General features: G+C 40.6%; 1 protein-coding gene across 3 annotated transcripts; it reads right to left on the bottom strand.

Moving 5' to 3' along the window:
* Positions 1-22,685: 22,685 nt before the first annotated feature.
* ZMAT3 (zinc finger matrin-type 3) lies at positions 22,686-55,978 on the bottom strand. Of its 3 annotated transcripts, none has more exons than XM_059391508.1 (6): positions 55,739-55,978; positions 51,924-52,250; positions 35,804-35,923; positions 33,332-33,498; positions 33,114-33,214; positions 22,686-30,092 (listed from the first exon to the last, which is right to left on the bottom strand). In XM_059391508.1, the coding sequence occupies exons 2-6, from the start codon at positions 52,191-52,193 to the stop codon at positions 29,881-29,883; spliced, it is 870 nt and encodes a 289-aa protein (XP_059247491.1). In that variant the 5' UTR covers positions 52,194-52,250; positions 55,739-55,978; the 3' UTR covers positions 22,686-29,880. The 3 variants fall into 3 exon arrangements, with proteins under 3 accessions (XP_059247491.1, XP_059247493.1, XP_059247492.1); XM_059391510.1 differs by having other exon boundaries at positions 22,686-30,089; XM_059391509.1 differs by lacking the exon at positions 55,739-55,978 and adding an exon at positions 55,475-55,732.
* Positions 55,979-72,089: the final 16,111 nt, after the last annotated feature.

Raw genomic sequence — 72,089 nt, 5'->3', positions numbered from 1 at the left:
ACAACAACCAAAAATATAGGTAAATATGATAGACTACTTATGCTTTTCCATTTTCTAAATTATGTTTGAAGGTTGATGGGTTGCAGCCCATCTTCTTTCTCCTCTTTTTTATAATTCTGATGATATAAATATTTCAGTTCTTTTTATAGACCCACATGTCCCCAAGGCTATGTTCATTTCTTAAAAAAATATTCAATTTTGGTTGTTCAGAAGTTCTTGAAACAAAAAGAAAAAGATAAAAATTAGAATGTTGGAACATCGGGAGAAAAGAAAAAACACAATAACCAAAAATATAGGTAAATATGATAGACTACTTATGCTTTTCCATTTTCTAAATTATGTTTGAAGGTTGAAGCAAAAATTATAACACTATCTGTTGAAATCACTAACAGTGAAAGTGAAATTGCTAACAGTGACACAGGCCATCAGGGGAGCTGCCTGGGCCTTGCCCATGATCGCAAATGGTTGTGGCCCAAACCTTGCAAGATAGCGCTCTAAAAGCCAGGTGCACATGTAGCCAACCCTCCCGCTACTCAGCCCCCTGGGTTGTACATCTCAGCACTGGCAGATCAGTTCTGCCATGCCCCTAAGCCCTAACTGTAACCCAGGTTGGGTTTTTAGGCTTTCATCCCCAGGGGCCTATTCCCACAGCCCTCCAGATTGGGGACCCTGGAGCCACACCGCAAGAGTCAGCCTTCCACCCAGATGGAAACTGTGCCATTTGGAACTGGATTCAACCCTCAGACCGATAGAAACCTGCATGCCTTCCCAAAGCCCCCTCACCTTCACAGGGCCTTCAGGGCCACCAGAATACTGTCCTCCTCTCAGCCCCTTGGGGATCCTGCCTCGATGCTAGCATATCGGGCCTGCCATGCCCCTAGGCCCTAACCCTAACCCTAGGTTGGGTTTTCAGGTTTCAGTCCCGAGATCTGGTCCCCAAGCCCTCCAGATGAGGGACCACTGAGCTACACCACAGGACTCCACCTGCCACCCAGGAGGAAACCATGACCTTTGGAGCTGAGCAAAATGTTCCGAGCAGGACATTCCTGCATGCCCCCCTCAGGCCACCCCCACCTCTGGCGCCCCTCTGGACCACAAACACAGAGACTGACACTCAGCCTGACCCCCTCCCTCAAGTCTGCTCTGGAAAGCTCCCCTCAACAGGGGCCCTCAGCGGAGCTGCCTACGTTCCAAGATGGTCGCAACAGGAACCTAGTTAGAAAGCACTCCAGAGAACGGATGCAAGTGCGGTCCAAATCACCACACAATGCCGGCCAATTTCACGAGCTTTCTGCCAAAATCAATATCGATTTGGGCAGCCAGGTCATGAGAATTGGCCAGAAACCCCGGGTAAACTGGCTTCTGGCAGTCTGGGCCTTCAGAGAACCAACCCAGGCCTGGCTCATGGTCGCAAGTGGTCGTGACACGAACCCTGTGAGAAAGCAAGCTGAAAGTTAGCGGAATGCGCGGCCAATACCTCCCTCTACTCTGCCCCCTGGGCTGTGTGCCTTAGGGCTGGCAGATCAGAACTACCATTCCCATAGGCCCTGGCCCTAACCCTAACCCTAACCCTAGATTCGGTTTTGGAGGCTTCTGTCCCCGCACTCCAAGAGTCTGCCTGCCACCCATATGGAACCACAGACCTGGAGAAACCTGCATGCCTCCCTGAGCCCAACCCCACCTTCAGCAGCCCAATGGGCACAAACCCACAACCTGATACACCACCTGATGCCCTTCCTCAACTCAGTCCACTGGCAATCCTGGCTCAGCAATGGCACATCAGGCCTGCCATGCCACTAGGCCCTAAACCTAACACTAGGTTGGGTATTCAGGCTTATGTCCCCAGAGACCTGGCCCTCAAGCCCTCCAGATGAGGGTCTCCTGAGCCACACCCCAGAACACACCCAGCCACACCCCAGAATCCTCCTGTGATCCAGGAGGAAACCGTGCCCTTTGGAGCTGTGCAAAACCCTCAGAATGGGAGAATCACGCATGCCCTCCTAAGGCCACCCCCATCTTCAGTGCCACACAGGTTCACAAACACAGAGCCTGACACTCAGCCTCACCCCTCGCTCAACACTGCCTTCAAGAAAGCTTCCCTCAGTGGGGGCCCTCAGTGAAGCTGCATGGGCCTGTCCCATGTTCCTGGATGCAAGAAAGCACTCTAAACAGGGGGCGCAAGCACAACACAAATTGCCACACAACACTGGCAAATTCTCACAAGCTTTCTGCCCAAATTGATATCGTGAGACTTGGCTGGAAACCGTAGGCAAACTGGCTTCCAGCAGTGCAAGAATTCAGGGGCGCCACCTGGGCTTGGGCTATGGTCACAAGTATTTGCAGCCTGAACCCTGCAGGAAAGCATTCTAAAAGCAAGGCACACAAGCAGTCAAAACCTCCCTCTACTCAGCCCCCTCACAGACCCGCCTCAGTGCCGGCAAATCAGAACTGCCATTCCCATAGGCCCTAACCATAATCCTAGGTTGGGTGTTCAAACTTCTGTCCCCAGGAGACTATTCCCCAATTCCAGGTTGGTGAGCCTAGAGCCACACCCCAAGAGTCCGCAGGTCACCCAGATGGAAACCATGCCATTTGGAGCTGGGCTGAAACCTCAGATGAGGAGAAAGCTGCATGCCTCCCTGAGGCCAATGCCAACTTCGGCAGCCCCTCTGGCCACCAATCCAGATCCTGACGCACCGCCTGACTGTTGTCTTCAACTCAGTCTCCCAGGGATCCCACCTTAGGGCCAGCAAATGGGGCCTGCCATGCCCCTAGGCCCTAACACTAATCCCTAGGTAGGGATTTCAGGCTTCTGTCCCCAGAGACCTGTTCCCCAAACTCTCCAGAAGAGAGACCCATGAGCCACATCCCAGGACTCTGACTGCCACCCAGGAGGAAATAGTGCCATTTGGAGCTGGACAAAACCCTCAGAGCAGGAGAATCCTGCATGCAACCCTGAGGGCTCCCCCACCATTGGTGCCCCATTGAGCCACAAACACAGACACTGACACTCAGCCTGAAGCACTTCCTCAACTCTGCCCCTGGAAAGCTCCCTGAACAGGGAACCTCAGGGAAGCCACATGGGCCCGGCCCGTGTCCCAGATGGTCGCAACACGCACCTAGTGAGAAATCACTCTAGAAAGCGGGCTCAAGCGTGGCCCATATCACCTCACAATACCGGCCAATTCTCATGAGCTTTCTGCCAAAAATCAATACTGATTTAGGCAGAAAGCTCATGAGAATTGGCCAGAAACTCCAGGAGAGCTCACTTCCGGCAGCACAGGCCATCAGGGGAGCCGCCTTGGCCTGGCCCATGGTGGTGTGTGGTCACAGCCTGAACCCTGCGAAAAAGTACTCTAAAATCCAGGTGCACAGGCGGCAAACGAGTCCCTGTACTCGACCCCCTGGCTGCCTGCCTCAACACTCGTAGATTGGTCCTGTCAAACCCCTGGGCCCTAACCGTAAACCTAGGTTGGGTTTATAGGCTTCAGTCCCTGGGGCCTATTCCTCAAGCCCTCCAGGTCGGGGAACCCAGAGCCACATGCCAAGAGTCAGCCTACCACCGAGATGGAACCTGTTCCACTTAGAGCTGAGCTGACCCCTCAGACAGGGAGAAACCTGCATATCCCTGAGGTCCAAACCACATTTGACAGAGACCATGGCCACAAACTCAAAGGGTCAAGTGCTGCCTGGCACCCGTCCTACAATCAACTCCAAGGGGAAGACGCCTATGTGCTGCCACATAGACCCTGCTAAACCCCGAGGCCCTAACCCTATTCTTCATTGGGTTTTCAGACTTCCAGCCCCAGAGACCTGGCCCCCAAGCCCCCAGATGAGGGATCCCTGAATCACAGCCCATGACGCAGCCTGTCATCCAGGAGGAAACCGTGACCTTAGGCCCTAACCCAAATCCTAGGTTGGGTTTTCAGGCTTCCGTCCCCAGGGGCCTGTTCCCCCAAACCCTCCAGATTGGGGACACCAGAGCCACACTCCAGGAGTCTGCCTGCCACCCAGAAGGAAACTGTGACATTTGGAGCTACGCAGAAGCCTCAGTCCAGGAGAAACCTGCATGCCTCCCTGAGGCCACCCCCAAATTCAGCGGCCACCACTGGCCACAATCCCAGAGCTGGACACAATGCGGGACCCCTGTCCTCAACTCAGACCCTCAGGAATCCCACCTTATCACTGGCAATTGGGCCTGTCATGCCCCAAAACCCTAACACAAACACTGGGTTGCATTTCCAGCCTGGCCTCCAAGCCCTCCAGATTGGGGACCCTGAAGCCACACCCTAGGACTCCACGTTCCACCGAGGAGAAAACCGTGCCTTTTGGAGCTGCACAAAACCCTCAAGAGTGGGAGAAACTTGCATGTACCCACGAGGCCATCCCCGCATTTGCTGCCTCACTAGGCCAACAAGGAGCCTGACACTCAGCCTCAGCCCTCCTCCAACTCTGCCCCTGGAAAGCTCCCCTCAGCTGAAGACCTCACCGGAGCCAAGTGTCCCCGGCCCGAGTTCCCAGAAGGCCGCCACACACACCTAGCGAGAAAGCACTCTAAATAGCAGCTCTGAGTGTTGCCTGGATCACCACAGAACACTGGCCAATTCTCAGGACCTTTCTGCCCAAATCAATGTTGATTTGGGAAGAAAATTTGTGAGAATTGGCCGCAACCCCCCAGAGAACTCCTTTTCGCTGAGCAGGCCCTCAGGGGAGCCGACTGGGCCTGGCCCAAGGTCAGAATGGTCGAGGCCTGTGAGAAAGAGCTCTAAAAGTCAGGCGCATGCATGGCCAAACCCTCCCTCTAATCAGCCTCCAGGAGTGCCGGTCTCAAGGCTGGCAGATCAGGCCTTCAATGCCTCTGGGCCCTAACCTGAACCCAAGCTTGGGTTTATAGGATTCCGTTCCCCAGGGGCCTGTCCCCCAAGCCCTCCAGACTGGGGACCCTGGAGCCACAGCCCAGGAGTCCGCCTGCCACCCAGATGGAAACTGTGCCATTCAGAGTTACGCAGAACCCTCAGTCCGGGAGAAACCCGCATGCCTCCCTGAGACCACCCCCAAATACGGCAGCACCCTCTGTTCACCAACCCAGAGGCTGATGATGCACCACATGACCTCTCCTCAACTCAGTCTCCTCAACTCAGACCCCCAGGGATCCTGCCTCAGCACTGGCAGATCAGGCCTGCCATGCCCCAGGCCCTATTATGAACACTGGTTTGAGTTTCCAGGCTTGCATCCCAAGAGGCCTGGCCCCCAAGCCCTCCAGATTGGGGACCCAGGAGCCATGCCCTAGGACTCTGTCTGCCACCCAGGAAGAAACCGTACCCTTTGGAGCTGTGCAAAATACTCAGGGCAAGAGAAATCTGCATACTATCCCAAGCACCACCCCACCATGTTCGCTACCACACCAGGCCACCAACACGGAGCTGGGCACTCAGCCTGAGCCCCTCCCTCAACACTGTCCCTGGGAAAGCTCCCCTCAGCTGGGGCCCTCACAGGAGCCACGTGTCCCCAGCCTGAGATCCCAGATGGCCACCACAAGTGCCTTCTGAGAAAGCACTCTAAATAGCAGGTGCAAGTGTGGCCCGAATGGCTGCACAACACCGGCCAATTCTTATGAGCTTTCTGCCCAAATCAAAATCAATTTGGGCAGGAAGCTTGTGAGAATTGGCCAGAAACCCCCAGCGAACTCCCTTCCAGCTGCATGGGCCCTCACAGGAGCCCCCAGGCCGTGGCCCAAGGTCCTGAGTGGTGGCGGCCCAACCCTGTGAGATAGCATTCTAAAAGCCAGGCCCACATGTGACCAAACCTCTCCACTCTAATCAGCCGCCTGGGGTGCCAGTCTCAGTGCCAGCAGATTGGGCCTGCCATGCCCTGGGCCCTAACCCAAACCCAAGCTTGGGTTTTCAGGCTTCTGTCCCCAGGGGCCTGTCCCCCAAGCCCTCCAGAAGGGGGACCCAGAGCCACACTCAGGAGTCTGCCTGCCACCCAGATGGAAACTGTGCCATTTGGAACTGTGCAGAACCCTCAGACCGGGAGAAACCTGCATGCCTCCCTGAGGCCACCCCCAAGTTTGGTGGTCCCCCCAAGCCACAAACCCGAAACCAGACACACCGAGTGACCACTGTCCTCAATTCAGATCCCTTGAATCCAGCCTCAGGGGCTGCAGATCAGGCCTGCCATGCCCAAGGCCCTAACACGAACACTGGGTTGCAATTCCAGGCTTTTGTCCCAAGAGGCCTGGCTCCTACACCCTCCAGATTGGTGACCCTGGAGCCATACCCTAGGACTCCACTGCCACCCAGGAGGAAACTATGCCCTTTGGAGCTGTACACTCCCTCGGAGTGGGAGAAACCTGCATGCCCCCCTGAGGCCAGCCCCACCTTCACCGCACCAACAGGCCACTGACACGGAGCCTGGTGCTTAGCCTGAGCCCCTCCCTCACCTCTGTCCCGGGAAAGCTCCCCTCAGCTGGGGTCCTACAGGAGCCACATGTCCCTGGCCCAAGTTCCCAGATGACCGCCACATGCACGTAGAAAGAAAGCACTCGAACTAGCAGGTGCGAGTTGGCCCAAATGGCCACAAAAATGCCAGCCAATTCTCATGAGCTTTCTGCCCAAATCGGTATTTATTTTGGCAGAAACTTGTGAGAATTGACCAGAAACCCCCAGCGAACTCCCCTCCGGCTGCACAGGCCTTCAGAAGAACTGCCTGTGTATGGCCTAAGGTTACAAGAGGTGGTGGCCCAAACCCTGCAAGACAGTACTCTTAAAGCCAGGCACACGCAGGGCCAAACCCTCCCTCTAAACAGCCCCATGGGGTGCCGGTCTCAGCACTGGCAGAAGGGGCCTGTCATGCCCCTCAGACCTAACCTAAACCCTAGCTTAGGTTTTCAGGCTTCCATCCCCAGGGGCCTGTCACCCAAGCCCTCCAGAATGAGGACCCAGAGCCACAGCCCAGGAGTCTGCCTGCCACCCAGATGGAAACTGTCCCATTTGGAGCTGTGCAGAACCTTCAGTCTGGGAGAAACGTGCATGCCTCCCTGAGGCCACCCACCATTTCTTTAGCATCCCCTGGCCACCAAACTGGGGCCGGAGGCACAGCATGACCTTTGTCCTCAACTCAGACCCCCTGGATCCTGCCTCAACACCAGCAGATCGGGCTTGCCATGCCCCAAGGCCCTATCACAAACACTGGGTTGCGTTTCCAGGCTTGCATCCCAAGAGGCCTGGCCCCCAAGCCCTCCAGATTGGGGACCCTGGAGTCACACCCTAGGGTGTGTCCTACCACCAAGGAGGACACCGTGCCATTTAGAGCTGCACAAAACCCCCAGGGCAGGAAAACCGTGCATACCATCCAAGGCCACCCCCACCTTTGCCGCCGCACCAGGTCACCAACACAGAGCCTGGTGCACAGCTGGAGCCCCTCCCTCAATTCTGCACCCAGAAAGTTCCCCACAGCTGGGGTCCTCAAGGGATCCATCTGTCCCCAGCCCAAGTTCCCAGATGGCTGCCATACTCACCTAGAGAGAAAGTACTCTAAATAGCGGGCGTGAGTGTGGCCTAAATGGCCACACAATGCCGGCCAATTCTCACAAGCTTTCTGCCCAGTTTGATGTCAGTTTGGGCAGAAGTCTTGTGAGAATAAGCCAGAAACCCCCAGTGAACTCCCTTCCAGCTGCACAGGCTTTCAGGAAAACCGCCTGTGCCTGGCTTAAGGTTCCGAGTGGCAGCAGCCCAAACCCTGTGAGAAAGTACTCTTAAAGCCAGGTGCATGCAGGGCCAAACCCTCCTTCTAAACAGCCCCCAGCAGTGCTGGTCTCAGTGGTGGCATATTGGGCCTGCCTTGCCCCTGGCCCTAACCCTACCGCTAGCTTGGTTTTCAGGCTTCAGTCCCCAGGGGCCTGTCCCCCAAGCCCTAAAGATTGGAGACCCCGGAGCCACAGCCCAGGAGTCTGCCTGCCACCCAGATGGAAACTGTGTTGTTTGGAGCTACACAGAACCCTCAGACCTGAGAAACCTGCATGCCTCCCTGAGGCCATCCCCCAAACATGGTAGCCTCCCTTGGACACCAACTTGTAGCCAGACGCACAGACTTGTAGCCTGTCCTCAACTCAGAGGACAGGATCCCCGGGGATCCTGCCTCGGCACTGGCAGATTGGGCCTGCCATGCCCCAAGGCCCTACCATAAACACTGGGTTGCATTTCCAGGCTTGCATCCCAAGAGTCCTGGTCCCCAAGCCCTCCACATTGGGGAAACAGAGCCACACACTAGGACTCTGCCTGCCACCCAGGAGGAATCTGTGCCATCTGGAGCTGCGCAAAACCCTCAGGGCAGGAGAAACCTGCATGCCTCCCCATAGCCACCCACACCTTTGCCACCCCACCAGGCCACTAACACGGAGCCTGATGCTCAGCCTGAGCCCCTTCCTCAACTCTGTCCCTGGGAAAGCTTCGCTCAGTTGGGGCCCTCATGAGAAACCCTCGTCCCCGACCTGAGTTCCCAGATGGCCGCCATAGGTACCTCGTGAGAAAGTGTTCTAACTAGCAGGCACGAGTGTGGCCCAAATGGCTGCACAATGCCAACCAATTCTCACGAGCTAGAAAAAGAACAGCAAAGAAAGTCTAAATCCGGAGGAGTCAAGATGGCGGAGAAGTAGCAGGCTGAGACATAAGGTAGCAGGAGATCAGCTAGATAGCTTATCTAACCATTGCAAACACCTACAAATCCAACAGGAAATCAAAGAGAAGAAGAGCAACAATTCTAGAAACAGAAAATCGATTGCTTTCTGAAAGGTAGGACCTGCGGAGAAGTGAATCCAAAGCGACGGGAAGAAAGACCACAGGGGAGGGGCCAGCTCCTAGCAAGCAGCAGAGAAATGAAGCACAAAATCAGAACTTTTAAGTCTGCTCCATGGAGGGACATAGCTCCAGAGGCTAAACCGGAGAGAAGCCCACGCAGGGTCAGCGTAACCCCAGGTCCCGTGGGGTCACAGAAGGACCAGGGGTGTCTGAGTGTCACAGAGCTCACAGGTATTAGAGTGGGGAAGCTGGCTACAGCGACAAAGCCGAGGAGTGAGCTCTCAGCTCAGGGTTACCTTGAACCAGTTGCAGGCTGGGTGAGCTCAGAGCGCAGCCAGAGGCCACGGAGCCGGAAGTGACCCGGCGCTTTTCTCTAAGTGCAAGCGATTGATTACTTTCCTCCAAGCGCGACCAGAGAGACAGGGGTGGTTGGGCGCTTTTCTCTGAGGGTGCACTGAGGAGCGGGACCCCGAGCTCTCAGCCACTCCAGGCCAGAGACTGGGAGGCCTCCATCTTCATTCCAGTCCTCCGGAACTCTACGGAAAGCGCTCAGGGAACAAAAGCTCTCAAAAGTGAACCTGAGCAGATTACTCAGCCCGGCCCCTGGTAAGGGCAGTGCAATTCCGCCTGGGGCAAAAACACTTGAGAATCACTACAACAGGCCCCTCCCCCAGAAGATCAACAAGAACCCCAGCCAAGACCAACTTCACTCACCAAGGAGAACAGCGGAATTCCAGAAGAGAAGAAAGCAAATCTTATCTGGACAAAATGACAAGGCAGAAAAACTCACCACAAAAAAAAATAAATAAATAAAAATAAAGAACAAAGAGGCAGCACCGAAGGCAAGGGACCTAATCAATACAGACATTGGTAATATGACAGATCTAGAGTTCAGAATGACGATTCTCAAGGTTCTCGCTGGGCTTGAAAAAGGCATAGAAGATATTAGAGAAACCTTCTCCAGAGAGATAAAAGCCCTTTCTGGAGAAATTAAAGAACTAAAATCTAACCAAGTTGAAATCAAAAAAGCTATTAATGAGGTGCAATCAAAAAATGGAGGCTCTTACTGCTAGGATAAATAAGGCAGAAGAAAGAATTAGCAATATAGAAGACCAAATGACAGAGAATAAAGAAGCTGAGCAAAAGAGAGACAAACAAATACTGGACCACAAGGAGAGAATTCGAGAGATAAGTGACCCATAAGATGACACAACATTAGAATAATTGGAATTCCAGAAGAAGAAGAAAGAGAGAGGGGAGCAGAAGGTATATTGGGGAGAATTATTGTAGAGAATCTCCCTAATATGGCAAAGGGAACAGACGTCAAAATCCAGGAAATGCTAAGAATGCCCCTCAAAATCAATAAAAATAGGTCCACAACTCATCACCTGATAGTAAAATTTACAAGTCTTAGTGACAAAGAGAAAATCCTGAAAGCAGCCTGGGAAAAGAAATCTGTAACATACAAGGGTAAAAACATTAGATTGGCAGCGGACCTATCCACAGTGACCTGGCAGGCCAGAAAGAACTGGCATGATATATTCAGAGCACTAAACAAGAAAGACATGCAGCCAAGAATACTATATCCAGCTAGGCTATCGTTGAAAATAGAAGGAGAGATAAAAAGCTTCCAGGACAAACACAAACTGAAAGAATTTGCAAACACCAAACCAGATCTACAGGAAATATTGAAAGGGGTCCTCTAAGCAAAGAGAGACCCTAAAAGTAGTAGATCAGAAAGAAACAGAGACAATATACAGTAACAGTCACCTTATAAGCAATACAGTGGCACTAAATTCACATCTCTCAATAGTTACCCTGAATGTTAATGGGCTAAATACCCAAATCAAAAGACATAGGGTATCAGAATGGATTAAAAAAACAAAACCCATCAATATGCTGCCTAAAAGAAACTCATTTTAGACCCGAAGACACCTTCAGATTTAAACTGAGGGTGTGGAAAACAATGTACCATGCTAATGGACATCAGAAGAAAGCTGGGGTGGTAATCCGTATATTAGATCAATTAGATTTTAAGCCAAAGACTATAATAAGAGATCAGGAAGGACACTATATCATACTCAAAGGGTCTGTCCAACAAGAAGACCTAACAATTTTAAATATCTATGCCCCTAACATGGGAGCAGCCAACTATATAAACCAATTAATAAGAAAATCAAAGAAATACATCGACAATAATACAATAATAATAGGGGACTTTAACACTCCCCTCACTGAAATGGACAGATCATCTAAGCGAAAGATAAGCAAGGAAATAGAGGCCTTAAATGACACACTGGACTGGATGGACATCACAGATATATTCAGAACATTCCATCCCAAAGCAACAGAATATACATTCTTCTCTATGAACACATGGAACATTCTCCAGAATAGACCACATGCTGGGCCCTAAATCAGGTCGCAACTGGTATCAAAAGATTGGGATCATTCCCTGCATATTTTCGGACCACAATGCTCTGAAGCTAGAACTCAATCACAAGAGGAAATTTGGAAAGAACCCAAATACATGGAGACTAAACAGCATCCTTCTAAAAAATGAATGGGTCAACCAGGAAATTAAAGAAGAATTGAAAAAATTCATGGAAACAAATGGTAATAAAAACACAATGGTTCAAAATCTGTGGGACACAACAAAGGCAGTCCTGAGAGGAAAATATATAGCAGTACAAGCCTTTCTCAAGAAACAAGAAAGGTCTCAAACACCTAAAGGAGCTGGAGAAAGAACAACAAAGAAAGCCTAAAAGAAGAAAAACTCAACAGGAGAAGAGAAATCATAAAGATCACAGCAGAAATCAATGAAATAGAAACTAAAAAAACAATAGAACAAATCAACAAAACTAGGAGCTGGTTCTTTGAAAGAATTAATAAGATTGATAAACCCCTGGCCAGGCTTATCCAAAAAAAAAAAAAAGAGAAAGGACCCAAATAAATAAAATCATGAATGAAAGAGGAGAGATCACACCCAACACCAAAGAAATACAAACAATTATAAGAACATATGAGCAACTCTATGCCAACAAACTGGACAATCTGGAAGAAATGGATACCTTTCTAGAGACATATAAACTACCACAACTGAACCTGTAAGAAATAGAAAACCAGAACAGACTTATAACCAGTAAGGAGATTGAAACAGTCATCAAAAAGCTCCAAACAAATAAAAGTCCAGGGCCAGCAGCTTCCCAGAGGAATTCTACCAAACATTTAAAGAAGAACTAATTCCTATTCTCCTGAAACTGTTCCAAAAAATAGAAATGGAATGAAAACTTCCAAACTCATTTTATGAGGCCAGCATCACCTTGATCCCAAAACCAGACAAGGATCCCATCAAAAAAGAGAATTACAGATCAATATCCTTGATGAACACAGATGCGAAATTTCTCACCAAAATACTGGCCAATAGGATACAACAGTACATTAAAAGGATTATTCACCACGACCAAGTGGGATTTATTCCAGGGCTGCAAGCTTGGTTCAACATCCGCAAATCAATCAATGTGATACAATACATTAATAAAAGAAAGAATAAGAACCATATGATGCTCTCAATAGATGCTAAAAAAGCAATTGACAAAGTACCGCATCCCTTCCTGATTAAAACTCTTCAAAGTGCAGGGATGGAGGGCACATACCTCAATGTTATCAAAGCCATCCATGAAAAACCCACTGCAAATATCATTCTCAATGGAGAAAAACTAAAAGCTTTTCCACTAAGGTCAGGAACACGACAAGGATGTCCGTTATCACCACTGCTATTCAACATAGTAATAGAAGTCCTAGCCTCAGCAATCAGAAAACAAAAAGAAATTAAAGGCATCCAAATCAGCAAAGAAGAAGTCAAACTATCACTCTTTGCAGATTATATGATACTATATGTGGAAAACCCAAATCTGCTGCAACTTGTTGGAATTCAGTAAAGTGTCAGGATATGAAGTCAATGCACAGAAATCAGTTGCATTTCTTTACAATAACAACAAGACAGAAGAAAGAGAAATTAAGGAGTCAATCCCATTTACAATTGCACCCAAAACCATAAGATACCTAGGAATACCTAACCAAAGAGGCAAAGAATCTATACTCAGAAAACTATAAAGTATTCATGAAAAAAATTGAGGAAGACACAAAGAAATAGAAAAATGTTCCATGCTTATGGATTGGAAGAACAAATATTATGAAACTGTCTATGCTACCTAAAGCAATCTACACATTTAAAGCAATCCCTACCAAAATCCCATCCAGTTTTTTCAAAGAAATAGAACAAACAATCCTAAAATTTATATGGAACAAGAAAAGACCTCAAATAGCCAAAGGAACATTGAAAAAGAAAGCCAAAGTGGGTGGCATCACAATTCCAGATTTCAAGCTCTATTACAAAGCTGTCATCATCAAGACAGTATGGTACTGGCACAAAAACAGACACATAGATCAATGGAACAGAATAGAGAGCCCAGAAATAGACCCTCAACTCTATGGTCAACTAATCTTCGACAAAGCCAGAAAGAATGTCCAATGGAAAAAAGACAGGCTCTTCAACAAATGGTGCTGGGAAAATTGGACAGCCACATGCAGAAAAATGAAATTGGACTATTTCCTTATACCACACATGAAAATAGACTCAAAATGGATGAAGGACCTCAATGTGAGAAAGGAATCCATCCAAATCCTTGAGGAGAACACAGGCAGCAACCTCTTTGACCTCAACCACAGCAACTTCTTCCTAGGAACATCACCAAAGACAACAGAAACAAGGGCAAAAATGAACTATTGGGATTTCATCAAGATCAAAAGCTTTTGCACAACAAAGGAAACAGTCAACAAAACCAAAGGACAACTAACAGAATGGAAGAAGATATTTGCAAACGACATATCAGATAAAGGGCTAGTATCCAAAATCTATAAAGAGCTTAGCAAACTCAACACCCAAAGAACAATGAATCCAATCAAGAAATGGTCAGAGGACATGAACAGACATTCCTGCAAAGAAGACATCCAGATGGCCAACAGACACATAAAAAAATGCTCCACATCACTCGGCATCAGGGAAATACAAATCAAAACCACACTGAAATACCACCTCACACCAGTCAGAATGGCTAAAATTAACAAGTCAAGAAATGACAGATGCTGGCGAGGATGCGGAGAGAGGGGAACCCTCCTACACTGTTGGTGGGAATGCAAGCTGGTGCAACCACTCTGGAAAACAGTGTGGAGATTCCTCAAAAAACTGAAAATAGAGCTAACCTATGACCCAGCGATTGCACTACTGGGTATATATCCTAAAGATACAAACGTGATGCTCTGAAGGGGCACGTGCACCCGAATGTTTATAGTAGCAATGTCCACAATAGCCAAAGTATGGAAAGAACCTAGATGTTCATCAACAGATGAATGGATAAAGAAGATGTGGTAGATATACACAATGAAATACTATGCAGCCATCAAAAGAAATGAAATCTTGCCATTTGCGACGACGTGGAGGAACTAGAGGGTATCATGCTTAGTGAAATAAGTCAATCGGAGAGGAAGTGGAGATGTAATGTGGGGGGTTGGGAGAGTAGGAAAAGAAAAAATGAAAGAAGCTGGGATTGGGAGGGAGAGAAACCATAAAAGACTCAATCTCAAAAAACAGACTGAGGGTGGCTGGGGGGAGGGGGGACAGAAGAGGGTAGTGGGGATATGGACACTGGGGAGGGGATGTGCTATGATGAGTGCTGTGAAATGTGTAAACCTGTCGATTCACAGACCTGTACCCCTGGGGATAAAAATGCATTGTATGTTTATTTAAAAAAAAAAAAATTTTTTTAATAAAATTAAATTTAAAAAAAAAAAGAAAAATCTAAATCCAGCAGGAAAAGAGAAATAATAAAGATCAGAGCATATGTAATGGAGGAAGACAAAAAAAAAAAAAAAAAAATGGAGAAACATACCATGCTCATGGATTGGAAGAACAAATATTGTGAAAACGTCTATGCTACCTAAAGCAATCTACACATTTAAAGCAATCCCTATCAAAATACCATCAATGTTTTTCAAAGCAATGGAACAAATAATCCTAAAATTTTTATGGAACCAGAAAAGACACTGAATATTCAGAGGAATGTTGATAAAGAAAACCAAAGTTGGTGGCATCACAATTCCAGACTTCAACATCTATTACAAAGCTGTACTCATCAAGACTATAATCGTACTGGCATAAATACAGACACATAGATCAATGGAATAGAAAAGAAAACCCAAAAATGGGCCCTTAACTCTATGGTCAACTAATCTTCAACAAAGCAGGAAAAAATGTCCAATGGAAAAAAGACAGCCTCTTCAACAAATGGTGCTGGGAAAATTGGACAGCCAAATGCAGAAAAATGAAACGGGACTGTTTTCTTACACCACACACAAAAATAGATTCAAAATGGATGAAAGACCTCAATGTGAGACAGGAATCCATCAAATCCTGAGAAGAACACAGGCAACAACCTCCTCGACTTCAGCGGCAGCAACTTCTTCCTAGAAACATCACCAAAGCCAAGGGAAGCAAGGGCAAAAATGAACTACTGGGCCTTCATCAAGATCAAAAGTTTTTGCACAGCAAAGGAAACAGACAATAAAACCAAAAGACAACTGACACAATGGGAGAAGATATTTGCAAACGACATATCAGATAAAGGTCTAGTATCCAAAATCTATGAAGAACTTATCAAACTCAACACCCAAAGAACATAATCCAATCAAGATATGGCAGAAGACATGAACAGACATTTCTGCAAAGAAAACATCCAAATGGCCAATAGACACATGAAAAAGTGTTCAATATCACTCAGCATCAGGGAAATATAAATCAAAACCGCAGTGAAATACCACCTCACACCAGTCAGAATGGCTAAAATTAACAAATCAAGAAATGACAGATGTTGGTGTGGATGCAGAGAAAAGGGAACCCTCCTACACTGTTGCTTGGAATGCACGCTGGTGCAACCACCCTGGAAAACAGCATGGAGGTTCCTCAAAAAGTTGAAAATAGAGCTACACTATGTAGGACACAGCAACAACACTACTGGGTATTTACCCTGAAGATACACATGCAGTGATCCGAAGGGGCACGTGCACCCGAATGTTTATAGCAGCAATGTCCACAATAGCCAAACTATAGAAAGAATCTAGATGTCCATCAACAGATGAATGGATAAAAAAGATGTGGTATATATATAAAATGGATTACTATCCTGTCATCAAAAAAATGAAATCTTGCCATTTGCAAAGACATGGATGGAACTAGAAGGTATTATGTTAAGTGAAGTAAGTTAATCAGAGAAAGACGATTATTATATGATCTCTCTGATATGAGGAATTTGAGAGGCAGGGCGGGGGCTCGTGGGGGATGAGGGGAGGGAAATGAAACAAGATGGGATTGGGAGGGAGATAAACCATAAGAGACTCTTAATCTCAGGAAAGAAACTGAGGGCTGCTGGGGGTGTGGGAGGGAGGGATCGGGTAGCTGGATTATGGACATTGGGAAGGGTGTGTGCCATGGTGAGTGCTGTGAAGTGTGTACGACTGATGACTCAGTCCTGTACCCCTGGGGCAAATAATACATTATATGTTAATCAATTTAAAAAAAAAAAAAGGTATGTCCTGTTTGGGTGGACAAAACTGTAGGGCCATAGCCTTTCCTGGGGACAAGAGATAGTCTCTATTTTTGCTTCCAAACTCCCTGTGCTCTAGGGCCAGAGGCTCACTTCACCAGCAGCCTGGGGAATTTTTATGTCCTGAGCATGAGACTGTTCTTCCTCTGCTCCCTTCTTCCTCCTCTGCAGAAGGATTGATGAATTTAGTTCCATAGGAATTCTCTCTGCTTGCTGACAGGATAGCACCCAGCCAATGGGCTTGTGTTTCCAGCAGGGGCGGTAGGAAATAGTCACTGTGTTCTGCAAATGGGCACTGCCAGAACAGCTATTGCCTGATGCTGCTGAGAATTCCATTAACATACCCTCCTGCCAAGTCCCTCTTAGCGAACAAAGGAAGGGAAGGAGCAGTTTCATATCTATTTGCATGTGATCACCATTTTACCGCTTGGTAACTGGCAGGCAAAACAGAATTTCATCTCTGGGCTCAATCAAGGACTTTGTGAAGTCACTACCAGGAAAACTGGGGCTTGTGCCATATTTCAGGACAAATCTGTACGCTCCCTTCTAACTGCCCTATTGCAGGTGGTTGCCACTTTGGCATTTATGGGCTGATGGGCCAAAGAAAAAAAGCCAAACATGTGAAGAAGGGGCATATTTCCAAATAAAATCTTGCCATAAGATCATTTGGTGACTTAACATAAAAATTTGGATTTCTGTCCATCTTGGCCAGCATTATTACTGTATAAAGTTGAATAAGATGCACTAAAATAAATATTACAAGTAGAGGACATAGAAATTCTTCTTCATAAAGTATAAAATAACATATTTAGAAATACACAGAAAAAGGTTTGGAAGGATAAGGATTATGCTAATAATACCAATTACCTCTAGGAAGGAAAAAGTGGGATTGGAAAAATGGGGAGTTTAAGGAGTATTTCCCCCTTTACAAAAGTGTTGAATATTAGACAGCAAAAATGTACGTATGTTTCCTTATGTGACTGAATATCTCTTTGCAAAAGAGAATTTCCTGTCTCTGAGAAAGTTCCTTCAGGTCATATAAATATACTTTGAAATCCAGTAGTGACTTGAGAGCTCGATTGTAAAACATTCACAAAAATGCAGAGTGATGGAATAAATGAATAATTAGCCCCAAGCCTCCCCAGGAATTTTCCCAGTTTGGACCACAATGACATACTGTTGGGGAGAAAAGCTCACGCCACTACATGACAAAGGGCTAAGTTGTCTTCCTTCCAGAGGCAGTAGCTCTGTGCTCTCCCTGACCATGCGCTTTCTGGTGAGTCGAGGGCGGCTTCCCTCCGCAGGTACCCCAGGCTGGAAGTTGAGTCCCAAGTGCCACAGGGCCACTAAGAGCACCAAGCAGAGGGGTTCACCGTCCTGTGCTGTGTTCTTCCTCCTTCCTAACAGTTCTTTGGACTTTGTGATAAACTACACTATCGCATGCAAAATTTCAAGGTTTTCTTAAGTACAAAGGAAATTTTTCAACACATAATAAGATTAGTAATATTAAAGTGCTTTCCAGGAGATTATCTGATACATAGTTAGTACCTTCCAAGTATTTGTTAAGTAAATTAACCTCTTTCGATTAAAAACAAATTAAAATATTTTAAAAGTACTTAAAATAGGATGAAGCATTTGCTCAAGTGTTTTGATTATTTCCTGGATTAGACGTTCCATTATGGTCTCCACCTGCCTGACATTGTCCATTATGGGTAAAACTCTCCTTTCTGGAGTGGCATCCCAGCAAAAGCCAAGTGACACATAAAATGCAGTCACAGTTGTACTGGTCCGAGTAGTCATTCTAAATCGTGGCTACGTATTAGGATCATATAAGGAGTTTTTAAAAATCCCTGGAGACCTGGGCACACCCTAGAGCAATTAAGTCAGAACTTCTGGGGATAAGACCCAGGCATAAGGTTGTTTTTGCTGCTTTTTTTTTTTTTTTTAACTTCCCAGATGATTCCAACGTGCTACTACGTTTGAGACCAACTGCTCAAACGTCAATATGCCTAAAGGATCTAGGCTTTCATAAAGGACCTTTCATAAAGGAAGACCTTACTTAAGATAAGGTGTAGTTCAGTAGGTCTGGCGTGGGGCCTGAGATGGTGTCTTTCCAAAGAGCTCCAAAGTGATATAGCAAAGATCTGGTTTCTAGAGCCTTTCACACAGATGCCTAAGGAAATATGTAAAAAACACTAACAGCAGTAGTACTTGTAATAAGGAAATACTGAAAGCCACCTAAAATGTCCACCAACAGGAGGATGAATTGTGGTACATGCAGACAAATGAACACTCTATAGCATTTAAAATGGATAAATTATGACTACATGTATCCTCATAGATAATTCTCAAAATGTTGAGAGAAAAGTACAAAGGCATTTGCACATTATGATGTCATTTACATTAGTTATGAAAGCATAAACAACACTATGTATTGTTTATGGATACATATGGTATTAATATTACACATGAAAATAATAAAACCAGATTCAAGACTGTGGTTTATCTGGGGAGGGAGTAAAATTAGAAGTGGGGGGTGCCTGCGTGGCTCAGTGGGTTAAAGCCTCTGCCTTCGGCTCAGGTCATGATCTCAGAGTTCTGGGATCGAGCCCCAAATCCGGCTCTTTGCTCAGCAGGGAGCCTGCTTCCTCCTCTCTCAGTCTACTTGTGATCTCTCTCTCTGTCAAATAAATAAATAAAATATTTTTTCAAAAAATACTGTTAATCTGCACTAAAAAAAAAAAATTAGAAGTGGGGAGAGGTACACAGTGAATTTCAGCTGAAACCATGTTTTATTTCTTCTAAAAATAACAGCATACAGCAAAATGCTAGGATCTGATGGTGTTGGGGAGCTTGGCGGTGAGCACCTCTATGTCTGTTTCATTATCGTCTATACTTTGCATCTTTGAAATAATTTCTAACTTTTAAAAAGTTTTTAATTTATGTATACCTGTATTCATAGCAACATTATTCACAATAGCCAAAAGATGAGGCAGCCCAAATGTACATTGAGAGATGAATGAATAAACAAAATGTGGTTATGTACATACATTTGAGTATCACTCAGCCTTAAAAGGAAGAAAATGTTCACATATGCCTCCATACGAACCTTGGAGGTATTATGCTAAATAAAATAAACCAGTCACAAATGACAAATACTGTACAATCCCACTTGTATGAGGTACCTGGAGTAGTAAACTCATACAGACAGTAGAATGGTGGTTACCATGGGGCTGGAGAGAGGGAGAAATGGCTGCTATTGTTCAGTGGGTTTTGGGGTTTCAGTGTGAGAAGGTGAAAAAAGGCTTGGAAATGGTTGGTGGTGACAATGCCCAGCAGTGTGAATTACCTCATGCCACTGAACTGCAGACTTGAAAATGGTTAAAATGATAAATTTTATATTGTGTACATTTCACCACAATTTTTTAAAGCTTTCAGTTTAAAAAAAAAAATCAAGGAAGACCAATCAAAGGACCAGTAAAAGATATTTTGGAAATCATATGGGGGAATACCATCTAGTCAAAAATAAGGTCCACATGTGCTGGTATGGCATATTTGCCCAGGCACACCTGTCACCAGAAGTATTAGTGTATGCAATGCCATCCTTCATACTGCATCGAGTATCTCTGGAAAATACCTAAGAAAAAGGTAACTGCCATCACTTCTGCGGAGGAAAACATGGGAGCATGAGGTCAGAGGTGAGCTCAGGGTCTAACTATTCAAAAAAACTCAACCAGTTTTTAAAGAACAATAATTCTCTAAGTCACCCATACTGCTGAAATAACTGGAATGCACACTTAACACCACAATTCGGAATAACTGAACAGTTAGGTGGCATGCCAGGAGCACACAGTTGACAGAACTGGCCTGTTATACCCTAGTGAACACTTTCTGTAAATGTTCAGAATATTTAACGGAAGACTTAAAAATACGTCTACTTCTGTATTGCCAACTTATTGAAGCAGAAAACATGCTTTCCCCAATATGAATTACGTTTAAGAAAACTTTTTATGTTTTGCATTTTGTAGTTTAGTTTTTATATTGTCAGCATCATTTCCACCTATATGGTAATATTTGCCATTTTTATATAATTTTATTTTAAAGAATTTCCTTTGATAAGAGATTTTTCTTGTCCTTTGCTTCCAGTTTTTGTTTTCGTTTCGTTTCATTGACAATTATTCCTATTTAGTTTCCATGTTTGCTGTTCACATACCCGAAAGTGCATGGATAATGGATTCTTTTAAAGCAAAATAGACATTTTTCAAAATCACAAAAAAATCATACACATACACACATATAAGTGTATGTATATGTATATGTATGTATTCTGATTCCCAATCCATCGCTTTTCCCATTCGGCCTACTTTAGTAGCCAAAGGCGTAAAAGAACACACTCCTTGTTATCCTAAAGTCACGATTTCTAAGAGCCCTTGCTTTATTATGGATTAAAATCTCCTCTCCTCCACTAGGTGGTTTTTAGCCAAGGATCCTGCTTCTGAGGTATGGTACCAACCACATTTGAATTGCTAACTGTAAGATTTAAAGAGTCCACATGGTGGCACTAGATACCTTTGGTCAAAGTCCATAACCCAGTAAGCTTTTTCTGAAAAACAGGGAGAGAAGAGCCTCTGGCATTAGCAAAGATTAAAAATTAAAGCTAGTATGAAAGACATCTTGTTCCTGTCTGGAGGGATGGCCCTCAGCCAAGGCATATTTGAAGCTCTAATTACATACTTAAAGACATCCAAAGTGCCAAGCGGATGTTACAGACTCCTACAATGAAGCCGATTTCGTCCAGTGGCAAACATACATCTGTTCCTTCAGACATACTTCATTACAACATACATACAACATACTTCCACACACTTCCTCCTTACATATTTCTCTCTCTGTCCATCTATCTTCATCTCTTTTTCTCTGACACATAGGTACACATATGCATCTACACCATGGAGTGCATTTTTAGGTGATGGGGGGTGCGGGTAAGATTCATAATCACATCCCTACTAAATAATTCTTTTAAAGTGTACAATTGCTGCCTGTCTTCATCTTTTTGTAAGTTCCCAAATTTCAATAGTTCATGAATGTCCCATAAGAAGGTATAAAACTTGGTGGGTTAAGTCTCAACTCAGATGGTAAATATCTTAAAACTCATCACAAAAGTATCTACTTCTAATCTTTTTACAATCTTATACTAATTTATAACAGACTGGGAAATTTCATTGATAGTCCTTCACCTACAGGTAGTTTTAAAGGGTAACACCCAGCAATTGATCTTGAATAAATTTCCAACAAATAAGCTTCAGAAATGCCTAAAGAAAGAAAAGCTGAAAAGCTTAGTGGTTTATGATTCTATTTTTTGATGCCCATTATCATTCTTTCAAGCTAAAAATATCTTAAAGATGATTTAATAAAATGTGCTGCCTTGAGTATTTTTACAACACACAGATTCAATGTGATCTACTCACTTCATTCAGAAACTTTTTGTGCAGACAAGAATTTTTTCCATGACAATAGGTGTATGTGTCTCGCACCCTGATTAAACAAACCAAAACAGCACCTTCCAGGCCTCTAATCTACTTTTTAAACTGAGCATTTTTTTTAAAGATTTTATTTATTTATTTGACACAGAGAGATCACAAGTAGGCAGAGAGGCAGGCAGAGAGAGAGAGAGAGAGGGAAGCAGGCTCCCCACTGAGCAGAGAGCCCGATGCGGGACTCGATCCCAGGACCCTGAGATCATGTCCTGTAAAATGAGCATTTAAATTCAAAAGCACATTGCACTGAGTAAACCATAATTCTTAAATGACCATAACCCAGTAATATATTGTACATATAAGAGTACAAATAAGAGTATTTTTATATGTGAAACACCAAAAAGATGAATGGGTAGATGGCTTTTCATGTGTTTATTTTCAGAAGCAGTGATTATGGTCCTGCTAAACCCAAAACGTCTCAGAATTTGAAAGGAAGGTAAATTTTAAATGTATCCATAAAATAGAGAAACTTCTCCAGTCTCAGGCTAACTCCTGTGACGTAGGGAAGAAGTAGTGTGAGCAGTTTGGTCAAGTCTACTGCAAGCCCAGGAGTTGACAATACTCTGCACAAATTCAAGAAGTCCATGGCAGATCACGTACAGCCACTGACTGTGGGCATTGAAAATAACACATCATTGCAGACAGTGTATCTTTTTCCCCCAAGATCTCCAACTCAGAACCAAACAATGTGCAGACAAGACTCAGAAACTGTTTTATTAAATTGAACACAAAATACCTGTTACAATAATGTCAAGCTTTTATCAGAAATCAGTACATAAGTGAGGATACACAGCCAAAATGAGCCATCAACATAAGCAGTGTAAATTTTAAATAACTTTTGGGTTTCTATTTTCAATATGCTGAAGAAAATAAAACCAAAAAAAGCTATTTCAATCTCACAATTCACAGTTGATTGGTTTTAATCCCATGACACTTTTGCCATTTTATTGCCCCAGAATGCAAACAGATTTCCAAAGTGGGTGACTGACACTTAGCCCCAACAATACACACAGATGTTAAACCCCTGTATGACATTTAGAAAAGATTTTAGGAAACAACCCCAATTTCATACAGTTCTGGCTGGCGGTTTTTAGCTATATCCTTTACCAGATATTTTTCTAGTGAAATAGCAAAAGCGGTTTTAAAAATTTGCCATGCCATTAAATGAAGGGTTCTAAAGTCTCCCTTGGTTTTTTTTTTAAGTGACTTTATTCTCTAATTTAAAACAATAACTACACTAAAATGCAACCTTAACAGTGAAAGCAAAATCAGTTTTGCTTCTGGATCTAGAGCATACATCCAAGAGAGGCAACTCATTGCCCTAGCAGATACATGGAATGCTTCAGAGCAGAATCTGACATGCTCTAGTAAGGCATCTCAAAGCAGACACACCATACCTAAATTAAATTATTACAGTCAGCCGAGGATACCACAAGGTGAACACCAACTAACACAGAATCAACATGAATTCTTACAAAATGATACACTGATTTACAAAACCACAGAAAGGTGCTCAAGTACCAAAAGAAGGCAAAACAATGACCAGCCACTCTAAAAGAGTTTTGTTCCCGTAAATGCCAGATTTGCAGAGTAGAAATAAACTTTATATGTGCTTTGCCCTAGAATATCACTCATCCTGACATATGGGGTTACTTTTCCTTAAAAAAATATATCATGTAGAGAATATACATTGAATCAGTGATATAGAACATTTATTTTCACTAGTGAGGGGGTCACTTAAGCACTTAACTAGAAAAAGAGTAATCATGAAGGTTATTTAAATCGAAAAGAAATCTGATAAAACCTGCATTATTAGTTGGTATTAACAGTGAAGTGAGGTTTTTAGCAATTACATTGGCTTAATGAGAAGCATGACCATAAAAAAAATCTTTAAATTCAAAGAATCGTGAAATGCCCAAAAATGAAAGTTTAGTTAGTAAAAAATCATACTTTCATTTTAAGGTCCCCAAAGGAATGTTTCGTTATCTTGGAAGCCATGATGCTTATCATACAAGCACAAGAATATGCATCAGGAACAGTGAAGTTTCAATTCTGACTTATCCATTGAATCTTCATTACCCGGAGCAAGTCACTTAAATTCTTCAGATTTTGCCCACAAAAAATTGGCATAAAAATAAAGGCATATGTCAAAAAAATTTTTTTCTAAACAGTACTAGAGTAAAGCTAAAGATGGTTACTAAGGCTCACAATTTCAACAACTCATTGTACAGTACAATCATTTTCGATCCTGCTAATTATGGCTAGAGGAAGCATGAGCAATGACAATACTCAAGGAATTCAAAGGCTTTAGATAAGTTAATGGTTTTGACTTTCACAACTGTGAAATCTGTTCTTCTCCAGTTGTCTAAAACAGCTAATCATCTATGGGTTTGACTCTCTCCACCTCTTTATGTTCTGATAGAGCAGGTGAAAGTAATGACAGAGATGTGGTTTCATGGAGAAAAGCAGCAACAGAATGAAATGAGGTAAAAGGTGATTTAATAAACCCCAATCCGTAATTTACAGTTATTTTAAAGAGGCTGCATAGTTCAGCAAAAATACATTACAGAAGAGGGATAAAGAAAAAATTCTTATGGAACTTTAAAAGGTGTGACAACTAAGCATTTAAAATGACCAACACCAGAGAACTTGAGGTTGGAAAGGAGTGGTTTTCCTCCACGCTAAGCACATATAAAAACAGAAACCAGAAGGCTAAAGTCCACAAGAGAAAACAATGTATGTTATTTGGTTCCAGTTATCAACTTCATACACTGCTTTTTAAAAGACAGCAATATTCAAACAGATAATAAACCCTAGTTAACGACACCTATGCTGAAGTGTTTAAGGGAGAATATGGTCTGAAATTTATGCTGAAATATAGATTTTTTTAAACCTCCATGGATGGATGGATAGAGGGACAGACAGACAGGTGGTAATTCAAGCCTAGTAAAGTGTTAATGGCCTAATTTACTGGTGATATACTGTAAAAATCTTTTAACTTCAATGTATGTTTAAAATTTTTCATAATAAAATACTGAGGAAAATTTTACTATTTCTACAATAATGTTAATTTAGCAGTGTGTTTTAAAGACTCAGGCAATTTAGAATTGTAATTAACTGAAGGGAGAATTTTTGCTTAAGGCCTCAAACCCAATTTCTGAAGATCCTTTCTTTAACATAGAGATGAACTAACACAATTGGTAAATATTGTGAACAAGACACTCTCTTCTTCACACACCTCATTTGCAAGTAATTCTCTCTATAGAATAGACAAGTTTTGAAAAGAGCACTGGAATAAAGGTTTTCCAAACATCAGTGTAAATCAAGCCCTTCCAATCCACCACACTACTACTCATTAAATATAAATGCAACATAGATCAAGGTGAAGAATAATCTATGACTACTGTCAGCCTGGGACAACTGGATTTATTTTCAGGGTGTGTGGTTCCTTATCAACAATGTTAACAGTTTTACTCAGTATCAAACTGAAATCTCATTAAGCCAAAAATAAATAAATATATAAAATGCAGAATACAGAATTCACACAGACCTTCGCTATTCCAAGCTTCTGTTTAATGAACTGTGATTAACGGCAATAATTCATCATCTCTTCTCTCTGTGAAATGCTAAAACATGCTAAAGGCACTCATATTCTGGGCTTAATGGAGACAGGGTCACATGGGACCATAAGCCAGTATTTACTTTTTGGTAGCTACCCAGAATGGGAGTTTACAAATGACCCTCCCATTCACACTGGGAAGAAAAAGTCAAACACCTATCAGTAGAAACTTCATATGAGAAACTATTTACACAGCTATTTGTCCACTCAGAAAGACTGCTAGTAACTATGATGATAGAGGTCTACAAAGAAAAACCCCCCAAAAACAAAAGCAACAACAAAACACTATTATGTTTGGCTGGTTAAAAAAAAAAAAAATAGTTGTTAAGGTGGAGTATTTTTTAAGCATTTGTTCAAAAGCCTACATTAAACTTTTGTCTCTATTGACAAAATATTTCTATTTCTAAAGAAATTCTATTGTCTTATATATGCCTCACCAAGTTCTTTAGAGAGCACTTTCAGTCTACATTCCAATATTAAGGAAACAAAACAAGTTCCAAATACACCATCCCTAGGCCTCTCTGTAGAGGATACCATGCCCAAAATTACATGTCTCCCCTGACCAGCAAGACTTGTATTACACAGGTCACTGGACAGTCCTCAAACTGTCATTGTTCAGGGTCCCATCCAATTCAGGAGTGAAGGAATCATAAATCCCACTGCTAATCCTTAGAATCTATCTACAGAGGAAGATTAAAGCTAATATATGTTTCATGTTTATAAATAAACATGAAACATGTATTTTCCCATTCCCCTCATTGAAAGTGTAGACAAGCAGCTATAAACAAGCATATCAATTCTGTAAAATAAGGTGGAAGGAAGATCTCATGCTTCCCTTCAGCTGTGTTAAGTCAGAGGAACATAAGGATGGTCCATGATTCTTCATTCAATCTCAGAGTTTCAAAAAATCTTAAATGGTTTTCTAAGTTTACCAACTCATTAGGAGGGGAAATAATGAAGAAGAGTTGGAGAAGGAACTTTTTCTAAATGAATGGTATAAAATATTTATCTTGCAGAATTCAGTGCAATAAGAGACAAGCAGACAAATGTAATAAAAAAAACATGCACATATTTACAGGTTGTAGTACATGATATACAAAGACAAGACCAACAAAGTATTTTCTGTTCAGTGTGGAGCCAAAAGGATTTACATGGCACACTTTGTTTTGTAGCTAACTTTTTGAAAAAAAAAACACTTCAAAGGCATAGGCAGTCCAATCTTCTAATTGGAACATGGAATTTTTCCTTTACAACTTCTTGCCCTCAATATCTTAAGAAGAGTTTCTAATTGTTATCTTCTAACATTGACTTCGAATGACAACTTACAGAAAGATACTCACAAAGAGACTTTGATGCTACGAGTTCTTCTTGCAGATGATTACTGAAATCTACTGACTCAACTAAAGGTCTTCCGCTGTTTAGGCCTCTGTCCGTCCTTGTATACAGCATATACAAAGATACTAACATGACTCTTGGGCAGCACAGGGTGCAGATTCTAGAGCACATTACAAAGCAGGACTGGACTTCACAAAAGGAAACCAACAGAGATCACGTATCACTGACTGTGGTAGTAACAACGGCCTTCTTTGACAGGGAAAAAACACTGACTAATAGGAATGCATGGAGATGAGAAATTGTACCATGCAGAGATATATTTATTTAGGTATTTCCTTTTTGACAACTTCTGTCACCTTTGCTTCACCTATGGAGCACAGGAGAATGTTGAAAGGTAACAACCCCAAAACAATCCAAAGTCATAGAGATCTGTGATTTTCTCTTTTTTTGGATGTGTAGGTAACCTCTATAAATGATCATGGAAGTTATCGACTTCCTACAGTTTGGAAATTAAGGAGCAAACCGAGTTATTGTAGGCAATATGGTATCTAAAGTGTCATATAAAACAAACACATAGCTCTTCTTTAGTGCAAAGAAATAGAGCAAGTAAGAAATAACACTATAAATCTAACTTTTTTCTTTAAAGAAAATGCATTTATGCATTCATAACATCCATTAAGGGCACTGGGAGACTGGAAACCTGAATATGCAAGGCCAGGAAAGACATCAAGGCCTTTAAGTCCACTGCTTTTTGTATATATGTAATGAAATTATTAAGCGGGGGGAGTGGAGAAAATCCTTCAATTTTATTTGCAAAGGAAAAACTGAAAGTGGATAAATGCCACTTTTACAAACTGTAAATTCTTATCCACGATCTTCTACTATTACCTGAAATAAGGATCCAAGGAAATCTTCTCGATGGTATTACATAAATATATATGTATGTGTATATAAGTACATATATATACACATACATATATATTTATATATGTACTTATATACACATACATATATGTATGTATGTCTATATGTACACAGACATACAGAGAAAGGGAAGAAAATAAGGTTTTTAAATAATTAAAGAACTAAGTGGCCAGCACTGTAATATTAAATTCTACCCAAAAATTATACTTAGCAGCAATATGAGTAACCTACTGACCAATAAAATAAGTTCTAAATTGGCCTAAACTAATCAATTGTATAAAAGGATTATTATACTCAGAGTCACAGGTCTAGATAGAATCTCAATAATGTTATTTCATTCTCCTGTTTCTGTGAGGGAAAAAAAATGTACTAAACAATTCTATTTTTCAAAAAACCACCACTTCAACAGAAGAACAAGTTGATAATTGTACCAGTGGTTATCCCAAAACTGAATTTTAAATACAGATCTACATTGCTCAAAAATTGTTCATAAGGATTAAAGGCAAGGAATGATGATTGTAATTTCCTTCTCCCCATCTCTTTGCCTATAGAATTCTCAAGGAAAAATAGGAGTTTTATTTTTAATTACTAATTAAAGCAATCAAATGTGAATTGACCATAGTGCAAAGATACTGCTCATTATAAACTTCCTGGTGAATGTGGCCTTTCAAAAAAAAGTATGGATGAGCACCAGTCTTATCCATGTAAATACAGTAAGTAGATAAAATACAACTAATTAAAGTTCATAGAGTACTCCATTAGTTTATCTAGCCATACACTAGAGCTTCTTATTTTAAAAACCAAAATCAAATAATAATACTGTTAAAATGATCAGATACCAAAGTAATCCATAATGTATTTCCACAACCTTTAAGGAAGCTGAATTACAAAGAACCAAAGTTCATGTATTTTACTACTGGATATTATGAAACTAAAATTTGGTTAACTTTTTTTTAACCCTCTCTATCTATAAAATAATAAGGTAGTAGTATTTTTCAGGGTAGCCAACCAACTGGTAAGACAGGAAAGAACATAAGTAAACCATAAGGATCAGCTTGTTGAAAAAGTCTCCCAAAACAAATATCAAAAGATCTGAACTCAACAATCGAGATTGTCATATAAGTAGGTTATTATCAGTGAATAACTCTAAATTGAAAAATTAAACACATCTTTACATTTCTCAAAACCATCTGAAAAATATTTTTTTAAAAAATAGCATATCTATCTTAAACGCATTGAATATTGGAACAGGGGGCTTGGAAAACCCACAAAATAGTGGGGCATGAAAATGAGCTCATTAAACAAGCCAATTCAACTGAGGTGGGGTGGGGGAAGGGGGAAGGAAGGAAGAAGATGGCATTTAAATGTGTAAAATCCACCAGTGGAAACGAAATTTCACAGTTGGGAAGTCGACAAGCACACTGGAAGTGTATAAATCCAAGAAAATCTATACTCAATCAAGAATGGGAAGACAAGGGGAAAACATGTCCTGGGAAAGACCCTAATCCGGTTTATATTCATATATCCTACTGGCAAGGCATTGTGTTGAGGTGGTTCCAAAGAAACCTTGGGAAACCAGAATCTCTGCTTACCTGTTTTTACCATTATCTGAAGTAAGAACTCAATAAAATTCTTTACTTAACAGTACGTAAAACTAAAACTGCAAAAGAAGGTGAAATTTTTAAATTTTTAAATAGTTAAAGCTCTAAGTGATCAGGCTACTAGTTGACCAGAACTCAGTCAAGATAAAAAGTTATTTCTCGTGGGGTAGGTAGGTCACATGCTCTAAGTAGCTCAACACAACTGACCTGAAAATGCATCATGACCTAAGAAGCATATTCTTTTCCTTCCCCAAACTTGATAGCTCATGGTACACCACTGCAGGTTACACGTATTAACATTAAGCAGAGGAATATACTCAGATCAAAAGGACCACAAAAGCAGGGCATGTTGACAGAAGGCAAACAACAGGCAGGAAAAGCTGCTCTATCTGAATACAACAACCACTATACATATCCCAGATTCTCCATCTCATTTCTGTACCGCTGTTCAGACACCTTGCTTTTATGTTGCTTGCTCTCTAAATGCTGCCGGAACTCCATCTCCTCACCAGCCCCAACATTACACATGGAGCAGTAAAACTGGCCACTTGGGGTAACACACATGGCCAGATCACGTGGAATTCTCTGCCGAGAGCGGGGATTGAAGTAAGGACCTGCTAAAGCAAGAGATAAAAATGGATTCACTTCAAAATATTCACTACATAAATGATGACAGTCATTAATTATAACTAATGTATTTTAGGTTTGGGGGTATTGTTTGTTTGTTTTTACTGAAGCATAGTTGACATACACTGTCATTAGTTTACAGTGTATGACGTAGAGACTGCACCACTCTATACATTATGCTATGCTCACCACAGGTGTAGTCCAGCTGTCACCATGCAACACTATTATAGTTCCACCAACTATATTCCCTATGCTGTATCATTTATCCCCTGACTTATTCACTCCATAACTGGAAGCCTGTATCTCCCATTCCCCTTCACTATTTTTCCAAAGCCACCTGCCCCTCACCTAGGGTTCTCTGTATTTACTTAGCACAATACCCTTGAGGTCCATCCATGTTGTTGCAAATAGCAAGATCTCATTCATTTTTATGACTGAATAACATTTCATCGTGTGTGTGTGTGTGTGTACACATGCACACACCACATCTTTATCCATTCACCTATCAAGGGACCTGGGGTGCTTCCATTTCTTGGCTATTGTAAATAACACTGAAATGAACACAGGAGTGCATATATCTTTTCAAAACAGTGTTTTTGTTTTCTTTTGGTAAATAAATACCCAGTTATACAACTGAATTCTTAAGTTGGACCACTGCTTATTAGTTTTCTGCTTTCTTTTCTACTATAATAAATATTTAAGACTTTTCTCAAAATATCATTTTCACTGTATCCTACAAAATTTAATATATTTTTATTACTGTTTGATTTTTTTTTTAAGATTTTATTTATTTATTTGACAGAGAGAGACCACAAGTAGGCAGAGAGGCAGGCAGAGAGAGAGAGGAGGAAGCAGGCTCCCTGCTGAGCAGAGAGCCCGATGCGGGACTCGATCCCAGGACCCTGAGATCATGACCTGAGCTGAAGGCAGCGGCGTAACCCACTGAGCCACCCAGGCGCCCTATTACTGTTTGATTTTAAGAATTTTAAATTTCCAGGCACTATGGCTCAAAGTCCCAAAGAGCCTCCAGCTTCATGTTCAGCAGGGAGTCTGCCTCTTCATCTCTCTCTGCCCCTCTCCCACTGCTCACGCACAGTGCTCTCTCCCGATCACTCTCAAATACAGAACATCTTTTTTTTTAAAGAATTCTTAATTTCCAGTATGATTTCTTCTTTGATCCAGAGTTATTTAGAAGTGTTTAAACATTTCCAAACATTTTGTAGGGTTTTTTAAATATATTTTTTGTTATTGATCCCTCATTTAATTGTACTCTGCCCAGAAAACAGTCCAAACTGCCCTCTGTCCTAAGGTTTATTTTACCTAATATTAATGCAGTTATCTCAGCTTCCTTCAGTTCAGCTGAATTTTTTATTTTATTTATTTTCTCTTTATTTTTTATTTTTCTTATTTTCTTTCTTAAATATTTTTAGTTTATATTCAATTAACATAGAGAGTATTATTAGTTTCAGAGGTAGAGGTCAGTGAATCATCAGTCTTATGTGACACCCAGTGCTCATTACACCTCAGCTGAACTTTTTTTTCTTAAAGATTTTATTTATTTATTTGACAGAGAAAGAGAGAGCATAAGCAGTAGGGAGCAGAGACAGAGGGAGTAGCAGACTCCCTGCTGAGCAATGAGCCTAATGTGGGACTCCATCCCATGAACCCTGGGATCATGATTTGAGCCTAAGGCAGATGCTGAATCAACTAAGTCACCCAGGTGACTCTCAGTTGAATTTTTTTTTTTTAGATTTATTTATTTATTTATCTGACAGAGAGAGAGCATACAAGTATGCAGAGCAGCAGGCAGAGGGAGAGGGAGAAGAAGACTCCCCGCTGAGCAGGGAGCCTAATGCGGGACTCAATCCCAGGACCCTGGGATCATGACCTGAGCCGAAGGCAGCCGTTTAACTGACTGAGCCACCCAGGTGCCTCTCTCAGCTGTATTTTTTAATCCAATCTTATAGTCTTTGTCTTTTAACTGGGACTTCAGTAAATTTATACTTACTATAATCACTGATGTATGTTTCAACTTTTATTAATCACAGTACATTATGCTTTCTCTATGTCCCTTTTTCTATGTTTATCTTGCCTTTCCAATGAATGTTTTTGTTTTTCATTTGGCCTACTGTTCTCATGAGTTACCTCTCCTAGTATATGCGTACATTGGAAGCTGTGATGGGGGAGGATAAGGGACTATTCAGTCCAACTCGCCTTCCTGGAGATAATCAGAAAATGCAGAAAACATTCCTATAATGCAGCAGTTCTGAACTGAAGGTGTATATGAGAATCACTGAGGAAGTATTTCTAAAGCACTCATATGTCTGGGTCCCACTCCAAATTTACTGACTAAATATCTCTAAGTCATGGTTCAGGCATTGTATTTTGTAAAAACTCCCCCAAGTTTAAAGCCACTGCTCAATCTTTTTTATTTTCCCCAACAAATGGAGATTTAACAGGTCACAACTTTAAACCAAATAGCCCATTTTTATAACGCATTTTACATTTCTCGGCTGGCAAACACCAGAAGCGGTATAAAGGGACTACGATCAAAGATCTTAAAACAGGGGTGCCTGGGTGGCTCAGTGGGTTAAAGCCTCTGCCTTCAGCTCAGGTCATGATCCCAGGGTCCTGGGATCGAGCCCCGAATCGAGCCCCGCATCGAGCCCCACATCGGGCTCTCTGCTCAGCAGGGAGCCTGCTTCCCTTCCCCTCTCTCTCTCTCTCTCTCTCTCTCTGCCTGCCTCTCTGCCTATTTGTGATCTCTGTCTGTCAAATAAATAAATAAAAATAAAGTCTTGGGGAAAAAAGACCTTAAAATATAAACTATAATTTAAAATCAAAATAAATAATAAACTACACAGAAAATAAATAAATAAAGACCTGAAATAAATACCAGATTGAAAAGCCACTAGACAAATGAACAATTAGCTAACCGCAAATTCTCAGGGCTATTATCATTAAAGGAAATAAAAATAAAGAAGACCACTTCCAGAATGTAGCCAAGGTACCTGAATTATTCTGTACTGTATACATATTCCTCCTATTAGGCATCATCTTATACTCATTCCCTTCTTTCCGGGTCCGCCGCTGACCGGCCTCTGAGGACTCCCTGGAGAAAAGAAATTTGAAAAGTGTGAGACTTCTAAACAAGGATCCCTTTCAACTCTTCTTCTCTAAAGACAGTCTTACACAACACTTTGGCCTGAGAGAAAATGGCAATACCTACGAGAATGAGTTACTCTGAGCTTCCGCCAGCCGCAGCCTCTTGGCGTGATTCTTCCCTTGATAGTGAGCCTGAGCCACAGCCGGAGAACTAAAGGAGGCATCACAAAGCTTACAGTAATCATTCTCCGTGGCCAGGATCACTCTGCCTCCAGGCTTAAAGGAGCCCATCTGACATCAAAGACACAAGAGACAAAGTTAAAAAAATGTGGAGCTTATGCCCTCCTTCCCCTCAAAGTTCCTAAGAGTTGAAAGATAACCGAAGGTTATGGTATGATCACAAGCACTCAGCTTTATAAGGAGAGAATGTAATTCATTCCAGAAAAACAACAACAACAAAGAAAAAAGGCTGGGAGATAATCATGGTTTTGTATTACAATCACCTTTGTACCAAACCTATTAATGGCTTGTTGCTATCTCCATGGAGAAATTTTTTAAAAGAAGCATGGAAGATTCAGGGCAGTATAGGAAAACCCTAAAATGACATTACCAGAAAGATAAAGTCCTTCCAGAATCCATCAACAAGCATTTAATGAATGCCTACTGTTTATAGGGCTTGCTACCTAATGCAGAAGGGATAACAGATGTATATTTACAAATGAGCCTCTGTCCCCCACAAAGTCTACAAATTAGCTATGGATATAATATAAGTAGGAAAAAATAACCAGCAGATACAGGCAACCGTATTCAGGCTGAGAAATGAGTTCAGAGAAACCTAACACACTGCCTGGAAGATAGTACGTACTCAATAAATACTATTGGGTAAACAAAAAAAGACAAACTAGACTTGGGCTAGAGGAGATAAAATACATAATAAAGAGTCTGGAAGCATATCCTGTCAGGACCAGCTAAAGGAAACTGCACGGTTTCACCAGGATGGGAAGATTTTCTGGGGGACAGAAGAGCAGTCTCCAAAAATCACAAAGGGCTATGGTAGGAAAGAAGGCTCTGGAGGTTCCCTCAAGGAGGGGAGCAAGCTGAAAACTGTCCCAACCTGGGAGTGGCTGTCCTGTCCAGAGCAAGAATCAGGGCCCTGAAAACTTCTAAGCCTGAAGATCCGTCTGGGTATTTTTCTCTTCTTTGATTCTGTTTTTATCCTCTCCCATTTACCCCACAAATTCGTGAGGATGGAGGAAAAGCTGGTATTGCCATCCATGTTTTAAAGACTGGAGAACTGACATTAGGGAAGGTAAAATTACACCATGGCGGTTAGGAGCAGAGGTCCAAGGTCGAAAGAAATTCTTGTTCTACCACTTCACAAAACACATACCACCATGGACAAGTTACTTGGCTTCTCTGAGCTCCTAATAAACTTCCAGGTGAGACAAATGCTGCTAGCCCATGAATTATACTCAGAGTAGTCAAGTCAATACCTCTTAAGTTCTTGGAAGCATGAAATGAAGTTTAGGGCCCAGGACTAGATTTCATGCCCATTTTCCATGGGCATGAAATTTAAGGGTGCATCAAAAAACTCAATAATCAAGATAAAATAATATGTTAATGGAACACTTATATAAATCAAACCTAATATAAGAAATCCTAAACAAAATATCAAAATTTTGAATAAAGACAGGACCAGTCACAGTGCCATGCCAAGCTATACTGCAGCCTGAGGCAAAAGAAAAATCAGTAATACTTACCCAGCTTTAAGTTTCTGACATTTTGTTTACCACTGATTTTTTCGGATTAATTTGAAATGTTAAAGTAGTACATTAAAGTATTTATCCTCACTACTGTTTTGGCTCCTCTCAAATTGGTGCCTCAGTCAAGGGCATCCCTCACCTCACCTTAGTCCCAGCCCTGAACAAAGAAATGTAAGAAAAGTGCTTCGCAGAGTGGCTCGCATAGTAAATACTTGATCAGAGCTATTATTATTTATGACTATGTATTGTTCTATGGACAAAAACAGATTAAGGAATACAATCCATATTTCAGAGGCTATTGAAGTACAGCATTATCTTGCCTAAAACATCTGCTTTATCTACCAGTAAAAGGAATGTGAATCTCAAGTGTGTGTCATTATATTAAAGTCCAGAAAAAGTTTATACAGGTTCTCTCCATAGTGTGAAGAAAGGGGAAATCTCAAAAAACTGACCTTGCTAAAAGGCAAATTACAAAGTAAATGGGATTAACTACAATAAAGAAATAAATATTGAAAACCTCTCTCTTTTCATTCAGGGCAGAGCCTAGACATTCAGGGTCATTTAACCCAGAATTCTAAGACATGCCAAGAAAAAGGCATATGTAACAATATTTCTTTCTTCATTTCATGCATCACAACCAAAGCCAATGAGAAGTCTCAAGGTCATGGATGTTGGCATGCTTTAAAAAACACTGCACTATAGCTCGAGGAGTTAAAAGTGTCAAGTAGAACCTTGCAGGAGTATTTGCCCAACTGTACCTTGACGGGCCTCTGGATGAGCATCCGGGAGCATGTGTGCAGAGGGTAACTCCCACCCTGATATATGTGTCTCACCTGCGGAGGGACAGGAGCAGCTGGAGTAGCCACAGGTTCCACCACATTACTCATTCTGGCAGGAGGAGGACAGCTGTTGGCTGCATAGTAATTTCGGAGTTTCTTACCATGATTTTTACCCTAGAACCAAAGTGAAATGAGTAGTCACCAAGAAAAAAATGTGTCAACTAGAGTTCATGTATTCATTAAAAAAATAAATAAATAAGATTTTTTTTTAAGATTTTATTTATTTATTTGACAGAGAGAGATCACAAGTAGGCAGAGAGGCAAGGCAGAGAGAGAGGAGGAAGCAGACTTCCCATGGAGCAGAGAGCCTGATGTGGGGCTCAATCCCAGAACCCTGGGATCATGACCTGAGCCGAAGGCAGAGGCTTTAACCCACTGAGCCATCCAGGCGCCCTAAAAATAATAGTAATAGAAAAAATGGGAAAAAATAAAAAACCCAAGCAATATTAACTACATTTTATTCTTACAGATATATGCAACACCGGGGCAAAGAGCCCACTAGATCTTAAAGTAAGAGAGTCTACACTTCAGTTCTAACAGAAGTGAAAGATTTATCTGGGAAAGATAAGAGAACAAACCCCAAAGAAATTAATTTCCTATATATTTCTGGAAAAGTATCACATTTTCCAGTGATCTACTTCCTCCTCCAACTTGTCATTCATATGCCACTGCCTAAATACAAATTTTATTACACTGTGATCTAATCTATTTTATAAGTCAGTAATGAAATGGATAATCCAATTCTTTTTATAAAAATAGCACTTACAGAGTATCTTTTTACTTGCAAAGGGTTCTCGTGTGCATTAGCTCATTTGCTGCTGACAAAAATTCCTGTAAAAGGAATTTGTTAATATTACCCACATATGACAGCTGAGGAGCTGCGATCCACAGAGTGTGGAGGACTTGAGCTGGCACCTTCCTTCAGCTGGGCTAGGTAATGGACCCAGAGCTTCAGCAGGCCCTCTGAATCCAAAGCAAGACCTTTGACTACTTCAGGATGATTTCAGGAGGCACTGTGAACCATGATGCATTCACCTCTCCAGCATGTTTTGTTTAAGTAGTTAGCCACATTATTATATTCCTTGAACTGACGGAAATTTGACAGAAGGGCCAGTGGTCTGAAAGCATTCCAAATGAGGGTGAAACCATGTGTCACTCTTCAGACTGCACTGTAAACTTCAAACCTGTAGGCCAACAGTCTTTCACCATCTACTAGGCAAACAGTCTTTCACCATCTACTATATGCTAAGCCCTAGAAATAAAAAGGGCTAGCACATGCTCAACAGGAGAAGACAGATATGTAAGCAATTAAAGTAAGGAGATGAGTTCTACCTTCTGACCACTGGAATGTCCTACAGGTGCTCTTGCTGTGGTCACAGTGACCTCCAGGGAGTCAAATCCAGGGGTACATCTGTGGCTTCACCCTGTTCTAAATCTGGTCAGCACAACACCATGAATACTCCTTTCTGTTGTCTCCTAGGATGCCCTCCTTACCCACCACTTATTCTCTCAATGCTGCAACATCAAAGTTCCAGCCTTGGCCCTCTTCTTCATCGACATTATTTTCCCCTGTCTCATAGCTTTAAAATATAATCTTGACAAGTTAGTAGCTCCCAAATTATCTGTCTTCACCTCTGTTATGGACTGAATGACTATGTCCCACCAAAATTTATATGTGGACATCTAACCCCAATGTGATGTATGTGGAGGTGGGGCCTTTGGGAGGTGATTAGGTCATGAGGGTAATCAGTGCCCTTGTAAAAAGAAGGCAAAAGCTCCCTCTCTCTCATTCTGCCATGCGAGGATCCAAGGAGAAGTTGGCCGTCTACAGTGTGGAAGAGGACCTCACTGGAACCCAACCATGCTATTGCTCTGATCTCAGACTTTAGGCCTCCAGAATTATGAGAAATAAAACTTATTCTAGCTCCAGGTCCTTTGTACTTGCTGTCCCTTTTGCCTAGAAGGTTCTTCTTGCAGATCTCTGCTTGGCTGGCTCCTTTTTTCCTTTCAGATCTTAACTCAAATGGCATTTCTCTGAATCTGAAGTGTCCCACCATCTTCCCACCCTCTGCACAACGTGCTCTCCATCACACAGGTTTATCCTACTGCGACTTAGAACAATCTAAAATGATACTGTCTGTTTACTTGTTTGTTTCTCTTCTGTACTCTCTGGAATATAGACTGCTAAAAATAAGGACCTGTCTTGTTTACTCTTCTACTCTTGATGTCTAGAACAGTTTCTAGCATACAGTAAGATTTGTTGAATAAATGAATCAAGTATTATAAAAGAGATAATGAATAAACTGCCAGGAGAATAGAAAGAAGAAATGTCTTACTTCTGCCTAAATGTGTCGGAGAAGGATTCACTGAAAAGGAGAAAATCAAGTCATCTTTTAAAATGAGCAAAAGTTTACCAGGCAGGTAAGGAGTAAGGGGAAAGAAAACTGAACAGAAAAAATACTATGATCAAAAGCCCAGCATGTAATGTTAAGAAGCCACAAGGAGAGATGATCTTCTGGATCCTTTGGAGAAGAGTAGGAGTTGAGATACTTAGGGAACTTAATGGTGAAACAGATCTTGGACTTTCGGCAGACAGGAGCCTCTGAAGGACTTTAAGCAAAGTAGTTATATGATTGGATTGCATTTGATAAAAATCAACCTGGGATTAGCATGGGGGATAAATCAGAGTAAATCAAAGCTGGAGCTGGGTAGAAAGAAGACAACTAAGGACAAAGCCTTAGGATAATATAATATAAAGAATGAAGATCCAGAAAACGAGACTGACTGAGAATGTTTGGCCTATCGAAGTGAGACCAGATACATGGGAGTATTATGGAAGCCTAGAACAAGGTGTTTCAAAAGAACAATCTAGGGGTGCCTGGGTGGGCCTTCGGCTCGGGTCATGGTCTCAGGGTCCTGGGATTGAGTCCCGAGTCTACAGTGTGGAAGAGGAGCAGAGAGCCTGCTTCCTCCTCTTTCTCTGTCTGCCTGCCTCTCTGCCTACTTGTGATCTCTCTGTGTTAAATAAATAAATAAAATATTTTTTAAAAAAGAAGAAGAATCTAGTTAGATATATTATGACCTAGAAACTATACTTTTAGGTGTTACCAAACAGAAACTCACATACAAGGAGATATCTGTAAGAATGTTCGTAGGAGGACTATTAGTTAGTTACAATGAAAAGGAAAAATAATTGAAGTGTCAGGGCATCTCAGTCAGTTAGGAGTCCAATTCATTTTTTTTTAAACTTACTGGTTATTTATTTTATATAATGTTATAATAAACACTGGCAAAATGACCTGGAAGTATTTAGAAATTTTTTTTAAAGATTTTATTTATTTAAGAGAGAATGAATGAGAGAGAGCATGAGAGAGGAGAAGGTCAGAGGGAGGAAGCAGACTGCCCAAGGAGCTGGGAGCCCGGTGCGGGACTCGATCCTGGAAGTCCAGGATCATGACCTGAGCCAAAGGCAATCGCTCAACCAACTGAGCCCCCAGGCACTCTGGAAGTATTTAATATATACACGTCATTGGTAAAACTATAAGAAAAAGCAGGAACATTATAAGGCAAAGAAATTTCCACAGTAGGTGAGCTATTTTTTGTTTTGGGGGGGAATTGTTTTAGGATCTGATGAGACTTTATTTCAGCAATTGACAAGAGAATTTGGTTATTTCCTTGAGAGAAATTTTCAAATGATGATTGATACCATGATACCAGGGCACATCAGGTTTAGGAATTTCATACAAATATACTCTAAAGAAAATTTAGTATCACTTCTTATTTTACAATGCTTCCCATGAAATTTAACATATACGAAAAGTCACACAGTGGTAAAACACTTGGCTCTTTTAATAGCAAAGACTCAGTTCCTTAAGTAATCAAAGATCTGATAAAAACACAGAATCTTTGTTTCATAGGCAGCTTACATTAAAGATAAAGGAAAGCCTTTGTTTACACTTTCTTTTTTTATTTTTTTTCAGTGTTCCAAGATTCATTGTTTATGCACCACACTCAGTGCTCCATGCAATATGTGTCCTCCTTAGTACCCACCACCAGACTCACCCATCCCCCGGCCCCCATCGTCTCCAAAATCCTGTTTGTTTCCCATAGTCCACAGTATCTCATGCTTCGTCTCCCGTTCTGGTTTACCCCAATTCACTTTTCCTTTCCTTCTCCTAATGTCCTCCACATTATTCCTTATGCTCCACAAGCAAGTGAAACCATATGATAACTGACTTTCTCTGCTTGACTTATTTCACTCAGCATACTCTCCAGCCCCATCCATGTTGATATAAAAGTTGGGTGTTCATCCTTTCTGATGGCTGCATAATATTCATTGTATACATAGGAGTCCAACTCTTGATTTCAGCTCAGATCATGATCTCAGGGTCATGGGATCAAGCCCTGCTCTGTAGGGAGTATGCTTCCCTCTCTCTCTAAATATATTTAAAATATATTTTAATAAATATATTAAATAAATAAATAATATATTATTTATATATAAATAATAATTTATATATAAATAAATAAAATATATTTTCTCCCTCTCCCTCTGGCTCTCCCCCTGTTCAAACACTGTCTCTAAAAATAAACAAATAAGTGTTATAAAAAAAAAACAACTGAAGTTGTTTTTATCTATAGGATAACGCATAAATTATAGTCTATTCATATAAGGGAACACTATACAGTAGTGAAAATAAACATTCCAGGGCCATGCATAGCAACATGAATGACTCTCCTAACAAAATGCTGAATGAAAAGACCAAGTTGAAAAAGAAGATATGTGAGAATAATTTTTTTAATATGGGAGTTAAAAACATGAAAACCACTACATAGTACATAAGAAAACACATATGTAGCAAAAGTACAAAAGAAGTAATGGAACAATAAATATCAATTCAGTATAGTAGCTACATCTGGGAGTACTGGAGAGGACACAATTGGGAAGAGACGCTTGGAGGCTTCAGCTAAATGGATAGTTTTCACTCTTTCAGCTAGATGGCAATATACATGTTCATTATATTATTTCATACTTTTTTATGTCTGAAGTATTTTATAATAATTTAAAACTAACCAAAAAAAACGGAGTTGTTCACCAGGTCAAATGCTACTGAGGGGTTAGTAACATCAGGACAGAGAAGTAATGCTGGGATTTAAAAATGAGAGGTCAAGAGTAACTTTGTTAGAACCATTTCAGTAGATTAAAATGTCACTCAGAGTGGCTTGGGGAGACAATGGGAGATGTGAAAAAGTAGAAAGAACCAGTATAGGCAACTATTCAGAAGAGTTCTATGACAGGCAGCAGAGAGATAGGGTTGAGAGAAGGGGGAAATAATCAATGGAAGATTGGTCGTAAAGATGGGTTTTACTTGGGCTCAACTGCATGACCAAAGAACAGATGGTGCAGACACTAAAGCATGTCCCTGAAAAAGCAGAAGGTCAGGTACACATTACTGCAGGAAGAGTCAACTTTAGAGAGTATCAAGTATTTTATTTCCAAGGCAGTATTCATAGTTTTCAAGCCAATATTACATCTATAAGATACAATAATAATGGCAACTAACAATTTTTGAGCACTTATATGACAGGCAGTGTTCTAAATAAATATTCATGATATCTCTTTTATGTAGGTGTTATTATCCCCAATTTACATATGAGGAAACTAAACTCGGATAGTTAAAAACTTACCCAAGAGTTTTCAGCTAGCTCAGCAACAGGTGCCTGGATTAGTGTGTCCCCATCTGCCCTCATTAAACAATACAGAATAGTAAGAAAAACAAATAAAATACAGAGAAGCCATGCCCTCCACAGAACCAGAAGCCACAGAAGGCCCACTTCAAAATAACCATAAGTAAAAAAGGGAAAAACATCAAATCCCAGTGCATAATCACTCATTCTCACAAAAATAAAACAATATGAAGGAAAATTTTAAAGGGTCAGAGAGGAAGCAATGGAAATGGGAAACAGATAAAGAAGAAATACTTTATGTCAAACCACAGTCCCTAAAGACAAAAACAAAACAAGAAAACAGAACTAATATTTGAAACTGTAATCCAAGAAAACTGTCCAAAGGTAAGAAAGACCTGAATCCACATACTGAAAAGGCACACCAAGTATCTGGGGAAATTAATCTAAAACAATCAGATCTAAAGTATATCTTTTAAAAGGTATGACATTTCAAGCTCTCCAGGCAAAAGATCAAATAACTTACAAATGTGTAAGAATTAGAATGTCATCCGTAATATGTAAAACAAGGCAGTAGTTGAGAAGTATTTTTTCTTAAACTTAACAAAAGTGTGAACTAAGGCTTAATGTACAGGCAACTATCCCTGTATCAAGAATCAAGACTATAGAAAAGCATTTTAAAAATAGATAGCCCTAGGAATTCAATACTCCTAAGTCCTGCTTGAGGAATCTTTTGGAGCTTTGTTCAACCAAGAAATGACTGGGAAAACTTCAGCGAAAAGGCTGATGGTGAGTATTTTCATGGATATAACTGTAGATCAAAGACTGAATTAAAGGTGGAGATGAGGGTGAAAGATTAATGTTCAAATATTACACGTTATGACACAATGGAAATACTGCAACAAAAAAGAGACAGAAAAAGGGGTGCCTGGGTGGCTCAGTGGGTTAAGCCTCTTGCCTTCGGCTCAGGTCATGATCTCAGGGTCCTGGGATCAGGCCCCCCATCAGGCTCTCTGCTTAGTAGTTGGCCTTCCTCCCCCTCCCCCTCTGCCTGCTTCTCTGACTCTTGTGATCTCTCTCTGTCAAATAAATAAAAGAGAGAGAGAGAGAGAGAGAGAGAAAGGAAGAAGAAGGTAGAATAAGTTCATTGATTCTGCAATACACAATTTAGCTGGGATATTATTAAAAACTAACAAACCCAGATAATAACACATTAAATAACTGAACAGGGTAGTAAAATCATTTAAAAATGTGTAAAGGGATCCCCGGGTGGCTCCGTCATTAACTATCTGACACTGAGATCACGACATGAGATTGAACCCCTCATCAGACTCTGCACTGAACATAGAGCCTGCTTAAGATGCTCTCTCCCTCTACTCCTCCCACTCCCACTCACTCACTCTCTCTTTCAAAAAATAAAAGTAGGGGGGACGCCTGGGTGGCTCAGTTGGTTAAGCAGCTGCCTTCGGCTCAGGTCATGATCCCAGCGTCCTGGGATCGAGTCCCACATCGGGCTCCTTGCTCCGCAGGGAGCCTGCTTCTCCCTCTGACTCTGCCTTCCACTCTGTCTGCCTGTGCTCGCTCTCACTCTCTCTCTCTTACAAATAAATAAATAAAATCTTTAAAAAAAAATAAATAAATAAAAAAAATAAAAAAAATAAAAGTAGGGGAGCCTGGGTGGCTCAGCGGGTTAAAGCCTCTGCCTTCGGCTTGGGTCATGATCCCAGGGTCATGGGATCAAGCCCCACGTAGGGCTCTCTGCTCCACGGGGAGTCTGCTTCCTTCTCTCTGCCTGCCTTTCTGCCTACTTGTGATTTCTGTCAAATAAATAAATAAAATCTTTTAAAAAATAAAAATAAAAGTAAAAAATGAAAACATATGAGGACTACAAGCAATGGTAGAGTGTGACACTTTTCTACATGTACATTTTTGTACTGTTCTGACTTTTATAATTATGTTAACATTTCATAAACTTAGAATAAGAATCAAAGTCAACAAGGATAGGGAAGGATCAAAAACGAAATATAAACAGAAGCAAACAAATCTAACTATATAGAAAAATGAATAACATAACCATACTGAATGGGGAGGGGAGGGAAAAAAACTATTCACATGGTGTTTAAGTAACTTCTCCATGATACTTATTAAACACAAGAAGACAAATAGTAAAGAAAAACTCTACAATAAACAAGAACCTTAGCAGGCAACAACTCTGTAACCTAAGTAACTTTGTAAAACAGTATTTTGACAATGTATCATCCTAAACACAAAAGTAACAATTCACAAATGTTATCCCCTGGTTAGCAGGTTTGTTTTTCATGGGCATATAGCTTATCAAACTCCAAACTATATATACTGAGAGAGAAAGAAAGTGTGTGTGTGTGTGTGTGTGTGTGTGTGTGTGTTTTGTGGTTAATGAAAGCCTAGGCTTTTCCCCATTGAAGAAAGGAGTGAAAAATTAAGAAAAGATGGAAGGTTAGAATGTACACTGTTGTGTTGTATTGAAATTGGAAGTATCAGCCTGAACTCAGTTTTCAACTTTACGTGCATATAGATAAATATAAATGTATATACATAGGTAAATATTACTAGCTCTGTCACTGAGAAGATGTAGAAACAATATATCCCAGTAGTGAAAAGCACACCCTGCACTCAGATTTTGGTTTCTAAATACCATTTTCCAATAAAAGAAACCTGGCTCCTTGAAGAAATGGCTGGCTTGGGGAAAATACAAGAAAATCCTGGAATCTTTTGTATTCAGGAATTAAGGAAGTACGACAAATATTACAGGGTCATGTCAAAAGGACACAACCACAACCTGAAGGGGCACACACTGGTCAAATCTGGAAAAAATAAAAAGCAGGATACATAATGATAGTAAGAGATTACATCCCAGAATAAATAAGAATACATAATCCATGGTGATTGAATGAATGAATGAATTAAGAAAGCAAGAATTTCTTCTTTAAAATAAAATTCCAACCAATACATGTAAAAAAAAAAAAAATAGTTAAAACAGAAAACCACCATTTGGCAAACACCATAGTAATAATTGCTATAGGAAAGTATCATCAATGAATGCTAAAATTAATGAATGAAAACACTGTAAGAAATAAAATATTCAGAGTCTCAAAGTATCTCCCCACATGATACTTATTAAACACAAGAAGAAAAACAGTAACTTTACAAAGAAGAAGCCTGGCAGAATACCATCTTAAACAGTGACCAAAGTAATAGTACCAGTGATACAAAATATTCACATCTTTCCTAATATGATGCACTGGGAAAGACACAACCTCACTTTTGTGATATTCTTGCCCCCAAAGCCACATAACCTGAATGCAATCATGAGAAAACATCAATCAAACTCAACTGGGATATTCTACAAAACAACTCTTCAAAAACTGCAAGACTGTAAAAAGCAAAGAAAAACTAAACCTGTCTAAATTAAAGGAGATAAAACAACCACATGCAAAATTTCATCCTGGATAAGACCCTGAAACCAGAAAAAAAGGACACCATTAGATAATTGGTGAAATGTAGTCTGTAGATTAGATATTATTGTTATCAGAGTTAATTTTCTGATTTGTATATTGTAGGACAGTTATGTAAATATTAACATTTGGGGAATCTGGATGAAGTACATGCAGGAATTTTTTGGACTGCTTTTGGAACTGGTTTGTAAGTTAAGTGTTATTCAAACAGAAAAGTTAATAAAATAAAATAAAACTTGCCCAAAGCCATGAGTAAATGGCAGAGCTGGGGCCAATCTCATTCCAGAGCCCATACTACCATGCTCCACTGCACCCTCAGAAAATTCAACAGTATTAAACACCATCTCAGATACCAGGAACTGTTCTAAATATCTTATACACACTAAGGTGCAGTATCATTAGTATCATCAACAAATTCCTCTTCATGAGACACAGAGAAGTTAGGAAATATTTCTTCCAGTGATACACATCTAGTAAGTTACAAGACTACAATTTAAAGACTAGTCTGACCCCAAAGTCCATGATTTCATGTTCTTAACTAATAGCCTATAAAAACAGAAGCTAGTAAAGGGACAATAAGAAATCAAAAGGCCCTTGGGTGCCTGGATGGCTCGGTTGGTTAAGCAACTGCCTTCAGCTCAGGTCATGACCCCGGAGTCCTGAAATTGAGTCCCGTATCAGGCTCCCAGCTCCACAGGGAGTCTGCTTTTCCCTCTGCCCTTCTCCCCTTTCATGCTCTCTCTCAAATAAATAAATAGAATCTTTAAAAAAAAAAAAAAAGAAAGAAATCAAAAGGCCCTTAAAAATTAAGGACATAAATGTCAAAATTATTAAAATTCAATATAGGTTTAGAATTCAAGAATACCTCTTATGGTATAAAAGAAGGAATAAAGTAAAGATAAAAGAAAGGAGAGATAAGCAATATAAAGAATCAATCCAGCTACTCCAGGCTAGTGCTAATAGAATGACCAGGAAAAGAGATAGAGAAGAATATTATCAAGGAAACAATATCAAAGAAAATTCCCCAGAGCTCAAGAGAAACAGGAATATGTAAACGGAAAAGAACTTCTAGTGCTGACCAAGACAAATGAAGAAAAGATGCACAACTAAACACATCCATCATTGTAAAATTTCAGATACGAAGGATCAAAAGGAGAGCCTAAGAGCTTCCAGGAGGAAAAAAGCCCAAAATTAAAGTAGGTCACCCACAAAAGAATAACAACCAGAGTAAGATTTCTCCTCAGAAATACTAGATTAAGGGCACCTGGGTGGCTCAGTGGTTTAAGCCTCTACCTTCGGCTCAGGTCATGATCTCAGGGTCCTGGGATCAAGCCCCATATCGGGCTCTCTGCTCAGCAGGGAGCTTTCTTCCCCCACCTCCTCTGTCTGCCTCTCTGCCTGCTTGTGATCTCTATCAAATAAATAATTAAATAAAATCTTTAAAAAAAAAAAAAAAAGAAATACTAGATTAAAAATAAATAAATAAATAAAAACAAAAAACCAAACACACCCGTGTACACCCAATTAAGTACAGCCTTTAACATTCTTAGGAAAAGTAACTTTCAACCAGAAAATGAATGGTTACCTATGAAGCCATAATACACACATTTTTAGACACACAAGAGCTCAGGAAAAAATTTATGTCTTATTACTCTCTCACTTTATTTTAAAGACAGAGACCTATTATAATATATATTTATATTTATTCTTTCTTCCTTCAAATAATGTGAAGATGTACTCCAACAAAACAAGATTGAAAAATAGAAAGCATGCATATTTAGAAAATTGTAGCCCAAGCCAGAGGGCAATGAAGAAAAATCCAAATATGACAGCTGTGTAGCAAGCCCAGGGAGCAATCAGTTGCATATGGAACAGGAAGATGGGGGGCGGATCTAGGATAAAGCAGGAATTCCACAATGGAAAGTATGAGAGTTTGGAGAGGGAAATGGGGTTATGATAAAGATACATTATAGGAGAGAAAGAAGGAAAAAGAAAAGCAAATGAAAACTCTAGGATATACAATAAACTACACAATGAAGTCAAGATCCAGTTATAAAACAACTAGTCCAAATTAGAACAGGAAATCAGTGGGTTTAATGAAGATTAATGAAAAGGACTGTAAGCAATTAAAAGAATGATTCAGAAGTTAGTAGTTGTTTTTTACAAATGCATAAGGTTCTTCTCCCTGTTTTTAAAGTTTCAGTAACTCAAGAAAAACAAAAGGTTATTTCTAAGTTACAACCCACATATGTCACAAACTAAAAAGGACGTGATTTTGAGTAACTGGTGGCATTCAAGAAAGGGTCATCCATTTGAACATTCCTCTTGAGTAGCATGGGATCGTGACTTTGGAAACACAGAGAAGAAAACAGCTCTTCAAAGAATAATATTTCCCTAGTTATAGCAATGTAAATGCTGAATGTTAATTTCCAACAATTAGAATCATCCTACAAATAGAGCATTGTAAACCTAATTTATTATTGAATAAACAAAAACTCGATCAACCTTAACAGTGCCAAAGTAAAACTATAGCCAAGGCAAGATGAGAAGTGGAAGAGAGAATGGAGAAGAAAAGGTGGGGATGGAGGCGGAAGGGAGCACAGGTGGTTACTGCTTTTCATTATATGCCCTTTGTTCCCCAGGCGTTGTTTTGAGTTAAAATTTTGTTCAATATTTTGAGGAACTGCTACCAGTGGCAAATGTTACAAAAGGTCAAGTGAGAAAAAGCTAGATTTGCCTGGTAAGGTCATAAGTGACCATGGAGAGGACCCTTTCAGTAGAATATCGTAATGAAACCAGAATGCAGGGGTGGGCTGGGGAACAGATGGGACATGAAGACCAGGAGAGGACAATTATATCTGTCAGAACTCTAAGGAGAGGAGAAAAGTTGCCAAGCAGAGGGATTAAAAGCAAAGAAAAAGCTGTTGTTGCTATTTTTATTTACAAAGAAAAACTTGAGTAGGTTTTTAATTTGATCGAGGTAAAGAAGTGATGACAGGTGATGAAAACCAGGGCTAGGGTGAGGAATCAGCCTGTCAGAAGAAGAGATATGTACTCTTTGGAAGAAGAAATGAGGTAACGGTACTGGGATGGGAAGGCAGAGAGCTGGTGAGACACAACTTTCAGCAGTTATCAAGGAAAACATCTGTCCCCTAATGAAGTGCCATTTGACTATTCTCAGTCCATTGCAAGTTCATTTGGAAAACAACCAGGTGGGAGAATTTTGAAAACATAAAATTAGCTGAGATTAGAGTTGCTAATCATGCCATCCAAACCTGAGTGACCAATGTTAAAATATAAGTGCTAAAATCAGTATTCTAAATTTTGGGATAACATCAACTGCATTCTCATAACTCTAGAACTACTTTTTTTTAACCTGCATTCTGTCTCACTTTCAAATTAATCTAATTAATATGTCACATTACTATTCAGCTGCTAAATATTAAAAACAGAAACCTATATTTATGACAAACTCTAGAAATGTACTTTGAGTATCTGAGTAGTTATTTTTCAAATGGACATGCAAATTAGCAGATACATGGGTTGACATTATTTTACACTATGGATGCCCTAGCAAAATTTATCCATTTTTCTGTTTGTTTTATTTCTGTTAAACCTTCCACCCAAAGTAGTTCTTCCTCTGGGCATGTATGGTGCTAACACAGTGTTGTGTTACTCCATGCCAGGCTTGCCCTAAGTAACTGGAAGCCTGCAAACAGATTTTAATAAAATGAAGGCGTGTTTTTTTTCTTTCAAAGCTTTTATTTTAAGATAAAACTAAATCCATAAGTTTGAGACTGTAAAAATATGCAATATCATTAAAAATAAAACAACAATGCAGGGTATTCTGAAGCAGACTGACTGGGTGACAAGTCCTGGGAATAAAACTAAATCTGTGGTGATCACAGATACACATGCTTCATTGCTAAGGCAGCCCCAACTCAGGAACAGTGGAATGTCAGAGTGAGCTTAAAGGAAGTGTTTATCAAGCAGCTTCCATTGTATGTCCTGGATTTCTGGAATATGATACAGTTACACTCTAGTGTAACACCACTCACACTAGAGTGAAGGTTGGTTACAACACATGGTTAATTTGAAACTTTGCGATTTCAACAATGGCACCAACTGACTCAACTGTTTGGAGAAATGTAATCACAGTGATTTATTACTTTACACAAATGTGTATCCAGCTTATAAACAGTCTACCACCCACCCCTTTTATCTCACACATAACTGAAATAGTGAATTTGCAGTCTTGGTATCACTCTATATTTAAAATGATAAAGCAGGTTTTCAGAAATAAAACTTTCCATATCTCATCTACCACTCTGTTGTATTAGTCTACTTAGAATCATTGCCAATCTACCTAATCCTGGTTCTTGGTAAGCCTTACTCGCTGGTCCTACCCTTCTCTTCAGTAGACTTTTTAAATCACTGCCTATTTCTGTACCATGTACGGAGACTCTGATGCATCTTTCAGGTAGATATTTCTGTTTCCCCTCTATAGTGTTTTTCCCCACCTCTAAGCAATATTCATGCTCTAATTATTTATTATTCTGATCTACTCTTTGATCCACACAGTGTCATCTTGACCACATCTTTCTTGCTGAAATCTAGATTTTACTTCTAAAGTTAACTTTTTTTTATACTATCCTAATGAAATTACTCCATATTTTCATATTCTAACTCCTTTGGCCTGTTTCTCTGTAAAGAAAAAAACAAGAACAGGGATGCCTGGGTGGTTCAATGGTTTAAGCCTCTGTCTTTGACTCAGGTGATGACCTCAGGGTCCTGGGATCGAGCCCCACATCGGGCTCTCCACTCAGTGGAAGCCTGCTTCCCCCTCTCTCTCTGCCTGCCTCTCTGCCTTCTTCTGATTTCTCTCTGTCAAATAAATTAGTAAAATCTTAAAACAAAAACAAAAACAAAAACCCTCCCTCTTTAAGAATAACACTGACTTCATTCAAATCTTTGCTTCTAAGCTCTTAGAAACAAAATATTGGGAAAAAAAACTGAAACTTTTAATTTTCCATCAGGTTCTACTTTCTTAATACCAACTATCTTCTTCTTTATCTTCACCCTAGCTTTTGACTGCTTACATTATCCACTATGACAGGCTGCCCTTCTCCTCCAACTTTTCCACTTAAAAATCTGATTACTGAGACACACACACACACACACACACACACGAAAACACAGAATCAAAGGGAAAAAAAAAAACACAAATGCAGATCCTGTTTCTTATCTAGTTTAAGCTTTATAATCCAATGACCCTGCTCAAACTGAATCCTCTCTGTGCATAACCAGAAGCATCCATCACTGTCTATGGAGACACAAAGTGATATTAGGAGGAAAAAAGGCAGGAGATACAGATATAACCCATACACATACATTAAAATTACATACTGCCCAAGAGTTTTACCTCATACAAATAAACAACTCTTCTTTAAAGGGCACAAAGGTGAGTTTTCTCTCAAGTTAATGACTTACAAGGTGCTTTATACAGCTAAAAACCAAAACTTCAGATCTCAAGCTTGATTTTTTCAAAGTGAGTCTTGGGCTATAACACTGAATATGTCACAGGAACAAATGAAGAGGAAAGCTAGCACTGTGTCTTGGGTTTGAGAAGCAGCATCCTAATAGAACTCCCCTCAAATGGCAAAATAGGCAAAGGAAGACCCATATCAAACCACTATGGTTTGGAGAGTGATACACAGAGGGAATGAGAGTGAGGTTGAAGGAGGGGAGAAATGTAAAAATAAAACCAGAAGATGCCTTTATGCACCACTGACGACAAATGCCAGGATCTGAGATATAATTAACTCAATGCGCTACACCTGAGGGCAAAACAAACCCAAACAAAGGCCACTCCAGGGAAGCGACACATTATGTCTTCCCCCTCAATCCTAGAGAAAACAATACACCCTCAAAATATTTCTGAGGTATAATCACAAAGTGACATAATCATCAGTCTTTAGCATCCAAACAAAACAGAAAAAGATTTTCACCTAGAGTAAATAACAACTTTACGTTACAGACAGAGCCTGGCGATAGAAGAAATACCTGTCTAAGTCATCTCTCTACCATATGTCTTCTGATTGCGGCTATTCATGCAGAGAATAAAAAGTCAAATCAGTGTTGACCCAGAAGACATCCTTTCATTCAGTGGCATGTGGCCTCAATTGCTTCTCGGGTCTCCTTTTTCCAAAAAAAGGAAATTATATAATTGTATACGGATAGCAATCTAGAATAAAAAGAAATACGGCACTCTCTCTTTCTAGACAAAGGTTAGCTTTCTCTTTGTTCTTAGGTAATAACCTCTTTAAAATTGTCCTTTCCACTAGATACCCTACATGGAGGTGAGAGCTTTAAATCTCAGAAATGATCATCAGTTCAGAGTATGTGTCCTATGAAGGGTAAGGTTCAATATTCCAATATCATTTTATTCCAGCCACAGAAAAATACCTGTGTTTTCTTTAGCAGTGACAGGTCATGTAAGAAGAGTCAGAGGTCAAAGAGAAAAAGCATAACATTCATAGATTACCTTGAACCGATGTAAACTAAATTAGCTGGAAGATAATATTCATTAGGCTAATTCTCCTAAACAGTCTGAATTGAGTTTGGTACATCATGTCTCAAAAACTATTCACCTTGGGATCACAGGTTTGTACCTGTACAAGCATAGATGATATACATTTGCATGCAATGACCAGCAAGATATCAAAAGCCACACAGTTAGGTTGACGTCTCATTCTGTGAAAAGTGATGTGTTCTTTTAATGTAGGGAACATTATGCTTGTAATCAAACAAACTAATGTCTAGTCGTTCACTAAGCCATCATGATTATTCCAGGCACAACTGGTCATATCTGGAGAAAAGACTGAAATGGGCAAAGCCCATCTCACCAAATGCCTGGCCTTCTATTCCCCTCTTACCTGATAATGAGCCTGGGCTTGCTGCGCAGAGTTCAAGGTGACATTGCAGAGTTTGCAGTACAGGGGCTTACATAGCTCCTCCAGGGCAGAGTCTTGTTCCCCTCCCTTTGGTAACTCTACTTCCCCGGCCAGAGGCAAGGAAGCCTCCTGCCCAAAAGGCTTCTGTGGCGGAAGCTGCAAAGTTCCTGCAGACTGGGCTGCCACTGACATAGGAGGAGAGGATGAGGGCCGCTTAGGCAGAGGAAGGCCGGCGTGTTGCAAGAGGATCATTGGGTAGGAAAGTCTTGGGCATAATCCGATGTGCGATGAGAACTCAAATCTTCAAATCTTTATCAACAGCAAAAAAAAAAAAAAAAACAAAAAAAAACCCACTTAACAATGTGACCTCAGCAATACAACATGTAAATGACCACACCATCTGACCCCTTCCTCCACTTCTCCAAACCACCTTTGGGATTTCTTTTTGCTTCATCTAGCAGACTTCCCCTATCTGTTAATCCACACTGACACTATGCTCTTCCACGGAGAACAGCCTTATAGATTTCGCTTTATTTTGCTTGGCCCAGCTCCAACTGCGGTCCCTCTGGCCCACGGACATTAATAGCATTGCATCCATGGCTAATTAAATCTAAAAGTCACACAGCTGAAATGGACATCAAAGGTCACCTAGTCCAGACCCCTTCCCTCAGGCACACTGACACTTAACTACTCTCGATGATTACTATGCACAGACAAAAACACCAGTGGCAAAGAACCTCAGCAAATGTCTCCTTTTCATCCAAACTGGTCTTTCCATCTAGAGGAATCAAAAACAGCAAAATAAAGACTTCCGAGTCTCAGAACCCTTAAAACACTTCTAGAGCTAGCTAAAATATCAAGGAACTCAGTTACTGTGTAAAAAAATAAATAAATAAAAGAGTTCCTTCCCATCAACCAGTAATATTTAAAGAGGTAAGCCAATGAATGATTCTTCATAGCAGAGGGCGCAGGCAGCCTCAGATGTGCTCTGTTTGGAACATATAATGTTGTGTTTTGCTTTCACTTTTTAAATTGAATTAGTCATCAACATTTTAAAATCAAGAGATTCATGGCTTCTCCTGATAAAAGGATGATCTGGCAACATCTGACACATGGTCCTACATGGACAATTAGTTAGGATGGAGAGGCACTATCCCCAGTAGCCAGGTCTGTCTTCTCCAGGCCATCTTCTTCCCGCTGAGTGTACTATATTTGTGTTACTTAACTGCTCCCTGTAGGCGGTTGAGCTTAGGACCCCACCTCAGATGGTCTTAAACTATATTCATGAATCCCCTATAAAATCAGAATATCTTCTCTCCGTCTAGCCATAAATTACCGGCATAAAACAATGTATCAAGTAAATGTCCTCTGAGGTAATGGTTCACACTGTCAGAAGCCCCCATTTAATTCTAGTTCCTCAGTCTTTCAGCAATTTCCTTTTCCCTTTTTATTAAGTAACTGATTATTCTGTTTTGCTCAGAAAAGATCCAATATGTTCCAATACCTCTTTGATTTTATACATGATTTCTCCTGCCTCCCACCCAGATGGTGCTTTCTAGCCCTGAGTATCTCAAAATGAACCACAGTACATGTTCTGAGTTTCCATGATTCTAATTAATTCAAATTAAAATCCGAATTCCAAAATACACAATTCCTTCCACTCTCTCAGTACTATTAAAACCTCTTTCCTTGGTGAATAAAATATGGCTATTTTAAATGGCTGAAATTTTCCATCTGCAAGAGAAATGTGCATATTTTCTGACAATAATACATTTACTAAAATTAACCAAAATTTTAAAAAGTTAAAAGTCTCTTTTACCACATTTAATAAGTATACACATGGAAATTGCAATCAAGTAACAACTTTTATACTAAATTCAGGCTCTGGGAGCAGCGGAGGTATCAGTGCAATGGGAAAATAATGTAGTTAAAGACAAAGTACAAAAATTTGTCATAATATTCAACAGTACTTCTCATTCATAATACTTAAAACAACAATATTTTTTATTCTTAATCAGAAGTATGCTGTCCATATCTCTGGGAACATAAAGAAAAGCAATACAGATTTAGGACCTTTAAAAAGATTCTCTGTAATCATATTATTCCTCTCAATTAAATCACGCAAAGACAGGCATGGACATTTTAAAAAGGAAAACTAAAGAAACAAAAACCATGGATTCAAAAAGTTAACTACCTAATTATAATAATTCACAATATTAAAAGACTACACAAACCACCTGTACAGAGACATACTGAAATCAAACTGCCACAGACAAGCTGCCAGTTCAGAATGGAAAATGGAGGAGGGTGTTGAAATATCGGGATAAAGGAAATCAACAATATAAACAAAATCAAATACTACCGATTGCCTAGACATGTCTGGACTTGTTTTATGAAAGCTCACTCCCACTTGAGGAAATTCCAACACTCATCTCCCCCAATGTTGCCTACAGGTTTCCATCAAAACAAAGGACAGTCTCAAAGCCCAGAGGTACAAGAGACCCCCTCCAGAAGTGATAAAATCCCCTGCATTCCTAAAAAAAAAAAACAAAAAAAAAACTCTTGCCAAGTACAGACATACCTATTATCACATTTCACCTTTACAATTTTTTAAAAATAGCTAGATATTCCAAAATTATTTCCTGTAATAGTCAACAATCGAAATGATAATAAAACTCCCAAAAAGGCTCTGTGCATGACAATTACATCTGTCCACTATGCTAGCAAACAAAAACTGGCATAAATCTAAAAGAAATAAAACCAAGCCTTTATTGAAAGTATGGATGGTGGAATAGATACTCAAAGCATAGGCGACTCAGATCCGTTCAACCACTGCAGTAGATGGAAAGAAACTAACTCGATGGCTGATGTAAATAAAATATTCCTCAGATCTTAAAAACCATTCAATTTGATGCTTGAAGTGACATAAATGAAAGCTTTATGATGGTTAAGGTCCTGGTCTGTAAGGGGTTTTGAGGATATAATAAAGAAAGTCAAAGCTTCATAGTGTACCCTGTTTAAAGAAAACGGATGGTCATAGCATAGTTTTCACGAATGGACTGGGGCCTACTCTTCACATACTGTATTCAAGACAACCACTTTCTCATTTGGAGAAATCTACAGAGGAAAGACAACAGTGTAAAGGAACAGGTTATGGACACCTCAGCAAACTAGGGAAGTCTGGACAGTAACTGGGAATTCTGGAAACAAGGGAAAACGGTGAGCATTATTCAGAAGTCATCAGAACACATGGGGAAGGAATGAGAGAGAAAAATAAGAAAAATAATCAGCGGAAGCAAGGTATGTCCTGTAAGGAAGACTGAAAAGAACGCAGGGATCTGGGGAAGAAAAGGCCTTGGTGAACTGGCGACTGTTTTCCAGTCTCCGCAACGACGGTTCCTATCCAGGGGAATCGTTTACACACTGGAGTCTAAGCTGCAGACACTTCAGCATCGCCCACATATACCTTACATTCCTAATGTTGCCTGCATCCACACAAGCGCGCGCGCACACACACACAGGCGCACACGCACCTCAATCCCGTAAGGATGCCATCACGGAAGATGGAATCCCCCGTCTCCCACCGGGCGGGGGGGACGCGAGGGCCAAGGCAGCAGCACCGCTAGACGATCCGAATGGTACACGTGAAAAGCTCAAAAGCAAACAGATAAATAAAAGCAGCGCAAGCCTGTCACGTGGAGGGCAGGTGGAAAGCCCGCACCCGACAGGAACCGCTAGACGCCTTCGATCCCGGGCTTGTCCTAAATGCCCCGAGACTCGCGATCGCCCTCCCTTACCGGAACCCTCCGGCCGCGCCAGGAGTCTGGGCGCCGCGTCCACCCCGGGCGCCCGCCGCCGTCTGCCCCGCGCTCTCGGCTCGGCCTGACTCAACTCTGTCTCCCTCCGCGCAACTTTCCCGGCTGGCCCCGGCCAAGCCCCCGCCGCAGCTGAAGGCTGACTGTCAAAAGTCAGTCCAGCCGGACCCACAGGGAAACAGCTGCAGGAAGTGACTGCGGAACCGGGAGGCGGCGAAGGAGGAGACTGAAGGCGCCGGCCCGGCGTCACCACTGCGCATGTGCCAGGCAGGGCCGGCCCGGCGGCGGCGGCGGCGACGGCGGCGGCGACGGCGGCGGAGGCAGCGGCAGCAGCAACAGTGGCGGTGGCGGGACCGCACGGCTGCTCCAGCACCTCTCACAGGCCGAGTTCACAGACCGAGTGCGCGCCGGATAGGTGCGGGCACCGCGAGCACAGGGACGCTGGGGCGGGGATGGGAAAGAAGCACGAGGCAAAGGTGGGTGCACCACCCAGCAAACAGGTCCTAAGAGCTAGCTGTTTATCGCGTACACCCTGGAAAGTTGATCCAGAGTAGACGCTTACACAGAGCTTTTGCAACTTTTCATCTCCTGTCATTGAGATCCAAACCTTTTTCACTCCAGCCGCGCCCTCCGTCCGCTGGTTGCCACCTAAGGTCCTGCCAGATTGTCCAGGATCCTTTAAAAGTGCTGTGACAGAACCTTTAAAGGGCACCTCTCCCCAAGATGAAGAAGAGAGTGACTAGCGGTTAAGTGGTCTCCAATCACACAAGAGTGCGTGTGTGTGCGCGCGCGCGCGTGCACACACACACACACAAACACAAACACACACTCCGGCACTACAGTGCAGCAAGAGATAGAGAAGACTTTTCTTCTGACCCCTAGATCGTTATCTGCAAGACAGAAAAGACCAGAAAGAGATTGGCTGGTGCTAGAATGTCACACTTCCCCTAGTCAACCTCGACACCTGTAGGGTTGACATTGAGATATGAACTGAGGAATTTCCAGCTCTAAGCCTCTATTAATTTGTCAACTATTCCATAGGAAGATTTGCTGCGGGGGTGGTGGCAAAATATACATAAATTTACTATTTCATCATTTTAGGTGTACAGTTCAGTGCCATTAAGTATATTCACATGGCCCATGTGCTTGTTTTTTAATCATTAATTAAAATGTCAAGGAGATCTACATACAGAAATGTGCCAGAGCAGTAAGCAACTACTGCAGGAAATTAGGTTTGTTTCTTTGATGGAAAACAGGCCATCCAGGACCACCACCAACAAACCAGAGTGACTGTTTTCCAGAAATCACTTCATAAATACAATGATTGTTTAGCAATCATACACACACAGCTAGTGTACACAGTCCATTTGGGGAGAGTAATCACAGTCCCTGTATGGGACTTGGCAATTCTCATGACATGTGGGAAAAACCTGAGAGACGGCAGAAACCCGTGAGGTCTCTTAAAGCTGCTGCTTCAGCATGTCATGACATGTCTACTCAAATCCTGTTGGCCAAAATTTTTCATATAGTCAAACTCCAAGTCAATGGAGAAGAAGTCTACAGCCTCCATAAGTAAATCACATATCAATGAGCATGGGTTCTAATCTTACAGACAAGTGGTGGGTGGTGGTTAATTATAAACAATAATGCAAACTGCCACAAGCACAAGGGAGCCATTTTCCTCATTCTAGAGGTTTTGGTATCATCAAGAAGGGATTTATACTTCCCACTCATAGTCAAGATTAGCTTAGAAGAAACTATGGAGTTAGAAATAACAGAACCCCCACGTATATTTCTCAGATTGGAAGACAAAGGAGATCTGAGTTCTATTGCTAGGGCAGAAATCTGAAAAACAACCAAGGTCCTCATGTTTCTCTTTGATAAGCCAACAGTGAGCAACATGTTAGCATGAAGTATTTGGGTATGGAGAGCCAGAGAAATGCCCCAACACATGTTCTGTAGTATCTATGGCATTAAAGACCATTCAAAGGGGCTAAGAGAGGACCATAAAGGATGGAATGGCTTAGAGGTCAAAACAAAGAAGGACAGAGCTAAGTCCATAGATCAGTGATCCAAAATCAATAGAAAGGTGGACATCAGTTTCTGAGGTAAAGCCAAGGGTGTTTGCATCTGAGAACTCGGTATCTACCCTTGCCACCTGCCTCCACAGCCCACCCCAAAGAATTTAGTGGCTACCCTGAGAAGAACAAGTGTGAGTCAGATCATTATAAAGATATTACATTTTAACCAGAAATGATTGGGGTCAGGAGAGATTTTTGGGTAACAGAAGTACATGTGGAATTGGCCAAATTAAGCTTTCTTGCCTTAGGAAGAATTAGATTTTGACATTGTGGCTAATTTCAATTATTTTTTAAAAATATTTTGCACTCTTGAGTTTTATGACCTGATTTAACATAACTGGTATATTTGTATCACCATGGTTGAATAGATAAACGGATGAATGAATGAATGAGATATCTCTGTTTCTTCCCCTCTATAACAGGGATTATAGTGCCTTATAGTTACACTTCATAGGAATGTTGTCCTTGGTGTAACTATTATGTGAGAAATTCTCTGAATTTATCAGAAGGAAACACCCATATTGAAATAAGGATAATCATTTTTCATTATGTTAGATCCCATACTGAGAAAATCAATACTTTGCGTGAGTTTATTTACCAAGGAGATGGTTCCAACATACTTTTGGTGTTATGGCTTAAGCCTCTGGGAAATCTAAGCCAGGAGTCTTCATGCTATTCCCAAAATCAGAAAAAAATGGGGAAATACTCATTCTTTTCCATGTACCAATGCAATTTGTCAAATCAGATCCTCTTTGGAATGTAAATTTCCATCATTATTTGAAACTGCATCCTATACTATCATGCCCAAGCCATGACACATTATATCTTCCAGATCACCTTTATTCTTTAAATCATAGAGAAAGTCTCCAAAATTATTTGTGTCTCACACTAACTACTGCTTTTCAACACAATCCTTCCTTTCTAATCAAAGAAGTACAACAAAAATCAAGCAAAATAATCTCTCAGGCATTTTAATAGCATTTTAACATTTTTTAAATTTTTTTTCCCAGTGTTCCAAGATTCATTGTTTATGCACCACACCCAGTGCTCCATGCAATATGTGCCCTCCTTAATACCCACCACCAGGCTCACCCAACACCCTACCCCCCACATCTTAATATTTTTTACTTAAAGATTAAGTGTGAAGTAATAGTAGGAAAATGGTGATAACCCCGACATGAATTATTAACCTCCCTAAATTCCCCTGATTAAAAAACTAGACAAATAGCAAACCCAAAACTCTGTAAACAATGACTACCAGAAAGTATCTGCACAGCCCCAAATACAAGTGATGATAGGACAAACCACCAAGAGCTACAGAGCTGTGTGGTTTCAGCAAGAGACAACAGGGAGAAACAGAGACATGGGTAAGACTGAGAATACCAAATTAGCCAACAGGGATTCAGTGGAAAGCTCAGTGAGCCAATCTGAGAACAGCAGCTGAAACTGAAAGGAGCCCTGCCCAGTCCAGGAGCAGATGCATGGAATGGGAACCTTTGAGTTCTGAAGGGAATGGAGAACTTTGAGGCCCATTAGCTCTCAGAGCTAACTAACCCTAACTCCATTCCCAAACTGAAGAGAGAGTGCTGACAAAATGCAAAGAGTGCAGATTAGAGAAAGAGGAAAGAGACGATCCAGAATTGAAGAGAGGAAGGAGCCAGGAGATCTCAGAAAGTAAACCAGGAGCCTGGTGAACATAACATTAAGAAAAGAAAAGAATGAGCAGTAAAGCCTGAAGTTGAAAAGGTATCTTAACCCACCCATCCTTCAGCTCCTGATCAAACCTCTAGATTGAGTCCCAAACAGGCAGGGCATAACAGAGGACAGAGAAACATCTCTCATCTCTCATCTCATAATGCAATTTAAACATTATGGGATGCACTCAACAAAATCCAGACATAAGACAAATGACCTGATTTCTTCAAGATTAAATCACACAGCAAAACAGGGATGAGAAAAGGGAGGGGGGGAGAGGGATATTTTTAAAGTCTTTAACCCACAGATTAACATTTCCCTCCAGGAGGAAGAAATCTCTATAGAACCAGGAGCACCAAGGGCAAGAGAAGACTGATACTCAACTCAAGCAGTCAGGAAGAGAGAAAGCAAATTCTTCTTTCCCAGTCTTTTTGTTATATTCAGTCCTCAAAAGATTAGATAATGCCCACCCACATTTCGGGGGTTGGGGCAATTCACTTTACTCAGTCTACTGACTCAAATGATAATATCTTCCAGAAACACCCTCGAGATACCCTGAAATAATGTTTTGTTTTGTTTTTTAAGATTTTATTTATTTGACACACAGAGAGAGAACACAAAGAGGTTAAGCATTAGGCAGAGGGAAAGGGAGAAGCAGACTCCCTGCTGAGAAGAAAGCACAACAAGGGGCTCCATCCCAGGATCCTGGGTCCAAGGCGGATGCTTAACCAAAAATGTTTTAACCAGATAAATAGACATCTCATGATCCAGCCAAGTCGACACATAAAATTAATAATCACACCATGTGATATAATGAATGCTATTTTGAATTGCTAAATTAGTTAATTTGTTAAGCAAAGATAACCAATATAGGCCTGCTCCCTTTTAAGAATTTTGTAAAAATATATATATGTAAACGTAACATGTAAATATATATATTATATATATCTATATATACACACACACACACAGACACACACAGCCTCTTTTTTGGTGTTGTTTTCTTGCCTATTCTTTGCTGTTTATACTTCCTGACTAGTGATAGAATCACATTGTCAAATTAAAAAAAAAAAAACATTGGGATTTTAATCCAAATTGCATCAAACTATTAATTAATTAGTTAATAATTAAGGAGAAGTTAAAATTTTACATCATTCTCTTCCTAGCCATTCTACAGTGATTCAAGGCTTGTATGCCCTTTACTAAGATCTTGTGATTTTTTTAAATCATAGGTACATTATTTTATGTATTATTACAATTATTGAAATAAGTAAAATACACATTTTGTCTTACTGAATGAAATCTATTTTCTCTTTTTTTAAATTTTATTTATTTATTTGACAGAGAGAAAGAGAGCATAAACAGACAGAGTAGCAGGCAGAGGGACAGGGAGAAGCAGGCTCCCTGCTGAGTAAGGAGCCTGACATGGGGCTCAATCCCAGGACCCTGGGATCATGACCTGGGCCGAAGGCAGTTGCTTAACCAACTGAGCCACCCAAAGTCTATTTTCTTTTAAGTAATTATTGCTGGCATGTGGAAAAATTACCAAAACCTTGCATTATACTCAAGTATTTAAGTACTTTATTATCTGCTTGTGCTATCACTGGAGTTGAACATCCTGCCTTGTGGGCAGATTTATCAATATGCAAGACAGAAAATTGAATACTTTAAATATCATGGCAATCATATTTCTTTTCTGTATCCTGTGAATTTTAAGATTATCAAATTTAGTTCTTAAGGTCAACAAGAAGCAGAAATAATGACTACTTTTGTAAAAACTCCATATTTCTTCCCTGACCTAATATCCTTCCCCTTTCACAATCTACAAAACTTACCATGTCAATTCTAAAAAACACTTGAGTTAACTTTTGTTTTAAAAATACTTCCTACACTGTTTATGGGAATGCAAGCTGGTGCATCCACTCTGGAAAACAGCATGAAAGTTCCTCAAAATGTTGAAAACAGAGCTACCCTCTGACCCAGCAATCACATTACTGAGTATTTACCCTAAAGATACAAATGTAGTGATCCGAAGGGGCACATGCACCCAAATGTTTACAGCAGCAATGTCCATGATAGCCAAACTATGGAAAGAACCTAGATGTCCATCAACAAAGGAGATGGACAAAGAAGTTGTGGTATGTATGTATGTGTGTGTATATATATATATATACATATATATATATATATATATGTATATATATATATAATGGAATACTATGCAGCCATCAAAAAAATGAAATCTCGCCATTTGCAATGACATGGATGGAACTAGAGGGTATTATGCTGAGCAAAATAAGTCAATCAGAGAAAGACAATTATCATATTATCTCTCTGATATGAAAAATTTCAGAGGCAGGGCAGGGGGTTGTGAGGGTAGGGAGGGAAAAAATGAAATAAGATGGGATCAGGAGGGAGACAAACCATAAGAGACTCTTAATCTCACAAAACAAACTGAGGGTTGCTGGGGGTGAGGGGGTAGGGATAGGGTGGCTGGGTTATGGACATTGAGGAGGGTATGTGCTATGGTGAGTGCAATGAAATGTATAAGCCTGATGATTCACAGACCTATACCCCTGGGGCAAATAATACATTATATGTTAATAAAAAAATTTTTTAAATAAAAATAAATAAAAAATAAAAGATTCCCCCATGCTGTAGATCACCTTTATTATTCTTGAGCATTCCATTGTTCAAATGAAATGCAGTGTATTTTCTGTTTTACTGTTGGTTACTTTGCTGTGTTTAGCTTTTGAATATTAACATTGCTACTATGAAAAAAATAAAAAATAAAAATAAAAATACCTCTCTAGGGACACCTGCTTAAGCATCTGCCTTCAGCTCAGGTCATGATCCCTGGATCCTGGAATTGAATCCTGCATCAGGCTCCCTGCTCATCAGGGAGTCTGCTTCTACCTCTCCCTCTGTTTGCTGCTCCCCCTGGTTTTGCACTGTCTCTCTCTCTCTCTGTCAAATAAATAAATAAAATCTTTTAATTAATTAGTTAATTAAAAGGCCTTTCTTATTCAGACCAGTTAGTCTCCATCTGTTTCTTTGTCACTGACACCAAAATTGATCTCAATTTTGCACGCCAGTTATGAAAAAACCAAACCACACTTTTTCCTGACCCTTCACCCTTGCAGCCACTATTCTGTTTGGGAAAAATCATTGTGCATCCACATATTCCTATCCATACCATTTTGTGTATATGCTTATCAATGATATCCAAAATGGCAAGAATGATAAATTTATTTAATATTGGAAAGGAAGAGCCTATGGGAAATAAGAGCCTACTATGGCAGGCCCTGTACTGGTGGCTTTATGATTCTTACAACAACTCCAGTGAGGTAGGTATTCATTTATCCATTTTATAGATGCGGAAAATGATTCTGAAATCATGGGTTCTAGTTCAAGGTTGTTCAACTTAGATCTCTTGGACCCCAAAGAGGTTTCCATTCAATCAGAGCTCCTCAAACTCTAAATATGCACACAAGTCACATGAAGATCTTGTTCAAATGCAGATAAGTTTCTGTAGATCTGAGATAAGGACTGAGATTCGATATTTCCAATAAGTTCCCAGGTGATGCCAACACTGGTAGTCTCTATATCACACTATGAGTAGCAAAGCATATTGCACAGAATTTAAGACAATCTGACTCATTGGAAGGAGCACAGGCTTTGGAATTTGATCATCTAAATTCAAATTCTAATGCAGTTACTTAGCAGCCTTCTAGCCTAGCATAGATTCTTTCTGAACCTCAGATCGTTAGTACGAAATATGGAGGAAAATAAGACCTGCTTCACAGTACTGTCAGGATAAAAAGATAATGTATGTCCAGCATGTGACACATAACAGAGGTTTCTCCTTGATTTGCCTCTTCTTGGGAACTTAGAATACTGCTGTAAAATTTATAGCTGTTCAATATGTGTACTTCTTGGTGGCAATGACAGAAAACAACTAAAGGTGATTTGGGCAGAAGGAATAGAAGGATATTGGGGATTTCCTTGTAGTCCAACTATGAGAAAGGCAGCTGGACTCCTGGAACCAAGGACTCAGATGCTGCTGGGAATCTCTCTCAATGATCTGTTTGTCTCCTAGTGCAAATTTGATTCACACTGTTACATGGCAGTCTTGTTTCTCACCGGTAGGAGACTTGGATGTCAATAGTTCCCAAACATTACAGCTTAAGGCTTCCACCATCAGAGAAGACTGAAACTAGGCTCTATCTTTCTGGCCCAAATTTTAAAACCCTTGAAACAGAATTTTCTTGTCCACCCTTTAATCCAGCATCACTGGTCTGAAGGTCAGGGGCTCAGAGAAAAGGGTATTGCTAGTGAAGTACCAGCTACTTCATTGAGTTAATTGGTGACGACTACAGTGAAAAACCTTAGTGCCAAAGGAAAGAATTGGAAGAAACCTCAGTGCTTGTCCTAGTTGTGACACTAGTTTTCTAAGTGATTGTGGGTGAATCACTTGATCCATCATCTTCCTTATTTGCATAATAAGTGCTTTGGATTAGAGATCTGAGCTCATATCCAAATATGAAATTTTATGAGCCTATACATATATGTGATAAAAATGTATAATTCCTTCCAGCTTAACTGTTTACTTTTTTGGGTAAAAAAATCTCTCAAATGGTACCATCTCCCATTAGTATTTTCCAAGCAACTGAAGAATGGCAGGCACACCTGAGGAGGTTCCGGTGCTCCATTCCAGGGCTAGCGTTCTTTAACATTGGTCAGTGTGGCCGACAAGTCACTTTTGAAAGGAGAATACACTCAAAGTTGACAGAACTATTTGTGGTTTGTTATCACCTGTCCCTGGCCTATACTGTCAAATCTGTTTTTATTTTTGAGCAGGACAACCCCACCCTCCCTTTGCTTTACAATCACCACAGGTAGTAAAAATATATCCATGGTTGAAGGTTTAGCTGAGAAGGTATGAGTGGAAAAGACCCTCCTGACTAGATTCCAAAAAGGTTGTTATTACTTTACAGGATTCTGTCACCTCATTCATGTATTCATTCAACAGCTATCAATCAAAGTCTGCTTCGTTTCAGTTTTCCAGATGCTGGGGATACAGCAGAGAAGGCAAACAAGATCCCAGAGTTCCTGGTACTTATTTCCTAATTAAGAAGATAAAGAATAAATGTAAAATAAAGGCATGGATAAAATAATATCAAAGGGCCATAGTGCTATGAAGAAAATTTGTCTTTAAAAAAATTGACTAGAGGGGCGCCTGGATGGCTCAGTCGTTAAGCATCTGCCTTCGGCTCAGGTCATGATCCTGGGGTCCTGGGATTGAACCCTGTGTCAGGCTCCCCACTCAATGAGGAGCCTGCTTCTCCCTCTCCTACTCCCCCTGCTTGTATTCCCTCTCTCTCTGTGTCTCTCTCTGTGTCAAATAAATGAAAATCTTAAAAAAAGTGACAGAGAATGCATAACAGAAGAGACCTGAGAGAAGGGTCAGTAGGGAAGGTATTTCTAAGAAGGTAATACTTGAACAGAAACCTGAATAAGCAGAAGAAGTCTTTCACCCCAAGATTTAAAAGAAAAACATTAGATGCTCCTGAGGCAGGAATTAGTATTGTGTGGTGGAGAAAAAGAAAAAAGTTCAATATGAGTTAAAAGGGAAGTGATAAAAGATGATGTTGGAAAAAGAAGAAAGACCAGATCATGGAAGCCAGCAAAAGAGTTTGAGTTTTATGCTAAGTGCAATAAGAGAATTATGCCAAATGCAAATTCTTTTGAACAGAGAGTAACACGATATGATTCTTACTTTTATGATCACTTTATGAACTGCATGAAAAACGGCTTGGGGGTGCCTGGTTGGTTCAGTTGGCAGAGCATGTGACTCTTGACCTTAATATCATGAGTTCGAGCCCCACGTTCGAGCCCCACATAGAGATCACTTTAAAAATTAAAAATTAAAAAAAAAAAAGGTCTGCCACATTGGATTGATTCCAAATATGTATTACCTTAACTTTAGAAAACCAATTATGTAATTAAGCATGTTAGCAGACTAAAGGAGGAAATCTGTGATCCTTTCAATTAGACGCAGGAAAAGCATTTGATTAAAAATGCAAGATCTGTTAATGATTTTAAAAATTAACACACTCTGTCTGGCATGTAAGAAGCCGGGAAGTCATCACTTCACCCTAACAACAAGTTAAAAACTGAGAAACTGAAAAATCAACAACTTTCCTTAGAGTTGAAGATAAATGAGGTCAAGGGTAAATCGCTGTCCCTATAATTAGAGAAGCCAACAGGAGAATATAGAGAATCACAGCTTAGTGGAGAAAAAACCCATAATCAGAAACCTACTTGGGAGCTAGTGGCTGGAGGAAAAACCGAACTGTAATTGACAAATTACTGCAAGTTCACTGCGGACCATTCTGAGAGTTAAAAACTTCAGTACATAGTTAATGGGTGGGGGGAGGGTCACACTTTCGTTAGTTTTAGTTCCTGGAGTTCTACCGGGTTCTCAAAGTGAGTATCAGAGAAAAATCCTTTTGCACTTCTAGCAGCCAGGAGGTAGAAGGAACTATTTTTGAAATATGCAAGAGCTAGGGCCCCCTGGGTGGCTCAGTGGGTTAAAGCCTCTGCCTTTGGTTCAGATCATGATCCTGGGGTCCTGGGATCGAGCCCCAGGGAGCCTGCTTCTCCCCCCCCCCCCCCTCTGTCTACTTGTGATCTCTGTCTGTCAAATAAATAAATAAAATCTTTAAAAAAAAAAAAAAGAAAGAAAGAAAAGAAAAGAAATATGCAAAAGCATTCTGTTCTTGATAAGATCTGCACTCAGGAGATACTATTTAACCAGACATAAGCTGTGAGGGTCTTAACAAAGCCTCACTGACCTGGGAGAAGAGAAAAACCCAACTCCAGCCCACTCTAGCCAATTTGTTCCTTGTAAGGAAGTGGGGGTGACTAAGAAGCATGTGCGAAGCTCACAGTCCAAAGGCACAGGCTCACTAAAAGACTAAGACCTACTCAGAGGGCTATAAAATACTTCCCCTGCAACCTGTACCTTCCACCACATCATTAAAGGCCTACTTATAGCAGTTCACTCCGCCCAGGATATCATGATTGGATATTAAGACAAAAAAATTACAAGGCATACTAAAAGACAAAAAAACACAATTTGGAGAGAAAGAGCAAGCATCAGAACCAGACTCAGATATGACAGGATGTTGGAATTATCAGACTGGGAATTTAAAACAACTATGAGTAATGTGCTAAGGGATCTAATGGATCAAAACACTGTAACAGAAATGAAGAATGCCATTATGTGTTTATTAGGAAACTGTACGTACCAAAGAAAAGAATGTCTGAGTTTGAGGATATCTCAACTAAAATCTCCAAAACTAAAAAGCAAAGAGAAAAAAACTGCAGGGAGAAAAACAAAAATCTGAACAGAATGTCCTAGAACTATGGAATAACAACAAAAGATGTTACATTCTCATATAGCAATGCAGATCTAATAAGTCTCATCATCCAACCCAATGAGAAAGTTGAAGGCAGAGATTGCTCAACAGAAGTAGGTAGAACAAAAATCCAACTAGTACCCCTATACACTTAGTCATAGGCTAAAAAGTGTGGCATTGTCTCAAATGCTGGAGTAGATTCCAAAGTTGCTATAGTAGAGGCTGTCAGCTAACAGCACACCTCACAGTTCAATGGCAAGTTCTTTCTTAAAGGGAGATCTGAGTAGCCCAACTCTCCAAGGCTGCCACAATCTCTCTCTTGCACCAAATAGATCCACTATTTCACTCATATAGGAAGTAACTTCTCCTCTCTTTCTAATGGAGAAAATCAGTAGAAGGAAAAAATGACAGCCCCATTTTTGTAGGTGATCTCCAGCCTGCAACTTGTCCTCATCCTCTAATCTCTGCTATTCTCCCTCACTTTCAACTGTTATCTCTGCAGGTCTTGATGGCTTACCTTTAGGTGTGAGCTATACCTTCATTCCAGAGGGTTCTGATCCCCAGATAACCATTCACTTTTCAGGCTATGGTTGCTGTACTTCTCCAGCCATAGCTCCAATAGGGCAAGGGACAACCAAGAAGCACCCAAATTGATCAGGTGAGTTCCACATTGTTCTTCCCATATTGTTCCCCATGATATAACAGTGTCCTACTGGTTTGATATAATTACCCATGTCAAGATGGTGACTCCTCTTCTCATCTGCTGATTCCTAAGTAAGCAACATCTAAAGTGCCCAGGAAATAGCCATATCTTATAATTCAATGAGTTTATGGCTGTGTCCCCTGGATAATGCAGGGGTATTTCAGGGATAGGAAACATTATGTCCTCCAATGGATCATTATGAATAATGATAGGTGAGGCTTAGTCCTATCTCAATCCCTTGGATCCTGGGCCCGAGTGTATTTCCAATTGAGAACACAGTGTCCTATGGAGGGCTCTAAATCATATGCATCAAGCAAGCTTCAGCATCAAGCAAGATGATGTTTCAATCTCACAAAACACTATATTTGTCCCTAGAAATACCCCTCTATTAACCATCTCCTCAATTCTCTGTAGCTCAAACCTGCTGCTATCAATTGAATGTTTGGGTCCCCCCCAAAAGTTATGTGTTGAAAGCCTTAAAACCCAATATGATGGTATTTGGTAGAGCTTTTGAGAGGTAATTAGGTTTAGATGAAGTCATAAGAGAAAGCCCCCATAATGGGATTAGTGTTATTATAAGAAGAGAACACCAGAGTTTCCTCTCTCTACCATGTAAGGATACAGCAAGAAAAAGACTGTCTACATACCAAGAGGGCCTCACCAGAAACCACCACCCATACTGAACTGATTGCAGATTTCTAGCCTCCAGAACTATGAGAAACAAATTTCTGTTGTTTAAGCCAGTCAATATATGGTCTTTGGTATAGTAACCCAAACTGAGCAAGACAGCTGCCATTCAGCCTCTCTGGACAGTACAATAATTGGAACTCCCTGGCTTTGGCATATAAGCTCTATAGCTTTAAGATCCAATTATCCCCATTGCTACCAGCCTCTCCTAGCATTAGGAGAGCCTCTCCTACATTAATCATAGACTGTAAAGTAGAACCACCACTGACCTAATTAGTGATGTCCCTCTCACTTGTGCATTCAGGATGGCCTTCGTAAATAGTATGTACTCTGGATCTTAGACCTTAATTCCCTGGTGGGTTTTCTGACAGCATATAATATGCACATTTTGGCAAGCTCCATCTCCAAGTCTTTTAATCTCTTCCTCCACCATTAGCCACGGTATTTCAGACATTTCAATTTCATTCAGCATGGGCATTTGTCTTCTTCAAGCTGTTTAAAGTCACTCTAGCAATGACTTTACATCATGTTCTGGGGTTCTTGTCATGATGTTAAATCTCATGTTCCAAGACAGTGGTCCCAAGTCAATAACCCCTTCCACATCCAGTCTTAAATTTTAGCCATTTTGATCAAGAACTTTCCCTGGGTCCTGCCAGTACTTGCTGACCAATTCTCACAGCTCTTTTCTGGTATGGTCTTTCTTCCCCTTTTTGGTCAAGTCTAGTATGTCATTGGATTGGCTATACTGTGATTTAATCTTTGTTACTGGCCTGAAAGCAAGGAGAGTAAGCAAGGGCACATCTTGAGAGAGCCTCTGCTGCCTTGCAGAGGATAGTCCATGAGAATAGGAGATGGAAGTGCTAGCTTTTAATAGGGAGGGTGACCCAGGCTCTGAGGGTTTAGAGGATTCTGGGATTCAAAATCTTTGAGCTTATCTACACAAATGTCCCAATCCCATGTGTCAGAGCCCTAAGCTTTCCAAACACAGCCCCAACCTTAGCATAGCAGGCCTGTCTTAGCTGAATAGGCAATTGTCTTTGTAGCTTGGTGACTCAAAATGTTAAATCCCCAGTATGGTTTTCAAAAATCTCTGCTCTCTCAGTTCAGGAAATAAAGGCCTTTAGGAGTTACCAAAGAGGCCCTATGACCTTCACACCTAGTTTTCAATTGTTTGTTAAATGCCCTCAACATTCCATTATCCCTCTGTTGTTGGGACATCAGTGCAACTTAATTACAGCCAGCTAGTTTCAGTACACATGTCTACCCAACACCAGGCACTTTTCAAAAGCCTGAATTATTGCACCATTGAAGGTTCTCACCTCCAAAAGAACATTTTCCCAAATCACACTGGTGGAAATGTTAGCAATTTGGCTGACAACTTGAATATACATTCTCTTTGCCTCATATTCCACCTAGGATGGGACTGTCATTGCCAGCCAATTGGTGAATGATCCAATCCCCAGGCTTCACAGCTGGTTCCTTACTGCATTACTTCAGATACTTGAGTAGGTAGGCACAAGGTAATATTAGGAGGGCAAGAGGTTTACTGGAGGTTGATGTCTACAAAAGTTAAAGGGAATGAAACAGACTGGACAGGAAAGCCTTCAAGAAACAATGCCGATCTGACCATCTTAATCAGCCCAGTGGGGAGTGGCAGGATGAAAAACGCTGTTAGAACTCTTGTATCCTATTTTATAATATGTCTGTTTTGAATACAGAAACAATGTTTTATATTAATTACTGCCAGGGGCAAAAATGAGTAACAGCATGTCCTGTGGTAAATAGACAAAATGTTATGACATTGAAGGCATCGATTTTATAAAATTGAATTGAAGTCAGCTCCTACCAAACATGTTTTTTATTTCTTGTCAATTTTCTCTTCTTTCTTGGGGTAACGATATTTTGGAGACCCTAGAATCCCATAAATCTGTGGATAGAGCCTGACAAGGTGTTTATTTGTATGTTTGTTTGTTTTTACTACATCACAAGTTATGAAGGGAAATCATGAAAAGAAGAAGCTCAGAATGCAGCTACAAAGATAATAGGGTGCAAGCAGAAATTCAGACTAACGTCGGGCCTTCTGTGAGAATGTGTCCCTAGGGACATAAGAAAGACAATCCAGGGTCAGCACCTTTTACAACTTTGGGATTAATTTTCAAAAGACATTTTCAATGAGTTTTACCATTAAATCTATAGTTTTTATCACATGTAAATTAGAAGTCTCAAATGGGTCATGATCCTCAAAATCAACTTTCTTCACACACCCTCAAAAATCATTTTTCATTGGAGCAATGCTATTGTTTTTGATAAAAAGTGTTCACAGCCTGTCATTTCTGCCATCTTGTTAAACAGGCTAAGTAGAGAGGCAAATTTTTTCAGATGACATGTTCTCAGTAAAAGATACAGGATTAGTTAATGAATTCAGGAAATAAGCACTCCTACAGCTTTATATGTGATACCCATTCATTCATTTTTTTCAGTTGTTCCTCTGTTCACTTAAAATTCACATATCTTATTGAAAATATTTTTGTTTGCCTTTGGCAAACAAAGATAATTTCACAAGTATTCTCTTGGCAAACAAGAGTAAAGAAAAATCAATGAAAAGCAGATCAATGACTTATCCTCAACATGATAGTGTTATGTTTGTTTGACTACATGTTTTAACCATATCAGAGTGTGTCTTTTGATGGTATAGTTCAAAAAGTTCCATTTTTTTCAGCTTGGATACTAATTTTGGAAGCAAAACATTTTGACCAAATATATAGTACCAAATCTTCACCAAATTTTCTTCTATTTGGCAGCTTCACTGCCAACAAGAATTTTGAAACTGATTTTAAATTTTGGTTTTGTTTAACTCTTCTAGTTATTTAAATGCCAACAGGCTCAGTGTGTGGTGAGAGGCCCTTTCCAAGTTGGCAGATAGCCATCTTCTTGTTGTATCCTCACTTGGCTGATAGAGTTCTATAGTCTCTTCTTATGAGAACACAATTCCCATTGTGAGGAACTCATCCCTATGATCTTCTCTAAACCTAATTAGTTCCTCAAAGCCTCATCTCAATATCATCACGTTGAGGGTTAGAATTTCAACATATTCATTTTGGTAGGACACAGTCATTCAGTTCCCAACAAGAGGACACATAAAAAACATTCATATGCAACTCATACTAGAGTTCTTTTAGATTGTTGAGACCATCGTTTGTAATTTCACATAACATCCCCCTTATGTTGTTCCATGAAATAAATTTCTTTCATATATCAGTCCAGGGAGGGGAACACCTTTTCCCCACAATACTGCTTTGTTTCTTAAATGAATAACACTGAATTCTTGCATTTGATAATTGTGGAACCATCCACCAAGTTAACCCCAATGATCCCCATCTCCTGATACATTCTTATGTAGCTGCATCCATAGAGTTGGTCTGTGTCACCAAAGAGAGTATCATAGAAGTAATAGTATGTTATTTCCAAGATTAAGTCATTAAAGGTAATATGTCTCCTGACTTCTTTCTTGAATCACTCACTCTGGAAAATCTAGTTCCATGCTGTAATGTCCCTGTGGAGAGACATGGTGAGGAATTAATGCCTTCTGCTACCAGATATTGAGCAACTAAGACCATCAGTCTCAGCCAACAGCCATGTGTTGAGCTATCTTGGAAGACTATCCTGCAGCCCCAGATTGCAGCCCCATCTATCATCTTAACTTCAGCCTCATGAAAAACCCAAGCCAATTCTCAAGCTATACC

Source organism: Mustela nigripes, chromosome 2 (assembly GCF_022355385.1).
Source record: "Mustela nigripes isolate SB6536 chromosome 2, MUSNIG.SB6536, whole genome shotgun sequence".
NCBI classification, from domain to species: domain Eukaryota; kingdom Metazoa; phylum Chordata; class Mammalia; order Carnivora; family Mustelidae; genus Mustela; species Mustela nigripes.
Note: the sequence above shows the minus strand (reverse complement) of the source record. Positions and strands in the feature narration are given on the sequence as shown.

Bases quoted from the DNA above. Each gene is read 5' to 3' on its own strand.
- ZMAT3 (XM_059391508.1), bottom strand. From the start codon at position 52,193: ATGATCCTCTTGCAACACGCCGGCCTTCCTCTGCCTAAGCGGCCCTCA. The intron at 35,924-51,923 runs GTAAGAGGGGAA...CTTTGGTTCTAG, and splicing joins AAGCCCAGGCTCATTATCAG to GGTAAAAATCATGGTAAGAA. The intron at 33,215-33,331 runs GTAGGTATTGCC...TCTTTTCTCCAG, and splicing joins GCTCAGAGTAACTCATTCTC to GGAGTCCTCAGAGGCCGGTC.